This window comes from Anolis sagrei, chromosome 1 (assembly GCF_037176765.1).
Source record: "Anolis sagrei isolate rAnoSag1 chromosome 1, rAnoSag1.mat, whole genome shotgun sequence".
NCBI classification, from domain to species: domain Eukaryota; kingdom Metazoa; phylum Chordata; class Lepidosauria; order Squamata; family Dactyloidae; genus Anolis; species Anolis sagrei.
The window spans coordinates 142,800,217-142,861,164 of NC_090021.1; the positions used below are offsets into that span (position 1 = coordinate 142,800,217).

Consider the following 60,948-nt stretch of genomic DNA (forward strand, 5'->3'; position numbering starts at 1 on the left):
TGAAGGGACTCACTGGCATGAGCCTCCCTCCAGCCTTGCATGCTCTCCCTCATCCGCACATGCGCACCACACTGCCATGAAGCGAGCATGCCTGCTCTCCCCTCCCCACTTGGAGTTTCAGAAACAGCCCTCCCCTTGGCTGAGAGGCCAGCCAATCACAGCGAAGGAGGGCTTTTGGTGGGAGAATTCATCTTCTGTTTCCAAAATGGAGAAGACAAACAGGTTGGGAGATCTTCAGCCTTCTCTGCCAAAGGGGTTCCTAAGACCATCAGAAATATTATTTTCTGATGGTCTTTGGAGACCCCTCTGTACCCCCCTTGTGACCCACCCAGGGATCCTGACCCCCAGTTTGAGAAATATTGCTAGAGAAGGTCCTGGAAGTGAACCGCAGCAGTGACCACTTATTTAGGGCACAGTAGGTCAAGCCAAGAAGAGTATAAGAATGGGAAAGCATTGCTTTTTTTTTAAAGTATTAAATTACAACTTTTTTCATATCCTAAGGTCATTTCTACACTGCCATATAATCCAGATTATCAAAGCAGATAATACCCATTCTCTGCTTTGAACTAGATTATCTTGAGGGCCTTCCTGACAGGCCCTATATCTCAGGTTTTCTGCCTTAAACCAGACTGCCAGATTATCTGGGATAAACAGAAACCTGGGATCAGATCTTGGGATAAAGGGCCAGTCTGGAAGGGCCCTGAGTCCACACTGCCATATAATCCAGTTCAAAGCAGATAATCTGGATTTTATATGGCAGTGTAGAAGAGGCCTGGGTCTGAAAGGCATTGCCATTTTATGTTAGGTTTATCTTTGCAATATCCATATTTTGAGACACTTTTAAACTCCTAGGCCCCTTCCACGCAGCTGTATAAAATCCACATTGAACTGTATTATATGGTAGTGTAGACTCAGATAACCCAATTCAAAGCAGATATTGTGGATGACTTGCCTTGATATTCTGGGTTATAGGGCTGTGTGGAAGGGCCCCAATGCTGGATCTATACTGCCCTATATCCTGGGATTGCATCCTAGATTATCAGCTTTGAACTTGATTATATGAGTCTACAGTGCTATATAATCCAGTTCAAATAATATAATCTGGATTTTATATGGCAGTGTAGAAGAGGCCTGGGTTTGAAAGGCATTGCCATTTTATGTTAGGTTTATCTTTGCAATATCCATATTTTAAGACACTTTTAAACTATGGATTTTATATGGCAGCGTAGGGGCTCTTCCACACAACCCAGTAATCCAAATATCAAGGCAGATCACCCACAATATCTACTTTGAACTGGGGCTGCTTCCACACAGTTGTACAAAATCTACACTGACCTGGATTACATGACAGTGTGGACTCAAATAACCCAGTTCAAGCAGATATTGTGGATGATCTGCCTTGATATTCTGGGTTATAGGGCTGTGTGGAAGGGCCTTCAAGCATCTGAGTTTAGAGCAGATATTGTGCAATTTTCTGGCTTGATATTCTGGGTTGTATGGCTGTGTGGAAGGGTTTCTCTTAACTCTGATTCAAATCTTTGAAGGCCTCGTTTGGATCCTATTTGGCTTCTTTGGCTGCTGAATTGCAAAGGAAAGAGGCTACACCTGACATGACACCCTGCCTCCCAGCTTGGCCAAAATGCACCATCACCCTCCACCCCCAGTTGGGCCTCTTTCCCTGGTCTCTCCTAATTGGGGGGCAGCACCCCTCTCTGGGGCCTTGCGCGAGGCAACTCTGAGGGGAGACCCTCCCTCCCTCCCGCCAAAACCTGAGGCGAGGGAAAGGGCCCCTCCCTCCCTCCCTCGCTGGGTGCCCGCCTCACCCGAAGAGCCCCCTCAGGAAGGAGTGGGAAGCCTTGACCCTCTTCTCCGCCTCGGCCACCAGCTGCACGGCCTCCCGCTCCTTCTCGCCCGCCACAGAGGCGTCCATGGCGGCAGCAGCAGCAGCGGCGCTCGAGTCGGGATGCGCTTCGGAGGAGGAGGGATGGAGGAGGAGAGATGGAGGGATGGAGAGGGAGGAGGAGCAGCCCTCCCAGCCCCGCCTCAGCCTCTCTTCGGAAAGGGAAGAGGGAGGCACTCCTCCTTCCTCCCTCCCTCCCTTCTTTCCTTCCGTCTTTCCTTCCTTCCTTTCTTTCTCTCTCACCCCTTCCTCCCTTCCCTCACTCCCCCCTCCCTTTCGTCCTTCTTTTCTCCCTCTTTCCCTCCCTTCCTTCCGTCTTTCCTTCCTTCTTTTCTTCCTTCCTTTCTCTCTCACCCCTTCCTCCCTTCCCTCCCTCCCTCTCTCCTTCCCTTTCGTCCTTCTTTTCTCCCTCCCTCCCTCTTTCCCTCCCTTCCTTCTTTCCTTCCTTCCTTTCTCTCTCACCCTTCCTTCCCTCCCTCCCTCCTTCTTTCCTTCTTTTCTTCCTTCCTTTCTCTCTCACCCTTCCTTACTTCCTTCCTTCCTTCCTTCCTTCCTTCCTTCCTTCCTTCCTCTCTCCCCCGTCCTTCTTTCCTTTCTTCTTCCCTTCCTTCCTCTCTCTCTCCCCCCTACCTTTCTCTATCCTTTCCCCCTCTTTCATACCCTCCCTCCCTTCTTCCTTCCCTTTCCTCCCTTTCTTCCTATCTTCCTCCCTTTCTCTGCCCTTTCTTTTTTTCCTCCCTCTCTTCCTTCTTTCCTTCCTCCCTTCCATCTTGTCTCTCCTCCTTACTTACTCAATCCTTTCTTTCTTCCTTCCTCCTTCCTTCCTTGTTCTATCTCTCCCTTCTTTCCTTCCTTCCTTCCTTTCTCTCTCTCTCTACCTTCTCTATCCTTTCCCCCTCTTTCACACCCTCCCTTCTTCCCTTTCCTTTCTTTCTTCTTCTCTTCCTTCCTTTCCTTGACCTTTTTTCTCCCTCTCTTCCTTCTTCCCTTCTTCCCTCCCTTCCTTCTTTTCTCTCCTCCTTACTTACTGTATCCTTTCTTTCTCCCTCCCTCCTTACTTCCTTGTTCTATCTCTCTCTTCTTTCCTTCCTTCCTTTCTCTCCCTACCTTCTCTATCCTTTCCCTCCTCTTTCACACCCTCCCTTCTTCCCTTTCCTTCCTTTCTTCTTCTCTTCCTTCCTTTCCCTGCCCTTTTTTCTCCCTCTCTTCCTTCTTTCCTTCTTCCCTCCCTCCCTTCTTTTCTCTCCTTCTTACTTACTCTATCCTTTCTTTCTCCCTCCCTCCTTCCTTGTTTTATCTCTTCCTTCCTTTCTTCCTTCCTTTCTCGCTCTCTCCTACCTTTCTCTATTCTTTCCCCTCTCACACACACCTTCCCTTCCTTCTTCCCTTTCCTTCCTTTATTCCTCTCTCCCTCCCTTCCTTTCTCTGCCCTTTCTTTTTTCCCCTCCCTCCCCTTTCTTTTTTCCCCTCCCTCCCTCCCTCTCTTCCTTCCTTCCTTCTTCCCTCCCTTCCTTCTTTTCTCTCTTCCCTACTTTCTCTATTCTTTCTTTCCCCTTCCTTCCTTCCTTCCTTCCTTCCTTCTTTGTTTTATCTCTCCCTTCTTTACTTGCTTGCTTTTCCTTCCATCCTTCTCCCTCCACCTTTCTCTATCCTTTTTCCCTCTCTCTCACACACCTTCCTTCTTCCGTTTCCTTCCTCTCTTTCTTTCTTTCTTTCTTTCTTTCTTTCTTTCTTTCTTTCTTTCTTCCCCCTTCCTTTCTTCCCTTCCTTCCTTCTTTTCTCTCTCCCTTTCTTTCTCTCTTTCTTCCTTCTTTTATTTCTCCCTACATTCCTTCATCTCCCCCCTTCCTTCCTTCCTTCCTTCCTTCCTTCTTTTCTCTCCCCTTACTTACTCTATCCTTCCTTCCCTCCTCCTTTCTTCCTTCCTCTCTCCCTTTCTTCCTTCCTTTCTTTCTTTTTCCTTCCTTCCTTCCTTCTTTTATCTCTCCCTTCATTCATTTCTTCATCTCTTCCCGTGTTCCTTCCTTTTCTCTTTTTCCTTCTTTTATCTCTCTCTTCCTTCCTTCCTTCCTTCCTTTCTCCCTTCCTTCTTTTCTTTCCCCTTACTTCCTCTATCCTTTCTTTCTCCCTCCCTTCTTCCTTCCTTCCACTCTCCTTTTCTTTCTCTCTTTCTTCCTTTTATCTCTTCCTTCATTTTTTCCTTTCGCTCCCTTCCTTTCTCCCCTTCTTCCTTCCTTTTCTCTTTTTTCCTTCTTTTATCTCTCCCTTAATTCATTCCTTCCTTCCTCTCTTCCTTGCTTCTTTTCTTTCCCCCTCCTTATTCTATCCTTCCTTCCTCTCTCCCTTTCTTTCTCTTTCTCTTCCTTCTGTTATCTCTCCCCTCATTCCTTCCTTCCTACCTTTCTCCTTTCCTTTCTTCTTTTCTATATACCTTCTTTCTTTCCATCTTCCTTTCTTTCTGCCTCCCTTCCATTTTTCCTTCAGTTGATCCCATTTTGTTTGAGAAATTATAAATGGCCTCTTAGGCCTCATCTACACTGTCATATAATCTGGTTTCTGAACCCAGATTATCTGCTTTGAACTGGATTATATGACAGTGTAGACTCATATAATCCAGTTCGAAGCAGATAATCTGGGGTCAGACACTGGATTATAAGGCAGTGTACATCTAACCTTAGTCTTAATTTTGTAGTGTAGATGCACTTCAAATTACAGCTGTAATCAGACCATCCAAAAATGAGTGTGATCCCAAAACATCCAAAGGGCCAGTTATCCATCTCTCTTTGATCATCGTGTGGCAGCTTTTTCCCAAGAGGTTTCCAAATAGCAACCAACAGGAGCTGAATGGAAAAACATTTCACAGGTTTGGGATCATGGGAAATAAGACTCCCCACTGTAGAAAGTAGGCCTCCCAGCAATCTTAAAAACCCAAGGGCAGGAGGATGGAAATTTTTAACATAAGGGAGCATATTCAGACATTATTTATTTTCAGTGTTGTGCTTCCCACAAATGGCCACTGAATGTCAGTGTTTCTATTTCTGTCAAAAAGGCTTTAAGAGCAACCTACTGTCCTAAAGACACAATTACTCCACAGAATTAGGTGCTGTTTTTATCAACCCCAGTGCTATTGAAACTAGCTGTATTCTAGCATTCTGCTTTGGATTCTCCAATCCGGATTGGAAGTTTCAGCACCTGCTCTATAAGACGACACCCGGCGTATAAGACTACTCCTGCATATAAGACGACCCCCATGTATAAGACTACTCCCGCGTATAAGACGACCCCTGACTTTTGAGAAGATTTTCTTGGGTTAGAAAGTAGTCTTATACGCCAGAATATACAGTAATTTAAGTTCCTCATCAAGCTCCATTCTTCAGGATTCCACAGGATGGAGCTATAGCAATTAAAGTGATATTAAACTGCTGTAATTGAAAAACATGGATACACCAGTAGTTATATCGACCCCACTGTTATTTCCAGGCACAAAATGCCACTCATGTTTCATTTGTGAACAGATTTTCAGAGAAAAATAATTTTAATTCTGCCTGTTTTGGGTTTTTATCATTTTTTACTATACCTATTGCACTGGTGAATGGGAGATTCTGGAAGTCATTGTCTCAAAAAGGAACTTTTCTAAGTTCTGTTCAGGAAATGTCATAAACAGCAGAATTTCAGACTGGAATTTTGAAAACTACAAATTCTTGGATGTTGTTGAGTAATAATAGTCACTTAAAGAGATATGTTCTCTTAAAACTCAACAGGGAAAAATATTCAAATTCATGTTCTCACAGGTCTGATTATTCACACCAAAGCTTCTATCTGAATATGTATGTGCTTCTCTTTATGAACTGATTGTTGTACGGACTGAAATGTATTCTCTATTGGATTTAAATACCCCATAGCTTCCCATGGGAACAAACCAATGTAGCCAACAACATCAAAACCATATTGAGCAACTGAGCAGTTACTAATGGTGTAATCCTAAAAGTTTTTACTTTTAATCTGTGTGTAAAGAGATTGAACACAGTTTGATTTGCTTCTCAGGCAATATTAATAATATTAAGATCCATGTTATGTATATATTTATTTTAAATATTTATGAACCACTTCTTTTATAACATGGATGGAGATGTTGTGACACTTAAGGCATTCTTGGGCTCTGGCGTCCATGAATTTCAAACATTATGGCTCAATGATTCAAGATTATAGGGCCCCTTCCACACAGCTGTATAAAATCCACATTGAACTGGATTATATGGTAGTGTGGACTCAGATAATTCAAAGCAGATATTGTGGATTATCTGATTTGATATTCTAGGTTATATGGTTGTGTGGAAGGGCCCTGGGAGTTATAGTTCAGCGTCACCTAGACTAGATGATTCCCAAAGTTTGGTCTTTCAGATGTTTAGGCCCCTTCTACACTCCCATATGAAATCCACATTATCTGTTTTGAACTAGATTATGACATTGTAGGCCCATATGATCCAGTTCAAAGCAGATAATGTGGATTATCTGCTTTGATAATCAGGATTATATGGCAATATAGAAAGGCCTCCAATAATCTGATTCAAAGCAAATAATGTGGATTATCTGCATTGAAGTGGATTATCTGGCAGTGTAGACTCATATAATTTGGTTCAAGGAATATAATGTGGATTATCTGCTTTGATAATCTTTATTATATGACAGTGTAGAAGGGGCCTTAAACTTCAGTTCCCAGAATTCCTGACAAAATGGCTGGGGCTTCTGGGAATTAAAATCCAAAATATCTGGGGGACCAAAGTTTGGGAATCACCGAGGCCCCTTCTACACTGCCATTTAATCCAAATTATCAAAGTAGATAATCCACATGATCTGCTTTTAACTGGGTTGTATTAGTCTACACTGCCATATAATACGGTTCAAAGCAGATAATCTGGATTTTATATAGCAGTGTAAAAGGGGCCTGAGAGAAACAGGATCCTAATATCTGCTGTGGTGCTTGGGTTCCCAGGAAATGTACTTACTACTAACAGTTAGAAAGCAACTACAGTAAAACAGCACAAGGCAGCATGGAAAGCTATAAAAATGATGTTTTAATTTATTTAAAATGTTCTAAAATATTTTAAATGCCTTATAAACAAAAAATTAGATTGTGCTTGGTGCCTAAATGTCAATAGCATTGGTACCATCAATGACTTAAGGGAGGGAGGGAGGGGATGGCAGGAGACTATTTGTTTATTTACTATACTTGTGTACCACCTTTCTCAGCCTTATCGGCGACTCAAGGCGGTTTACAAGTCAGTACACATAACAACAAAATACAAATTAAACATTAAAACAGTATAAAACCATAATAGAAGCAATAAAAAGACAAACATTATCATCAGCGTCTCCTAGTTAAATAATGTTGTCCAAGTTCCATTGTTGAGCGATTCTATTTCCTATGTCAGTTACTCTGCATTTGTAAACACTTACTCATATAACCATGTCTTAACTGGTCTCCGAAACGTTAAGAGTGAGGGATCTGATCTAATTTCCTTTGGGAGGGCGTTCCATAGCTGAGGGGCCACCACAGAGAAGGCCCTGTCTCTCGTCCCTGCCAAACGTACTTGTGATGAGGGCAGGATCGAGAGCAGGGCCTCCCTGGACGATCTTAAAGTCTTAGATGGTTCATAAGAGGACATGCATTCGGACAGGTAAATTGGGCCAGAACTGTTTAGGCCTTTATAGGCTAAAGCCAGCACTTTGAATTGTGCCTGGTAGTAGGGTTGTCCATGCTAAACTGGTAGAGATGGAGGGCATGGGATGGGCATGTGACCAACCTTATAATTGTACTCTGAACGTCTTTTAGAAAATAGGCTTTTATTTGAGGGTGTCCCTGTCTGAAGTGCTGTCATATTCAGGTCTGCTTTAAGATGGAAGAAACTTAAAAGATGCTGTGGATTTTGTCGGAAAGTGCTTAGATTCCGTGTTCTTGCATGGCAGGGGTTGGACTAGGTGCCCCTTGTGGTCTCTTCCAGCTCTAGATTTCTAGGCAGGTTGCTTATGGTCTGTGATGGTAACTAGGTATTGATGTTATAATCTCTTCTGTTTATGTCATAATATGCCTTGAAGTTGCCTGTCAGCTGGTTGTGTAACCGAAACTAGAACGTGAGGAGAGAGGAATCTGTTTGGCCTGATGATGAATCTTCACATTAGGTCTAAAAGACAAAGTTTGGAGGAGCCGTAACAACTGAGGACCAAAGGAATGGGAAGAAAAGGTCCCGTTAATGTGATAAAGGCAAGTCACAACATCTTGGCTTCAGGGGAAGGCAATGGCACAAATTCTCTGAACAAACCCTGCCAAGAAAATATCTTAGGGTAATAAGTCAGAAATAATTTGAAGGCACACAACTAAAGAAAACAATCTAAAGGTAGAATACAGCAGCTGGGGATGGGATCAAGGAATTATTTTTGCTAATTGTGGCAGAGGAAGCTGAATTTCACACATCTGTTCAAAACATTTTGCCAAATCTTCCTGGAAGAGTCTTAACGAATGAGAGCAAAGGAATGGTCTGTTTATTGTTCAGCATGCTTTGTCCACTGCTGTGCTTCCATTGTTGTGTTTTCTATTCAATTTCTCCTCACTCTTCCACAATCGCTAGCACTAATACATTTTTAAAATAACACCATCTCAGTACAGGTCAGGAGAACAAAATATTTGAAGGTAAAGGTTATGTTTAACTTCGAATGCCCCTGCTGATTGCCCTTTTTACTGTTTGCAAAGGAATGCTGTAGCCAGGCCACATTGCTTTGAGTGTTCCTTAGATGTTTGCTGCAAGGTTCAATTTTTAGATGGGAACATTTTCTCCTTCCTCCCTGTTGCAGCTGCTCCTTCTACAAAAAAATCTGTCGCATTTGAATTCCATAAACTATTGACTTAGCTGCTAGAATGAGATTAAAAATTCACACGCAGTCTAATCTCTGAAGGGTTGGGTGGCAAGGAGCCAGAGAGAAGTGGAAATCAGGAAGTTTAGAGGACTTTGTTTGCGTCCGTTTGCTAAGGAGCAGAACCTGGAACTAATCAATTCCCATTTCCCCAAATTAAAGTATAAATAAGTTGTATCATAATTATACTCGGATGAGCAATGTTTTTACTCCCTTCTGTGGTGCAACTGTAGCTTTTTAGTTCTTGATCTCGTCATGTGGATATGGCCTTGCATGGAAAGAGATGTACTTTCTTCTGCTCAGATGTGAAACCTTGACATATTGGAAATGATCTTTATTTAGGATGGCAGCCCCATAGATACACTACTATCCAGAGATGAGACAGTAGCAAGCCATCTGAATGAGCAGCATAGATCTGGGGTGTATCTACATTGTAGAAATAATGCTGTTTGACACTACTTTACTTGCCATGGAACCTGCACTCTTTGGGAAAGAAGGCTAAAGACCTTATAAAACTACAAGTCACATGATTAGTTCTACAGTATAGATGCATCTACAGACTCTCTTTTATTAGTCAAAGGAGGCTTTTTTCAGCTCAAAACAGGCCTGAAAAACCTAGCTTATCTTCAAGTATGCATGGCACTTCAAAATAACTACAGCACAATTAAACAGAAAATAACATTTTCAAACAAGATTTTTTTTCAAATGATGTTACATAGTGTCATGTGTTCACAAATTCTTTCCTTAAGATCTAGTCATTTCCATGTATCAATTTCATCTCTTCCTCTGGAAATTTACTCCCAGGTGCTGTGTTCTTGGAACTATTCTTGAATCTCCTGATAAAGATTGGAAGGTATTCCGGAAAAAGAGACACATCCAAGGTCATTTTCCACATTTTCCTGCCATTAGCATTTGCTGGGGTTTGGTTCCAGAACTCTCTGGATTTTAACATTTCTCATCACATACAATGGCGTTGTAAAATGGCACCCCTGCTATAAGATTCATTTAGAGTGTAAATGAATCAAATTAGTGCCTTGTAAGGGTCTGTGAAATGATGCGAGGTTATAGAAGGGTAATGCTTGGCATGCAACCAAATTAGGCTTTTTGAAATTTTTGTGAATAATTTTAAGCTTCAGTTATTTGGATCCTTGGATACAAAACTTGCGGATACGGAGAGCCAACAGCACTTCAAAAAGAAGTAATCCTAAATACCGGGATGAAAGAATTTGTATCTTCACTGAAAGTGTTGGACTGCTATTCACCCCTGCCAGCATGGCCAGTGCTCAAGGATGGTAGGAGTTGCAGTATCAGCTGTGCACTTAAGTGTCTTAAAAGACCAGTGGCCTGAGAACACGTTGTAGATCCCGAAGCCACCTTTTAAAGAATGTCACTTCCAACACACTAGGGAAAAACTGACATTTTGCCAACATAGGCATGGAGTGACCTTTAAAGCAGGACACACATGGAGTGGTTGGAAATCCCTTTATGAATTTTTTTAAAAAAAGATTTGGATGGCTTCCATTTACAGCTAAAGCTGCTTAATCTGAATTATGGAACATTTTGTTCCCAATGCTTATTTTCATAAACTTGAGTTGGGGGCTGGCATGGGAAAGGCTCCAAACTTTAGAAGATTGTTTCTAACTTTCAGTTGGACTTCCTGGAATCCCAGCCAGCATCGCTAATGATTTAGGATACTAAAAGTGTCAGTCTAACTATATCTGGGGAAGCAAAATTGAAAACCATTATTTTACAGTGTAAATGGAGGATTCAAAAATTAGTTTAGGTTTGTTTCAAAGTTATTGTGGTCATCTCTAAATACAGACAATGCAGGAGACACTATCTGCAGTTTTGCTTTCTGGTTTCTGGGGAGCCACCAAACTGAAGTCAAAAGCATGTAAAGCTGTGGTTCTTGAATCTTGGTCTTCCAGATGTTTTCCAGGGGAAACTGGTGCACATTTTTTGCATATAGTATGAACATTGCACAGAAAACAGTCTTTTATGCAAGGCAAAAGTTTTTGTTGCTCTTGTAAAGATCAAAAATGCGTAACATAATAATCTTACCAGCAGAGCTTTTGAAATGCTCTATTTTTACATGCATTAAGTCAAGACTTACTCTTCTACCATAGGATCATGCAAATATTAAGAAATTAATCTCAGCTTCAGCATCTGTAAAATCATTATCTTTTATTATTCCCTCTCAAAGAACAATGGTAAAGATGTACGCAAAATGTTTTGTTGGTGAAAAAGTACTCGATAAATAGCTGCCCCAAGTATGACAATGGCTTCATGTAACAGCCGGTACTTTATATACTTTAATGAGGGCTAATGCTTGACAAGATTCAATATACTGTAAGCAAACTGCCATTTAGGGAAACAGAATTTGGAAAAATCTTATAGCAGCTCACTTCACATCCATCTTCTATTATGTCAGCCTTCCCAATTCACTGTGGTTAAGGGCATAAGATCTCTGAAAAAGTGGAAAAACTGCAAATAAAAATCCACCTTTTAAAAACACCTTTCTATGAATCTCTGGGCCTTGAATGTGATTTTTTGAGCACAAAATTGTGTTGGAGGATCTAGAAATTCCTAGAGAGGTTTTTTCCCCCTAGGAATCTCTAAGTCCTTCTTTCGGCAGAAGATGAACATTCATATTGAAGGCATTATTAGAACATACAAACACAAACTTAAAAAACAGAATGCTGTGAATTTGGATATATTTAATGTTCAAGAATGTGTTCCTCTGCTGCTAAAATACAGGAGACGAGAATGACATCATTTATTTTTAAATTGTAAATTAATTCCAACTCTAAATTTTTTGATGTTCAAGCTCAATGTTGAAACTTCGATTTAGAGCAGAAATGGGAATCTGACTTGAATGGCACTTCTGCAGGTAGGCAACTCCATGAGGTTTCCAGCAGTACATTTAAAAGTCCTTGTTCCTCTTTTATTTTCTGGCCTACTGCCTGAGGAAGGAGAAGGTGGCACAGCAAGACGTGGGCACACATTCCCATGCAAAAGATAAGCATAAAGCAAAGATATAAAAATACTGACCTCCCACTGATCTGATGGAGAGAAAACACCACATTCAGATACAAAAAGGGTGGTTTCCCACAATACAGCATAATAGCTAGTGCTCTCTTCCTGCTTGTTTTATCCCCATCTCTTAGGTATAGCAGTGCGGTGGCAGAAGAGGCAACTTGACATTCCCTGGCAAAGATATTGGGAAGGCTTGGCTCTATCCCCACTGCATCTTGTCTTCCTTTTGGGCGGAAGGAACTTTGCCTTTTCTCTCAGTGCAGTGCTGAGAATCCCCACCTTGCTTCCGCCTCCACTGCTTGTGCTATACCTCACTATCATCCTCACTTTCTATGCCATCGGAAGGGGAGCGATGGTACTATTGCTGCTTTTGCTTTACCCATGTACAGGGCTTTTCTTCCATCAATCCTCTATAACAGAAGAAGTCAGCCCCTCCCATTATGGCAAATTGCTTGTTTGTGCTGCTGAAATCTGGTAGCGGCTTTTTGTTTTTCTTTGCTAATAGGGAGGATAGGGAGGCTAAAGGACTTTGAAAATGCATTCTCCTCACTTTTCAGGTAGGTGTTGCTTTCTTCTCTCTTTCTTTTCTATGCACAGACACATCATTTTAGAGACATTAAACACAGAGATGGATTGAATTTAGATATAAAATGCATTTTATTTTTAAAATAAGACAGTTCCCAGGCATCTCAAGATTGTGTTGTTCGTGGAGAAAAAGAGGAATTTCAGTACAAACCAACAGGAAGCAGGCCACTTCCCCCCAAACAACTTAGTAGTACAGACCCAAAACCATGTACATACTTGCATTTATTGAACCTTTATAGAATCAGCTTTGTACAGCAGTGACAAGATTTGTATCATACACGCTATTGTTTCAATGGTTGATTTGCCATAGCAGGAAAAAATAAATATTTTTTTATTATTTTATTACGCATTTAACACTTTAGCAAAAAGTTGCAGAGTTCGGTCTCATTACCTGCTATTGTAGAGGTACGGGTAATGACATGCAGACGTACATACAAGACAAAATACTCATCATAATTCCTTAATAATTTATACACAGCGTACATTAGCCAAACTGAGATTCTATTACATTCTGAAAATGAAGTTCACCTTTTTTTTTTCAAATGCACTTGCTAGTGGCTAGAAGTAAAGAATGAAATGACAAAATCTCATGTAGCTATATCTACACACAGAGGCTTGTGGTTTCTCAGCGAAGATTGAAGCATTTTCAGGCAGTCCTTGCCACCCCTGTCCCATGTAGCACCACAAGGGAACAAGAACCGCCAGAGACATCCAGAGCGTCATGCATTTACTGGCTTTTGTATTGTGCATTTAACATTTAACAACAATGATACAATTTTTCAACTTAAGAGTCAGACCCTTGCAATTTGGCTTATACTGATTTACAACATTTTGAGTTTCAGCAAAATTCAGATCCTAAAAAAGGAGGAGAAGGGGTGCTATTCACCTGTAGGTTGCTAAACAGAGATTACACCATTCATCATTGTATCTGGCAAAATATACACAAGACAGAAGGCAGCTTGACAGCAACAGGATTATTTTTTTTAAAAATGAAAAGACTAATTGTGATGTTGCAATATCCTGGCACGCATCTGTACAAGTGCATGAATCAGTGCAATCATGTGCACTTGAGGTACCTTTTCATCGGACCAAATATGATTTTATACAGTACAGTTTGCTCCACTGGTGCTGGAACCTAATCAATTAAACAGTGATATTTGGCAATTTACACCCTAGCGACTTTTGAAAGTATTGCACTTCAGACTGCGCAGAAACTAGGTGCGTTTGTTACATACAGTACACAGATTCCACCTGAAAGTGGTCAGCTCCGAATATACAACAGCTACAGACAAGAACAGAGTAATTACAACTGGCCAAGCATTTGAACTGGATCTGATAATCTAGCAATGACTTTGAATATCCTACAGTGGGCCAGGCGTTATTGCTTAATTTTGGATGCAAGAACAGTGAGGCGTTACTAGCATTCTTCAGTGGAAACAAGTGAACACACGCACAACAGCATTTCTTACAACTTAAGAGTCCACCAGAAACTAACTGCTTGAACTTTCAATCCTTCTTGGTCTTAAGGTATCACTATCACATTTACACAGACCTTGACTGCTGAAGTGGCTAAGAGTGGGACAAACACAGCTTTTCAGTTCTGGTAGCTCCTTCTTCAGCCGTTCTAACTGCTCTGTCTGGAATATATTTGGTTGTTCGGGCATCCAGTCATAAATCCTAAGAAGAAATGTATTTAATGTAAAATTAAGCTATAGTAAAGTGATATTTAAGTAGTGTCACAAAAGTTGAATGACAGTGTACTTAAAATTCTTTTCAAATATCAGCATTGTTTACATTGCCAACAACTTTAACTGGAAATATTATTGTATGCTCAAATGCATTAGTGATAATTCAGATCTAAGCCACCCTGCAACTAGTATTATTTTTTTATTATTCGTTATTTATTTGCAGTATTTGTATACTGCCCTTTTCAACTCCAAAGGGGACTCAGGGCAGTTCACCAGGTTTTGAGAAATTTGATCAAATACAGCTCAACAAAACTTCTGGCATCTCAGATTTCTAGTAGTTAGACATTATGTTATACAGCTATCCAGCTTTCAGAGTACATGCATACAAACAAGGTACAGACATTACCTACTACTTCCATGCAGTGCTATATAGTTTCATTGTTTTAGGTATATGAGCAGCCCCAAAAAAATTGCTTACACATCAAAAGCATTCCAAATATCAAAAGGAATAATAAAAAGCTGTGTGGGAAGTAAGCATCATGATCCCACCATGGATTGCTTAAGTGCTTTCTAAAAAGCCATTCTAGAAAGCAAGTACAAACCTGTCACATCATTTGGAAAAGGAGGTTCTGGTGGATATCTAGAAGAAGAGTAATCCATTCATCAGGGACTAAACTAGTTACTTCCCTATTTAGAGACCCTGTTCAAGAAGTGATTACTGAGTTACTTTTGGTCAGAAACAGGAATGGGAAGCGTGTACCTTTTCAGCTTTGCGAACCCAGGAACACAGCAACAAAACTGAAGTAATTTCTCTAGTTCCATTCAATTTGAATTCTTCTAATATGTTTTTGTTAACAGGCTTTTCCATTTTCAGCTGTTTTTTTTCTGTAGGAGTGTTTTATTGGCAGGTACTATTTATTTCTTAAAGGTATCTGTTTTTTATTATCTTGTTTTTATGTTTTGATTACAATTTTCCCTTCTTAAAAGCTATTTTAATGGTTCAGTAAATATTTACCTTACCAATGAACTGAGTACTAAGCCCACCCATTGCAAAATGTGGAAAGAGAAATGGAAATAGGAGAAAGTATAGCCAAAAATGTGATTAAAATTATTCTACGTACTTTAGTTTCAAAACTGAAACTAATCCCTGCAATACATGGAAGGGGGTATTAATAAGCAAGTATGTATGCGTATCAAATTACTGAGCTATGGTTTATTTCATGCCCTGCATTTCCACCAACAATACCAAACACTCCAGGCAGTAACAATCAGGCAGCACATTATGTGCATCTGAGCCAATATAATGTTTGCACTACAGTGGTTAGGATTTGTTTTGCTTTTAATTTAGCTCAGGTTTATTAGGACTTCAGCTGGGAACATGTTAGGAAACCCAGGTGTTCTCAGACTGTATTTTACACAACACAAAACAACAAATGCAGGCCAAAAAGGGAGAGGTCTGTCTGGCAACAAACCCACCTGTAATCGTTGTGCAAGGGGCGAATTAAATGAATAATAGTAAATGAAAAAATTAATACAGTTACTGCTTTTCCCTACAGGAGAAAAGGTGGTTCTCCAGATGGAACAAGTTTGATTCAGATACCTACATATGAAAGGGCACAAAGTAAAAGCTGCCTTTTCCTAATCGCTGCAAATGTCTCAAGGAGCCCTTGAAAATGTTCCTGAGACTCAGGAGAACCTGCAGAATAAGGAAGGCTGTTGCCCAGGAGAATGAGTAGGAAGCATAAAAGGGCAGAGCCAAGGAAAAACACCTGCCATTTGTGAAGTCAGCTTTCCACTGATCCCCTTTCTCAAGGTAGATGTATTGATGCAAAATACCCATAAAGATATGGCATTCAAGATATGTATCACTAGTAAGAATATCAATATATAAATGTTGTTATTTATATATGACTGCTTCATTTTGGGAAAAAATGAAGGCAAATAAATTGAGCGTGCAATATTGTTGTAAAGGTACGCTTTAACTAACACTAAAATGGTAAAGTAATAAAAGCAATTTATGAAGCTCTTATTCCAGATTATGTCTTGAGCCTAAACACATAGTTAAAAGCTTTCTACAAAAGGTATACGAATGTAATAATACCTGTCATACACCAGACCATGAACCCCCAATTCCCTCAATTTCCTCCTGTTCTCTGGCTCATTTGCTTCATCACCCCAGCAAAAGACAACTAAGCCTTTAGATATGGCAGCATCAACATAGGACGGGCTCTTTAGCAATTCTTCAGTATGTGCATTAATTCCCTGAAAAAGAAATAGAAAACATTTAAGCTATTAAGCAAATGTAATTGAGATACTAACAAATGCAAAGATCAGTTTTCCAAATGAGCATGTGATGATGCTTAACACACCTTATAGCCATCAATACCACACTACAATGCACTCATATTGTTTGCCTTATGGTAAAAAAAAAAAAACCACCTGTTTACCCCTGCAATTGAAGTTTCTTTAATAACGATAACAACAATAAGAACCATTTATTTATTACTCGCCCCTCCTTGTGGCTTAGGGTGGGAACAACATGAACAAAATAGCGAGATGAAAAAAAAATATTTATTTATTTATTTAGAACTTTTATATACGGTCTTCTTGACCTCCGGAGAGGGACTCAGGCCGGTTTACAACAAGATTAATAGATAATAGTTTAAAACATCAAACCCCAAACACATTAATACATAAAATACATTAAAAAGGAATCATACAATTACATAAGGCCAAGTCGTCATAATAAAATTACAATTCGTCTTCATCCGTCCGTGTGGTCAAGAGTTATTGACTCACTCATCAAATGCTAAATTCCAGAGCCAAGTTGCCACCAACTTTCTAAAAGTCAGGAGAGAAGGGGCAGTTCTAATCTCCAGTAGGAGAGAGTTCCAGAGCTGAGGGGCCACTACTGAGAAGACCCTGTCCCTCGTCCCCACCAGATGCGATTGCAAAGGTGGTGAGACCGAGAGCAGGGCCCCTCCAGAAGATCTTAACAACCTTGATGGTTCATAGGGGAGAATCAGTTCGGACAGGTAAACTGGGCCGGAGTCGTTTAGGGATTTATAGCAAAACACTGTTAAGATACATATAATAAATATCCATAGGTAAAATACAGATTAAATACAACATTATTAACAATAATTTAAGTGGTCAACTTAAATTATGAAGGTATATTATGAAGGTCAGGGACTGTAACACGTAGCTGCTCAATGCACATACTCCTGAGGAACACCCTTCAGGAATATAAAAGGTGCAGTCATAGATTCTGGTGAATGGCTACACATATAGTGGAAACCATCTACGTAGAGAAATGTTGCTTCAATGTCCGTTGTTGTTTCTGAGAGCTGTGAAAGCCTCCCATTCTAGAAGACTAGGATTTGTCCAATGTGCAAACAATGAGGAGTCCATTCCAATTCTGAAGTAGGGTTCTGCATGTATATGGGAAGTACAATGCCCTGATTGATGTGAAACACAGATAAAATCTTAACACAACCTGATGTAACCCACAGGTATAGCTGGTCAGTTCTGAGGGGATATAGCTCTCCTGCTTCTCAGGCAGATGTAATTGCTACTAGAAAGGCAGTCTCCCAAGTAAACTCCATTGAGGTGTTCTCAACACCAGAAGCACTCCAAGTGGCCAGATACTGGTCAAAGGACATTTAATCAACTACCAAACTCACAAATTTTGTATTTTGTCTGTTTGTTTGCTTTGTTCTGTTAGAAATGTAATATAATCAACTGGTTGCCCTGACACGATAAATAAATAAGCCTTGAGAAACTGCTTGACCCAATGGATTCTGAAAGTGGAGAGTTTACTGATGAATTAAAAATTAACTGATATTACTGCCAAGAGGTTTTTAATGGAAGGAAGAGTAAGACCTATATCCAAAACAGGAGAGGAAGAACTCCAGTTCAACTCATGCATCAAGGTGACAAAAATACCAAGAACACCCTCCATTTATAGGCATAGGAATGCTGAATGGAAGGTCGGTCTTATGCAGCAATGATGTTCCATATAGACACAATAAGAGATACTATAGAAATGTCTTCCAAGCCATCAGTTTGAGAATGACTACATTAGAATGTCTCGTCTTTCTGTTATGGACCGTGAGGTCTGGATGGTTTTATTGGGATAACGGTGATGACTTGTTAGGATCACAACCTATTGGGGATTATGATTTATGACCTTTTAGGACCATAACCTTTTGGGGATTATGACCTGTTAGGATCATAACCTATTGGGTAGCAGAGTTTTAGAAGTGTTCCTTCAGTTTACTGGGTAATGGATGAACACTGGACACCCAAATATCTTGTTTCTATTCTATGCTCTCAGTAGACAAAGATTCAAGCAGACTTCTTTTAAAATAACATGTTTGTTTACTCATAACTTCGTGTATTTAAATATACTGGCACATTTCTTGTCAGGTTAAACTTTAATAAAACATTTTGGTTTGTATCTTTAACTTATTGTCTTCAACAATATCTTCAAAATATATATTATAATTTTCCCTGCTTAAAAGCTATTTAAATGATTCAGTAAATATTTACCTTACCAGTGAAATATATACTGCTTTGTACGCTTCTCTTTCATGAGAGTCTACTTTCAAAGAAATTCAAGAATTAACAGTTCTCTAACTTCCTACATTGACATCTGACTGAAAAATAGACTTCTGTACTCAAGCTGACTCAAGGCTTAATTAACTGTCTTCTAACTTCCTAAACTGACACCTCACTGAAAATCTGACTCAAGCCTCAACTGTCATCATGTTTAAACTGTATTCTAAACAGTCACATGATCTGCAGCCCCTCCCACTGCCTCTAGTATATAGAGCTAAGGACACTGCAAACACCTCAAGATATAAAATGACATATTATAAACAGACAAAACATTACATAGAGGCTTGAGAAGGTTGTTATCTCCAACAGGTTTGAACATTTGAGGCAGAAGCGAGGCAAATCAGGCTGTGTCAACCAACATGTTGTAATTAAATTGCATTTTGTGCTTTTCCTGAGGATTTAATACCAACCCTGGTAATTAGAGAAAATGGAGGTAAAGCATACATGATGGCTTCTCCCCAAACAAAAGGACATTTAAAACAGATTTTCGAAGAAACAGAAAAGAGAAAAGGAAAGCTCTGAAATGATATATCATAGAGGAATAGAAAATTCAAAATAGTGCTTAGTCAATGGAAAATATAAAGGAACCGAAGCAAAGCACTGATATTAACAATAAGGAACTTGTGGCTCCCACAAAAAGCTGTTGGCTTTGCTCTAGAAGTTTTCAAACATTCTGTGCAGATGCAGGAAAAACACCCACATGTTAATCCCATGAAGAACTATTTTATTTAGCATATAACTGTCTGATGCACCAACTTACCAGTAGATTTTCAAACAGTGCAAAACTTGTGGCAATAGCCGTTGTACGGCACCGGAGATCCATCAGTTCTGGGTAAGTTTCACTTTTTCCTTGAGTTAGAAACAAGATGGGGTACTTATTTTGTTTATGCCTCACCCTGCAAGACAATTGCAACTAAGTTACAATTTTGATGGGGGGGGAAATCTTCCACGTTCTTTTAATATGGACAGAAGACCACATTTTTTCTAAATTCAACCATTTACTTGCAAACATAAGAGTTGTTTAACAGCATTGTACAAATTGGGCTGCTGTGAGTCTTCCGGGCTATATGGCAATGTTCCAGAAGCATTCGCTCCTAACGTTTCGCCAACATAAATGGCAGGCATCCTCAGAGGTTGTGAGGATTGTACTAATTGTTTTAAGATGCATGAATTGGCTCATACTGAAAGCCTACCTTACATTTATTTTCTTAGAACAGCAAAAAGGAGTTATACATGTCATCTGAACTCTTCCTCCCTTACAGCTTTTTTTTCTCCATGAAAATTTGTCAGACATTTAAAACAGCTCAGAGAAAAACATTATAGCAGACTGGATGCAAATCATGAATATTTGCAAGTAATTACACAGATGACACAGTTCATTCATGCTATAAATGTAGAGTCCCTTGGCTCTTTAGCAGATTGGAGACTCACAAGAAACTTTGCTTGTAGATATGGTTCTTCCTAGCTTTAATGGATTCTCGCTCTGCTGGTTGTTTGTTTTCTGAATTAATGAACACATGAAGCAAGTCATCACTATGTTAACCATACTTTGTTGCTTAAGCATGAACATGCTTTGTCTTCTCTATTTCTGGATCATTTTATCTCAGTCGCCTTTTATTATCTCCTGTTTTACACAGGAGAAGGCTTTAGGGGAAATAAGCCAGAGTTCACAAGGTCACAAGAAAACATGAGGTTAGAGTATGATTTGTTGTTAGTTAACAAACCACTGCTATAAAGGCACAATTCAGCCAGATTTCAATGAACCACACTCTGCAACTGTGCAAAAGCAGTTGTTATGCAGCATATTATTTGAGAACACTGAAGTGCTGGACCACTCTAGCAACTATCATGTTAGACTACACAGAGAAGCCACTGAAATACACAAGCATGTGGACAATTCCAACAAAAAGGAGGAAAACTTGAAAATGAACAGAATAGTAATAATATAAAATGACAGTATCATAGTATTATTAAAATAATAATAAATAATCCAATAATCCAGGTATTACCATCCTTCCTCTCTACCTTAGAATTAGAAATAATATAATATAAATAATAGTGAATATCCTCTTGGAGAAGCCAGGTATTACTCTAAAATCAGGACAGTAAATAACGAGGAACACTAAAAAACGGGAATACCAGACAAGAAACAATCAGGAATAGCTAAAACCTCCCAACAATGGATCCTCTGGCAGCAACCGGCCAGGCTTCAAAGCTGCAAGGCCATTAAATGCTCATTAAGGTGGCCAATTGCAACATCCACACTTGCCTCAAGCAGACAAGAGTTCTTTCTCCCACCTTGGACATTCCACAGATATATAAACTTCACTTGCCTAGTTTACAACAGGCCTCTCAACCTCTGAGGATGCTTGCCATAGATGTGGGCAAAACGTCAGGAGAGAATGCTTCTGGAACATGGCCATGCAGCCCGGAAAACTCATAGCAACCGACAGTTATCTCTCACAACATCAAATAACAGTTTCTATCACTTTCCAGTCCTCGAGGAACCTGTATCTTGAGGATACTAATGAGCTGCATACAAACCTCAAAATGTTACATTTAACAGAATCATTTTCTATTAATTTTCTTGGTTATGTGCAAACTTTCCCATATCAGTAGATTACTTAGAATAAAATATAAATTCTCCAGTTTAAAATATATCTCTCCAAAATGATATTGAAAAATATTTCCATTTGCTCACATTGTGCATATATCTGCATCGAATGAAGAAAACACAATCCTCCTATTTCCAGCCTTAAGCAGAACAGTTTTCAAAATTATGTCTGTGTAGAGATTCATGTCAAAATAGGTTGAAAGATTTCCATCCCATATACCATCCTGCCAAAAAAACAAAAGCCGCATAAGTCATGTTGCATCTATTTTGAACAAAAAGCATCTATTTTAAGGAACTGTTATTTAAGAATTCACACCTTATGGATTCAGAAAGCTATGTCACATTCATAAAGGCAATCCTACTTGCATTAACAATGGGAGAACAGAGGAAAACGAGGTAGAAAAAGAATAGAGAAATCAGGTTCTATACTATAAACACTGGGGTTAAAACACAGGACTCATTTCTCATGCAATGCCTAAACTACAGCATGTGTTCAGAAAGTTGTTTCTTACCTTTTGCTGGCAGATCCATTTAATTTCTATGTTAAACCCAACATCTTCAGGAATAGCTTCCAATACCTATGTAGAAAGGCATGCATGATGTTATAAAAAGATCACTGGCAAAACTAAGCACTGACGTTCAAGAAAAATGTTGTGCTCTCTTTGTGGAGGAGTGACAGCAATACTATGGGACTGGATAATAATAATTATTATTATTATTATTATTATTATTATTATTATTATTATTATTATATTTCCAACCACCATCTCCTAAAAAGGGACTTGGGATGGCTTAAAAGCACATGGTAGTGCATTGGAAAATACAATACAGTAAAACACGTAACAAAATACAGTAATATATATATAACAACTGTAAACAATGATGCTGTCAATAACATAAAATAGATGTACTTAAAAGCATAAAATCCCTATTAATTAAAATGTAGCAACAGCTGTGGATAAAATGGTTATACCAATTTCAGTCACGTTAGTACCCAAGTTCTAAATTTATTTATTTATTTACAGTATTTATATTCCGCCCTTTTTGGATTACAATGTACACATATATGGCAAACATTCAATCCCAAAGACACACAACAGATATAGACAGACAGTCAGAGGCTATTTAACTTTTCTGGCCGCCAGGGGAGCTGTTGCTTTAATCGTCCATCTGCGACACTGATGAAGTACTTCCGCATTCCCTACATGCTTTGCTGGAGTCTTTTTAATGGCCTCGTAAATTAGTTAAATTAGCCTCCCCACACATAGGTGGTACCTAATTTTCCTACTTGACAGATGCAACTGTCTTCCAGGTTGCAAAGGTCGACAACAAGCTACACAACTGGTCGGAAGCTCACTCTGACCGGGGTTGGCTTCGAACTCATGACCTTTTGGTCAGAAGTGATCTTAATGCAGCTGACACTCAGCCAGCTGCGCCACAATCCCGGCAAGTCATACATTACTATTAATATTAACCCTGATTGAAGGCTTGCATGAAAAGCCACATTTTCAAGTTTTTACTTTTTACATAGTTAGGTCTGTGGGTATGTGTTTTGAACAAATTTTATATCAAAAATTAAGAACAAAAGTTTTTAGGGGACCGTATAGGCTGCAAAAGTAGAGTCTAGGAGTCTACTTGCAGCTTGCAAGCCATAGTTTCGCCATCCTTGCTCTAGAATTCCTCCTTGAAGGTTCTGTTTTAATACAGCAGCTATTCTATTTCACTGTTTATCTTAGACTAAATGCTACACAGGCAACTTCTGAGGATGGGAATGCCATACAGCATCTCCAGAATCCTTTTGGAGCTCTGCTCCCCTCAATCCCATAGCTGCCACACAGCAATGGCAGTAGAAGCATATGATGATGGTTTTCTCCTCTGCTAAGGAGACAGCAGTATTTCCAGAAGAAATAAGAGAGATTGCCCTTTTTATGCCTGGTTATAGTAATAGTGATGGGAGGAGGAAGCATGTGGCTGTGACTGCGGAAATAAAAATGTAGTTCTGTTTTACATCTGTACTGCTGCTCACTATGATGTCAGTGGAAGTTTTGGTGGGCTGCTGATAAGGCAAATTTGGTACCTGGTTTGGTTGCTGGACACCCACACTTGTCCGAGATTGATAACTTACTTTTTGTAGGCTAGGGAATGGTTGCATGTCAGAAGGAACATTTTCTTCTTCTTTAAATGAATCTGTGCAGAAGTGAAAGGCATATACTTCAACGGAAAACATTTTTAACCAAAGAGATTGAATTCATACATGCTTTTTTCGTGTCAGGAGCAACTTAAGAAACTGCAAGTCACTTCTGGTGTGAGAGAATTGGCCATCTGCAAGGACGTTGCCCAGGGGATGCCCAGATGTTTTAACATCCTGTAAATAGTATTCATACATGCTATGGGCCATTCAGTGATACTGTCCTACCTCTGAAGGAAATAGTTAACTGATAACAGAGAGGAAAAACCTCTTAGAGTGGTTCCAATAGCTGCCTGGCGCTATGTTTATTGAGTACAGCATTTTTTGCTCTGGTTCCCTCCTGCCAGCTTCAGAGGTCGAGATAAAATTATACCAATTCAGCTCTGGAGTCTTTATAACCAGGGACCAAACTTTATTCCCTCCACAATAACTATTATTACGACTGCCCTTCTATTGCAATTCTAATTCTAAATGGCCTTCAAAATAATTGCCAACCCAGAAACACACAAAGATGCAAGAAGCAACTGCCCTTTATGTATCTTAAATGTCATCTTGATATTTAAGACTTCAGCAGCAGTGCAGTGATATCTCAGTAGAACTAACTCAAAGTCTATCAAGTCCATTATTTTACTTTAAAGTATTTTAGAACTGTTATTTCTAAAATTTCTATATACATCCTTGCAAATTAAGGGACATTGTAGAATATATTCTATGCTAAAATCCCTACAAACAACAGTAGTTTGGTATTAATTAACAAATTCATTAACTGATTCAAATATAAAAGATGAAAATAATCAGAAAGTTAAAGAATTATACATACCTTGACTACCTTTTGATTTTAATGCAGTCACATGTGCCAGCTAAACAAATAAAAAAATTGAAATGAATATATGCTTTCTTGTCAGCAAGCAGAAAATTGTTTTAAAATAGCTCATTCATTTTCTCAACAGTGACTGAATTACTTGTTCAACCTTGACCTGCAAGTCCTTCTTCAGCATGGGATCTTTAGGGTTATTTCTCTGATAATCTGTACCCCATTATCCTTTTGAAATGGTGAACTCTGAAGTTACAACAGACCAAGGCTTAATCAGTAGAAAAAAAGATAATCCTTTGGAAGCAGTTTAAACACTGCTCAGAAAGATTAATGAAATCTTGCCCAGTACTTTGACTACATAACTAACTAGGGCATTTGTTATGAGGTACAGTGCATCGTATCATTGGGCTTTAAAGTCCCTGGAATTTGGAGTTAAAGCATATTGTGCTCCCAGCTATAGCAAATATAATTTTAGTTCTGCTTTACCCGTTATAAACTGATGTTATTCTTTATGGGTGAAACCCAGCTTAATGATTTTAAACTGATCTATATACACTCTGAACTTTTTATAATGCTGTTTTTTGTCAAATTTATTACCATTTTTCAACAAATCTAACAATGGCTGGAATCACTGAGTTGCTGTGAATTTCCCAGGCTGTCTGGCCATGTTCCAGAAGCATTGAGTCGCCTACGGGCTGAGAGAGTGCGGTATACAAATAAAGTAAAATAATAAATTCTCTCATGATGTTTCACCCACATCTATGGCAGGCATGCTCAGAGGTTGTGAGGTCTGTTGGAAATTAGGCAAGTGGGGTTTATATATCTGTGGAATGTCCAGGGTGGGAGAAAGAACTCTCCTCTGTTTGAGGCAAGTGTGAATGATGCAATTGGCCACTTTGATTAGCATTTAACGGCCTTGCAGCTTCAAAGCCTGTCTGGTTGCTTCCTGGGGGATCCTTTGTTGGGAGGTGTCAGCTAGTCCTGATTGATTATTGTCTGAAATTCCCCTGGTTTTTGAGTGTCACTCTTTATTTATTGTCTTGATTTTGGAAATTTCAATACTGGTAGACAGATTTTGTTCATTTTCATGGTTTCCTCCTTTCTGTTGAAATTCAGGTTTTGAAGTTGCAAGGCCATTATGCTAACCAACGCTTATGCTAATCAAGGTGGCCAATTATAACATTCAAACTTGCCCCAAGCAGACAAGAGTACTGTCTCCCACCTTGGACATTCTTCACATATATAAACCCCACTTGCGTAGTTTCCAATAGTTCTCTCAACCTCTGAGGAAGCCTGCCATAGATGTGGGTGAAACATCAGAGAGAATGCTTTTGCAACATAGCCATACAGCCTGGAAAACTCACAGCAACCCGAAGCTAACAATACCTGGTGGGGGGCGCAAGGTATCTGCTGGGAGAGACATTTGATACACATCAATATTGCTTTGGACAACACAAGGCTACGCTGGCAACTGTTTGGATCATTCCATAAGATTTCCATTTCATAGGGAAAGGCAAGACTACAATTTTTGCTTAGCCTTGTCAGGCAGATGTCAGGCTTCATCGAACATTATAGAGGACCCTTCCTAAAGAAGTGCATTCAGATTTTCACAATGTTAATTTTTTTCATCTCTAGCATTTGAAGCAAGCTGCTACTGTGAGTATTATCTTCATATTGTGGAACTTTTATGCTGCTGCTCTAACTCTGGTTGTTGACTCAGCTCATTTAGGTTTCTAGATTTTATACTGTGAGCTCCTTTTAAGAAAGTGGGACAGTAATGTTTGATGAGACTTCTAAAACAAACAGTGAAAAACATGTATCTTAAGAGCAGTTTGATACTATACCGTTAGCAACTGCAGCTGGGCAAAAGTGAGCTCTTTAACTGCAATCTCAAATAGTTCCAAAGGATCAGTATGATCTCTCTTTTGAGCAAATGGGAGACAAAAGATCAAGTCAGAAAGCCATGAGACAACAAAAGCACTAGTAAGTATCGCATATACTTGAAAATAAGCCAAGTTTTTCAGCCCCTTTTTGGGGGGCTGAAAACGCCTCCCTCAGCTTATAATGAGGTCAAGGCTCCAAGTCATTGTTTGCAATATACAATATATTTCTCCTCTTCCCCTCCCTTAACAGTGTGTTTTGTTTTCCATAGCCTCCCTCACTCCTCTTCTCCTTCCAGGCTGCAGTTGCCCATTTTGGAAACCCCTCTTCTTCTTAGAGAGAGAAAGGGAAAGAGAGAGAGAGAGAGAGGAGAGGAGAGGAGGAGGAATGTTTTGAAAAGGGAAAGGAGGGGGAGAGCCCTTGGAAGAAGAAAAACATTGCATGGATGGGAGGGGAAGAAAAATACTGCAGGAGGAAAATGCACATATAGAGAGAGGATTTGCAAATGTTTCAGGGGGAAATGCATATGTGAAGTTAGTATATATAATTAGATCTATATCTAGCTCTGCATTGTTTATATAGGCACTGAATGTTTGCCTGTTACTATGTTGGAAGGCAGCCTGAGACCCCATGGGGAGATAGGGCAGGAGACAAATGAAATATTATTATTGTTGTTGTTATTAATATGTTATTGTTGATAACATATTGTTTTTGTTTACTCTAAGTTTCCACTTACAGAGCTAGTTTACTGTTTTTCTTTGAAATATGGTAAATATCCAAAAACATTTAACCTACTGATGCCTCAATTAATGTAATTTTATTGGTATCTATTTTTATTTTGAAATTTACCAGTAGCTGCTGCATTTCCCACCCTAGTCAATTATACTCAAGTCAATTAAGTTTTCCCAGTTTTTTTGTGCTAAAATTAGGTCCCTCGGCTTAAATTTGGGTTGGCTTATACTCAAGTATATATGGTAAGTACGCTGGCATAAGTGAATGCAAAATTTCACTGTAGTAAATATAAGAATTATTCTCTATTCTAGTATTCTATCTACTGTCTTACTACATATCTCGTTAAAAAATTTCCACGCAGGAATCTGTTACAAGAGGGTCACTGCACCCAGTTTATTCTACCAGTACAACAGCGCAAAGCATTGCAGCATCCCTTTTACTTTCCCATTATGCAAAAAAATTGCAGCGTGGTACAAATGAAGTATCTCACAACTGCTTCTGTCTAATCAAACTTGAGCTCAACAGTAAAGAAACATCTCTGGTTACTTCTCCAGTTCTCTGGCTAAGGACTTACACTTCACTTTGGCATTATGTACCATGTTTTGAACATAATCCTGTTACTGTAGTTATTGTAAGTCTGAACCACCATCTACTACATAAACAGCTTTTTCCAAATGTATGGAATGATCAACATAATCGTTGCCCTTTCTCCTCCCGTAAAGGAGTCCATTGCAATCAGAAACAAAGGATCACTAGAAAACAGTGTACACATTTGAGTCACATATTGTTTACCTTTTTCATAGCAATACAACAAGTAAGATCATGATATATAATAGGGACATGATCCCGAGAAAGATGTACATCAAATTCCACAAAGGCTGCTCCCTAGGTCAGAAGGGAGGAAAAAAAGTGTAGAATTTAAAACATATAAGGTCATGTTTCATTTGTTCTTAACACTGTAGCCTTCCTAAAGCAAAACAAATTCTGAACTCTAGGCACTTGATAACAATTATTTAAAACATTTGTAAGAGCAAAATATTTCCAAGCCTCTCTTCTTCTAATACACGGAATTCCAACATACTTAAGAAGTTTTCTACATCTTCCTCTGCAAACATTTGTGGCACAAATAGATGGACATAAATACTTCTATGTAGCTATATGCCATTCATTTGTAGAGAGACACTGCTTGGGATTCTGCCCAAAGCCTTTCGATACTGTTCACATATTTTTTTATTCCAGAACAAACAGCTATACAGATATACAAAAGAGAAAAATAAAAATACACGTACATGTTTAGCAGCATTCTTTAAGGAAGCAACAGTGTTCTCTCGAAGTTTAGCAAGCCTGCAAACAAAACAAAAACGTTTTAATTTTATGATTTTTTTAAAAGAAAAAGAATCTATACAAATAATAAAAGGGAAAATGTGTATGTGTGTATATGGTGGAGGTGTCCACTTACATAGACAGCTTCCCACCTCCACAAGCAGGCTATAGTTCTCAGTGCTGAGGAGCCACCAAAAGCACTCCCTCCAAGGACATTTCAGATTACAGCAGGTGCCATGAATAGCCCATCCCCTGCCAATGTCCTCCCCAAACACCATTCTACCCACAACTCAAAGAATGCTTTCATTCGGGGACAATTTCATCCTAGATGTTCTGTTTTTCCTTCAGAATGGACATCCCAGGGTTCCTTTCTCCATTGGCATGAAATTTACATAATCCTGCCTACTGCCATTCCCTTAACCTTTTCCTATGGCACACAGCAAATACATCTAGAGCAAACTTGCCCGATATGACAAAGTTTAACTGTTGAGAAAATAAATGAGCCATTTAACTACTGATGGGAGTTTCAGGGGGTTAACCTGGCATAATGTCAGTTGTAGTTCACTCACAACCTTTTGATTTTGTAAAATAATAAAAAATGACTTTTTCAAATAACTCGGGGAACACTGGGTTCCCAAGGTAGTATTATATAAAAAAGAAAAGAAAACAGCAAAGACAACAAAAACTGCTAATTGTAATAAGTGGGAAAGTTCTTATCAATTTCAAAATATCACTTGTGTATATACCCGGTGTTGCCCGAGTGTCAGAGGAACTGCTGTCTGCCCGTTTTCTCCCTTTTCCAGCTTTGAGGTGGCTTATTTCACAATGTCTCCATGGAAACACTTTTTGGGCTCTCTTTCTTCCCTTTCTCCATTTTTCTCATACATCTTCTCTCTCTTTCTTTCCTTCTTACCTTCCTTCCTTCTTCCCTTGCTATTCTGTTGCTCAGTTACACATTTCAGAATCTGCCATTTATTAAGTTGCTCAACAATTAACCACAGGTCATGTTTGACTGAGATCTTGTTTCTAATACTTTGCACTTTCTGGTTTTCTGGCCATCACAAACAAAAAGTGGCTATATTTCTCTGCATCTCCTTTTCCAATTAGCATTCTAAATTCACTTGCCAACATTCAATTAATTTCTACAAATCTTATCTGAAATTCATCCCTTGGACTAGTAGAGACATGATAATGATGAAATTGTCATAAACTAAGGTATATGCAAAATGAAGGTAAGAACAAGTGCCTCCTTCAGAGTTTTATTAAGTAGTAACTCCAAAAGGTACTCCAGCTGAATGAGATCAGCTCCACAGATTTAATATCCATAGATCTAATTCCTAGCATCTATTACTAGGCCAAAACACACTGGTTTATAGGAAAAATAATACCATCTTTTTCAACGCCCAGGGGCTTTGTTTCTTCTCACCATGATCCACAGAAATTACTACAACATTCCAAAGGATTCTAAACACAGTTCTCACATAAAGATAAATGTACTTTTGATGGATCTTAGCAAGTACAGAGGTGGCAGGTAAAAATCTAGAAACATTTCCTGAAAATTATTTTTTGTAACAAGATTTCTAGCTTAACATGACAAATAGCAGCCAAGACACAATGAAGTCCTGATACATTGATCCAACTGCGCTGCGGTAAAAAGAAGAAAAGTTTACTTCTTCTCTGGTATCTCGTTGTACTTTAATTATTTAAACTTACTTGGTGGTGGTTGTAGAATTTCCTGCACCTCTATGTCCTACATCTAGTCCTTTTCTTGCACTCCAGTATTTAGCAAATGTAGCTTGCATATCACAGGAATATCCCTGAATTGGCTTGACAATTAAGTAGTCAACTACAAGGAGAAAAGAAAGATGACGTGATTGTCCATTTTAAATTTTTAAAATCAGATTAGAACAGTCCTTCTAGCATTAACCATCTGAATCCAATGCAAGTCTTCTGAAAATGAGAACCATGCTAAGATTAGCCCATGCTTGCATCAACATCTCTGAAGTAATCATACCTCTAACTTTTCCTATTGTTTTTCGTGACATTCTGTTCATAATAGGAAGCGTGAGAATACCGCAACTCTTTCCTGCTTCTGCAAGAGTGGAGGATAACAGACAAGCTGTGCCCACATGCCCTGGAATTTCATCTCCTTGTATCACTGCTTCACTAAGATCTTCCTAAAAATGCACAATAAAATAAAATAAGAGAGAGAGAAATGTTTTTAAATTAAGGTTTTTTTTATTACTCCATAACCTATAAAATCTGAATCAAGCATTTCTGTGAATATAGCTCTTGCTCCTGGAAAGCAGATAAAGAACACAGCAATGTCAAGATATTTGTGCTAATTGTTTATTACCACTGTTTTTTTCTGCAGCTGCTATTGCTCTAAATATTCATATCCAAACTTGAATACTACAGTCCAACTACTGAGGAAGTGGATTATAATTCATGCAAGAACATGCTAAAATAGACCAGTTAGTTTTAAAGATAGAATCATAGAATCGTAGAATCATAGAGTTGGAAGAGACCTCATGGGCCATGTAAATACAAATGGAGTTTTTTTTGTTCCGTGTAGTTCATTTATCTGGTTTTATTCAATGAAAGAGCCATTTTGGAGTCATCAATATTGTTAAAATAAAGGTTTAAGAAATAATAAGATGCTGGAATCATAACTCAGAAACTAGAATTTATCTGAGGGACCTTGAGGAGCCAGAAGGTAGGATACTAAATTCACTGGACAACTGGTTTTGATACACATGAAAAAAAAGATCTCATTCAAAAAACTGCAGGATTTCCCAGCTTGGATGCTGTCTTGCAAATGTGACAAGAGAGGGAAACAGTAGCCTGAGCTCCGGTCTCATCATGTGTAAAAGCTTAGGCAGATGTAGCAGTGTTGAAACATGCACTTTGCTAGGGGAATGTAAAGGGGAATTAAAAAAAAGAGTTCAGTTCTTGTTAGGGGCACAAATTTCTCATCCTCTGGGAGGCTTCTCCTCTCTTATTCCAGTTTCCTATCTGTAATTGTGTTAAGGTGGCTACAAACCCTGAAATATGATGAGTGGTCCAACAATGTAAGTCACACGTTAAAATGGAGCTTTTTTAAAAACAACAACAACAACAAACTACTATAGATATTTAACTTTGTGGAAAAAGCTGTCTCACATACTCACGCCCTCACCTCAAAAAAGTCAAAGATCAACTCCAAATTGTCTGGTTCCATAGTCTGTATAGAATATTCTGTCCACCGGTCGGGCTGCAGACCATAACCACATTCTGGCTGAGAATGCCGCGACTTGAATTCATCATCACTTATTAGCGAAATCTCTAATGTGTTTGCCATTTTATGATGAAGGGTAGGTGACAGTCTACCTTCCTCGTCATCTTCACCCTCCTCCTCCAAGCCTTCAAGGGTGAGTTTCACCCTACACAGGAAAGAAACAGCAAAATCTGACTCTGTGTGTCATAGAACCTCTGTGACAGTAACAGAATGTAGACAACCTGTGATGTCAGAGGATCAATCAGATGTATTCTACTTTGTTAACACAAAGGGGCACAAATGAAGCATATAAAATTACATGTGGTATAGAGAAAGAAAGTTTTCTGTTCTCTTAATACTAGAAGTCAAGGCCATTCAATGGAGATAAATACTGGAAAATTCTGGGCAAAGAATAGCAAGTACTTCTTCACACAGTGCATAAATTATTGATTTTACTTCTGTAAAATATGGGGATGACCACTAAGGACCCTTCCACACAACCCTATATCCCAGAATATCAAGACAGAAAATCCCACAATATCTGCTTTGAACTGGGTTATTTGAGTCCACACTGCCATATATTCCAGTTCAAAGCACATAATGTGGGATTTTATTCAGCTGTGTAGAAGGGGTCTAAGATAAGACTATTTGGATTAAGCTATGGGTACTGTGGAATATGCAGACAAAACCAGACCCAGACGCCATGTTGCCACCCAAGGTTAGTTCTCCAGGACCACCATCACTTCAGTTTTCATACTGATAATGCCTATGCCATAACCTCTATATGGTGTGTATGCAATTTCACCACACATTCTCCTTCCTGTTTAACACCCAAAATGATCTTTTTTTTAAGATGAAGTAAAGCAGAAGTCAACTTCCAGTTAATAGCTTAGTTTAATAAAGGCATTTCCTGGACCTGAAACAATTTGCAGAATCCAGAAATGTAGAAAAATCATCCCAACTATTGTCATTTCAAACAAAATTATATTCACAAGTGTTCTTTTAAACACTAAAAGTGGGGACACTTTTACTGTTGAAAAGAAAGAGGGAAAGGGGTTCAGAGTCTTCAAGTGGAAAATGAGGTCACCATGCAATAGCAGCTGGCCAACTTTGATCTATGGCCTAGGATAAGGCCATAAAGAACTAATTATCATGATGTTTATCTTTATTTGCTATCTTTATATAGTACCTTTGGACAAGCTTCAAAACAAGTTACATAAAACTAGATGGATCAAATAAATTAATAGCATAATTCATGGCAAATCTTTTCTCCTCTTAGACCAAAATGGTACATGTAGTGGCAGACACCTAGTTAGACAGTATATCGAACTGGACATTACACACACTTGCCTTACAAGGGGAATAAAAATTGCTCAACAGGAACTGAACATGAGGTACACTCTCACACAAATGCTTTCTTCCTCGGATTCACAGTATGAGCAACTTCAGAGTTGTTACCTAATTGAGCACTCTTAACTTAATGGCAACTATTCCACAAAACAATGTCACTGTTTTACAAAGCAGCGAAGAACAAAAATCATAATCAATGTATTTAAAATTCACTTAAGAGCTCCAAGACACCAAACATTTATGTAAAGATTCGAGGAGCTGGTTTTACACTTCATTTTAAAGATTAGGAAAAATGAGATATATGAACCAATCCTGTAAATAATCTTGTATTAAAAAAAACTTTACGGTTTCAAAAAAAATTGAACAGGAATTGCACTGCTACAAATTTCAAAGTGTATTATGTAGATTAGTGGTTGTCAACCTGTGGTCCGTGGACCACCAGTGATCCACAAGAACAAAAATATGATCCATGGCTTTACCATTACTACACCGTTCCTTCAAAACCACGCGGCAACAAGAGTGATTAGTCTCACAAGACCCTCTTATAATGCTGAGGCAATGGGAATGTCAGAAGGGGAGAAGCTGGCTACCAGCAAAAGATTACTACTACCACATCAGCTCTAGATTATTAAATATGGTTTTCTGTGGACAAGCAGATGGTGACTACTGGATGGCATATGTTCTGTATCAGAGACTAGAGCCAATGCAATTTTCTGACTCAGCACCCTAAATTACCAAACCAAATCTAAAGTTGACCAAAAACTGATTCGTAACCCATTGGTACTAATGTTGGAGAGTGGTCCCTAATGAAAAGGGTCCCTGATAAAAAAAAAAGGTTAGGAACCACTGATTTAGACCAATATCCAACTTAACCAAAAGAGAATCATCAAAAATTGTAATCATACCTAAATCTAGATTTTTTAAATTTTTTCTTCGTTATCGATACAGGAGATTTTTCAGAAAAATGCAGCCGTAGTCTTATTTCCGTCTGGCATGTCAGCCATCCAGAATCAATACTCTCCACATCATCTGACAAAGTTAAAAAAGCAACAAGAGTTATAGTCCTGTATAATCTTCATTCTTATAGTTCTATAAAATTTTACCATATCCCAAAATGTCAATAAACCCAGTAAAAAGGGAAAAGACATCACAAGATCATATGGCTGTTAAAATTGGCAAGATAGAATTGAACTGACAAATATGTCTTAAAGAGCCCTAGTGAATAATCAGCTTTCTGTTAAAATAACAGTATAGATTTCTGAAACTAACCATGCAGACTCCCAGGGAAGAAAAACAGAGAAGAAAAGGCTACACTTTTATTCCCGGAAGGAGCCAAGAGAACACGCTGTTGGCCTATTGTTACAAGCAGATTAAATGTTAGTGTCTGTTCTGACTTAAAACCAGGATATTCGTGAACTTAATTCAATGAAGTAATGCTGATCTTTAGAGGAAAAGGTGACAGGGAAGGTAATGAACTTCGCAAACACCATTCAAACCATGTCCCTTCAGCTTTCAATCAACTGTAATGGGAAAATGTCAAAAGATTAGGGGGCATGGTTTCCTGTAATTCAAGCAGAGAACATATATGTACAGTATGCTTTTTTCTGGCTGTAGAATGGAGCCATCTATAATAAAAGGATGGGAAAAATTCATAGTTAGCACCCAGGCTAACAAGATTATTTTTTTATTCAGTATAGCTAATGAGGTAGATTAATTAACATCGAAGAACAAACATTTATTAAGACTAAAAGGAGTATTTGCACGGTCACAAGGGAACAAGTTCAATGCTCAACTAAGACTGGAAGGATTCCAAGTCCAAGGATTGAGGATGTGAGGATAGAAAAGCACAGGCCACTTCCAACATCTGTTAAAGGTCTCTCTCCTGCTGTGGCCTTTTAACACAACTCCCCACCCCTTGAAGGAAGGCCTCCGGGGCAAGGGGGGAGGGGGAGGCAGAAATTAGTAATATCAAAGCCTGCTTCTGCTACCCCAAAGCCTGCTCCAAGAGACTCTTTCTCACTTTCCCCACAGGAAATGGCCTATAGGAAGGATCCTGGTTTTATATTTTAATGATGTTTACTGCGATTTTACAATGCATGCCTGTTCCATGTAAACTGCCTAGGAAAGATTTGTATCCTGAAACATAGGACACAAGCATCTTTGGATTAATAGATACCAATTAAGCAAGGTTTTGAAACATGTCTCCTTACAAGCTACACCCTTGCCCTAAGCAGTTATATAGGAATGCCATTTGTACAGTGCTATGCATAATAACTGTTATTCTATCTCCTTAGTAGGCCTAATTATTGAGTTGCTTAAATATAACCACACATCCCAATTTTAAGTATTTCAAAGTCATTTTTCATACCAAAACAGAAATGTATCAGCGTCATCCACATGGAAGTTTCATGTGGCATGACCATCTACTTACCAAAGATTCCAAAGTGTCCATCATCAATTGAGATATCCTCTGGAATTAAAAGGACAATCTGTGAGAACAGTTCACATTCACCGGTTGTTCAATTACTTGCTAGTTTTGGCTGAAATCCTATACATACTTGCCTGGGAGAAAGTCCCTTTGAAGTTAATGAGGCATCTGGTTAAGTATGTAGAGGATTGCAGTATAAATTTCAAAACTCCTTTACTATTTTATGTCAAATTACAGTTAAGACACTTTAAATAAGAAGGCATGGCATAAGCATATTTGTTACAACTTGTACAATACCTCTCAGCTCTTTCCTTGACATAAAACCATAATCTCCAGAAAACATCAAAAGCATGTAGGTCCTTCGAACAACACTGTTTAAACTGGAGAAAGGGCATGACATATCCTGAGAATGAATCAGTGCCATGATGTCGCACTGGGTCATAATGGTCATTATATTCATGTGATGGGTTATAAAGTACATGCTAAGTAGCAAAGAAATACCCTTTACTTCAAGCTCAGAGAGAAAGCATCTGGACTACTACCATTAAAATGCTTGTGCTCCCTCCCACCCAATTCTTGATAAAAGATTTAAACTTTCATATTTATCTCATGCCTCAGAAAAAAGTCTTGGGAAAAAAACCCCCAAAGTAAGCTCAGTAACAAATCAGAACCATACAGGGTTTAAAGATAATGAAGTTCTGCCATTAAGGTTCTGCCCTCATATGCACTGAAGAAAACAGTAGGATCTAGACTATCAGAGATTTTAAAGGGTCCAAGAATCACTGAAAGGCATGAGCCCCTCAGCAGTCGTTCAAAAATGATTAAACACTAAAGCCACTTATGACATACACACCTTTTTTGTAAGAATTACAAAGCAAAGAAAAAAATTACTGGAATCCCATGCATGCCTACACAAAAGAAAATCCCACTTCATTCAATGGGACTTAACATCAGTGGATCTCAACCTGTGGGTTCCCAGATATTTTGGCTTTCAACTCCCAGAAATCCTAACAGCTGGTAAGCTGGCTGGGATTTCTGGGAGTTGTAGGCCAAAACACCTGGGAACCCACAGGTTAAGAACCACTGTCCTAGATAGAGTTGCACAAAAGTGCAGACTTAGACTATCTTCCTAGGTTTGCTCCTTTGAAGACCATGAACTAGGAAACAATATATTTAGCTCGGAATATAAGGGGCACATTTATTTATATACAATCTTGGAATTTTTAATTTAAATAACTTAAAATGTAGATTGCAGTAAATCACCATCATTTGGGGCACTGAAAACCCACAGCAAGTAGTTTCAATTGCTTTCTCAAGGATAAAATAATGTTAGATTGTATCAGCAAGTCTCCCCATTTGCACTGTTTATCCTAAGTTAGCATTACTAAAACTATTCTATTTACTTTTAACACATTACTCTGTTTCACAAAATAATACCTTTGAATAGGTAAAACCTTTTATTGGAAAAAAAAACCCAAACAACTAGGTCTGAAACTTTAAGACAAACAGCATTTAGTTTCTACTACTGAGGAATGGTTTGTTAAAAAAAAACCCAAGAGCAAAAACCGGGGACTCCCAGCCTCAAAGAACAATAAAAACTATCAATTGTGTGGTCTCTGTGTTCTCACTGTTTTAAAAAGTTAACTTTAAGTTAAGGTTTCGAGGCCCATGAATTCTTCTTCCATTTGGTGAGATAATAAGATGTAACACAATGTCTCCAAAAGTCATGACTCATCTAATGGGATGATCCCTAACATTCCCCAGTTCCATGTTTAGAAATGGGAATCGGGACTTATCCATGCCACACTTTGAAAGCCCAAGATGAAATCACAGGCAACTTCACCCACCCTATTTGAACAGCCAAAATGTGTAAATATTAATAGAGACAAAAGCATGGGGAAAATTAGATGTTCAAATCAATGTGTTTACAACTATAAATAAAACAATTTCACAAAACTTTGGAGAGCAATAACCATGCTGTGCTAGGAAGGAAGGTGCCTGTGTAGCAATGGCATTAATGTTAATTCAATAAAACATTATCAATGCCTACTAAACCACTGTGTAACATATTAGTAATCTTATGCTTCAAACAGATGCAGTTGGTGCCCATACCTAATGGGGTAATTGATCGTGGTGGTTGATGAGTCTCCCACTTGTGAATTATGACTTGGCATGGACCATCGATAGTCTGCAATTTAAAAGTTAAACGTCTGCAATAATGACTGTTACATCTGATTTTTAACTGTGATGCCATATGAAATCTACTTAAACACTCTATGAAGTGCAAAGATAGGTCTTCGGTTCATATCATTTATCTTATAAGCACTCATGCCACTAAAGTGCACCTGGTCATCCTAAGACTAAAATCTTATTAAAATGATATAGAACAAAGGAGGGCATGGGATGGTAATTTTTTTACCCTATCCCTGACATCAGGACATTAAATCTAACTTCCAAACAAAAACTGTGCACCACTTAAAACTAAGTGGAATATGTAGAAGCCTGAGAGCAGGTCAACATGCACAATCCCTCTCTTATACATTGGATGCCACATGTCCAATATGAATAGTGTTTTTAAAAAAAATAAGTTTATAAATACTGCTTCCAAATAGAAAAGATTCTAAATTATGTTTACAGATTTATCATACATTAAAGTGTTGGACTTCACACTTTGTGAAACAAGCACAAATGTCATGTATATTAGCAGCATTCATAGAGCAGCATTTTTATACAACAGCAATTAAAAATGGCAAAAAGCTGCATCTGTTAGAACTCACTTCAGTCCTTAAGTCATTGTCATATATTTATACAGTCATCAGTCACATATTTTCAAACAAAAAGACTGTATACGCCTGAAACGGACACTCCCATGCAGTCAAAAAATGACTAAGCCACTCTGGAATCAAATCTGGGAAAACCGGGACATAAAGGCAGCCACATCTGGAAAAAGTCTTCCATTCCCAAAGGCCTACAAAGCTTTGTCTTGTACAAGAGGCAACTTAACAAATTAGAATTTATCTGGAATCTACACATATATATCCTATTTCATATGTCCTAATTTTTTACTTAGTTTTATACTTATGAGTGATTTTAGAGTTATACTCAACATGTCTATTGTTATTCTTCTTTCCCATGTATTATGATTTGTCCTAACTTTGTTGATCTAATCCTCTTGAATTGTTATGTATCTACTTTTATTTATATTGTGTTCCTGTTGTAAGCTGCTCTGAGTCTCTCAAGGAGAGAAGGTGGGATATAAGTATGATGATGATTATTGTTATTATCATTATTATTTAGAACTTTAAAGTTTCCTGCAAACAATTAGTGAAATAGCACATGCAGCAAGGTAAGGGATAGCCACAGCTGCTGGAGTCTATTTTAATTACTGCAGTGGATCGCTTTGGTGGTATTTGCTGAAAAATTGTAACTGGCTATTCCTTTTACTTGCAAGCTTCAGGATTTTCAGCTGATTTCAGGGGTTGGGCTTGGTGTTTAAGGCAATCTGCCATTCTACAACCCTCCAGGAGTGCATATCATAACTTTGGGGTGAAAACACCTCAATAATTCAATGGAGACCCTGTGAAATCTCCAGAGCAAAAAAAAAAAAAAAAGATGTTGGGGAAAGAATGTGTGACCTATGAAGGATGCAATTTTCACTTCTGCTATAAAGGCCAAAGCAGAAGGAGGAATGCAAATAATAAAGTTTAGAAGTTGTATATTAAATTCTTGGGTAAAGAGAGAATTTGTTGGACTCAGAAGGAAAAGGAAAAGAGAAGATAGCTATGCAAACAACACGGTAATTATTCTCTTTCAACCTGATCTTCCTTGCCTTCTGCTTAGATTGCTGCCCAAAGTTAAATATTTTAATTGATGTTGATATGCTGATTTGTCATTTTAAACTTTATTTGAATAACAGGAAAACATCAATTTGTTATAAGTCCCTATAACTATTCATACATAAAATTGAACAAAAAGCTTAAGCGATTCTGTAAAGTGTCTAAGGTAGCTTCATTCTTCTTCCCAACATAAGGATCACTGAATGAGCACACATGGAACATCAATCTACTATGCTTGTTTCATTTCTCCAAAATTGAGCCACAAATGCCTACAACAATAGTAATAAAACCCTTTTGCTTTTCATACCTGCATGCACATTCTAAAGAATACCAGGCCTAATTATCTGCACAAAACCTGTTCAAACATCATCCTAAAAAAGAGCTGTCCCAAGTTCAAATAGTCTATACATTTATATTACTTCCTTCCTCTCACCCAAATACATGTCTTCACTTGAAACACTGCAAGAATTTGATGATGATTCCAAATATTTAGGAACCAAGGGTGCATCTCCCAAAACTCCAAGGGTTACAGAGAAGCTGTACGTATAAAAAGCGGCATTCTCACAATTGAGAGAAAGGCTGGCTGACAATGTGGCATTTCGTACGGCCCCTGATGTGCTTTGTGAAACTGGAAAATGGATTGCTACTAGAGGAAGGAAGAGAAGAACAGCCAAAGAAAATGCGCCTCTAGGATTTTAGCTTTTTAAGAAATGGCTGCATAAAATCTCTTACCATAGGATTGTTTGGTTTGACTACAATCCTGATACACTTACTAAAAAGTAAGATCCGCCACTAACTGTCACTTTTCCAGCAAACACGCTAAACATCTATAATTGTTGACATAATTATAGCTATGCCCCTGAATCCATAAACATACAATCCAGGTCAAATTAAACAAATCTAAAAGTGTAACATGTACTTTAAACAAGAGTGCAATATTGCACCTAGATGCACACTAAACTATTTAGCAACAAAAACAGCAGTGCTAGAATATAAATCTGAAGTGAAAATTAATTTACAATTAATTAATTCAAAATTTTAATTTTCTAACAAACCACTATGGCTGCTAGTTCAGAGATGTTTGTTTCTCATTGCTCAAATGAGGAACTCTATGCAAGCCAATTTAAGAAACAGATGCTGATCAGTAGACTGCCAAGTGAAATTGACTAGCATAATCAGATGTTTTTTTCTTTTAAAAAACCGCTTTGAAAACACCATGTATAAAATCCCAAGAGGTATGGTTTTGGGAACTAGCATAAGTACTGGCTTCCTTCTTCCGAAAGGAAATGTTATGCCGATTACTCATCATAACAAAAGAAAAGGGTTTTCTTCAAGAGCAAATCTACTGCTATTTGCATTCAGTTCATATTCTTGTAGTACTATTTAGCAAGACAGGTGAAGTGGTTGTGAACCATCACCTCTCTACTCTGAAGTTACTTTAGATTTAAAAAAGTAACTTAAGTAGGAGCTTTTTGCTCAACAATCTCCATCACAAACCATAGAAATATTAGGGTGGCTGTATTGGCCATTTACAAAATTCACGAGAACGCATAATATTTACTAGGCCAACCTGAACGGCACATTTGGTTGGCCTAATGAAAAACTTACGGTAGTATTACACAAATATTCTTTTATGATATGAACTGTTTTTTCAACAAGGAACCCAGAAATTGGGACAGTGGCTTTACTACTGTGCCTATTACCTAATAGTATCTGTTATCAGCATTATTAAGAGCAGCCACAAGGTAACAGTTGGTAAATCAATATTATGCCTCCATAATTAAAACAATAGAAGAAGAATGTCATATAAGGTTGGCTTTGCCAGTTATACCAGAAGCAGAAAAATGGCACTTACACAATTGCATTAATGCTAAAACTGATCTTATGTTTATATCTCTTTTCCTTAAAAGCATTTTTAAACATGAACTATTCTCCTGCTTATGGTAGCATTCTAAATCCAGCCTGAATCTGCGAATTAAACACAGTTCAATTTACAACAACTGTTGTGGAAAAATATAAAAAGATTACATGTCTGTTCTGGTGAAAGGTCTCTCAGAAAGTGAAGGTAATAATTCATATTAAACATTAGGACATTAGGTCTTAAGCATAGTGGAGGTTTATATGAAAATCAGCCTAAATCACTCTCACTGAACTTAAAGTTAGTTAAAGCTTGCTTGGCCTATCAGTTAAAATTTTGCATCTGTGCCTGTGAATGCTTGATAAAAGTCTGTATAATTAAGAACAACACTTGTTATCTTAGGTTTCAGTTTAAGCCTAAATGCAGGAAGTGGTCATCACTATAATAAGAGAACGAAACTACAAAATATTTCATTTATGTAAAGCAAGCAAGGGTACTCAGTACAGCTAGAAACGGAAATATGCAAGAGAAAGAACCATTAAGTAAACACTGCTTTATACTCATTCAATGTCACAAAACATTTGGTTTACACTGTCCTTGGATGCACCTTACAGTCCTACAGTGTGGAATGAATGCAGTTTGACACCATTTTAAGTGCCATGGCTCAGTGCTATGGAATCCTAGAAATTGTCGTTTAATAAGGCACCAACCCTCTTTGGCAGAGAAGACTAAAGACCTTGTAAAACTACAACTTCAATGATTCCACAGCATGAACCATGACAGGTAAAGTGGTGTCCAACTGCATTAATTCTACAGTAGATGCACATTTTCAATCTTACATGCCTTTTTTGCTTTCACCATTATTGTACTGTATCCACACATTACAATAGTGTATTGTTTACTTCCATACTCCCCTCCCACACCTCTGACAAATGTTATCCTCTACCAATACCTAGACGCTGACTAACTTGGGCTCTTACATAGGTCTATATTTTGCTATTCCATAAAATTCATACTTACCATAGAAGCCTCTGCATCACACGGTACATATAGCGTGCACGATACAGAGCACCTACTCAAAGGAAACACACTCACCAATACATACTGTAAAGTTTGCATGTATTATAAGGGAACTTGACTTACTTCAGCAGATCTAAGACACTGCTTTTAAAACTAAATTGAAACTGCACCTTCAAATATTTAACTAAGTTAGAAGAATGCAGACCAAACAAGTATCAAAATTAGCTTGCTGTTACTTCTGATAACTTGTGAAAAACTATTGAAATATTTGCTTATCTCCTTAGCAATTACATGCCTATGCCATGTTTAACTTATTTAACTTTACTTAATGATAACAGAAGCTCACCAAGCATACTATTTAAGCTTGTTATGCCTCTTAGGTTATACTTTTCCCACACAAAACACAACTGGGGAGGAAAAGCATGATATGTGTAAATACACTGAATGAGTCAGATATGCCTTTTGGTCTGCATGCACATGGCTGGGAAGCCAGCTGCAACCATCCATTGCATGCAGTCAGCTTAAAGCAGGTGCTCATGCTTATACAGGGCCTTTCTTTGAAAGAAATGTTTAACTGAAGCTAAAAACAGTTTGTTGTCTAAGGGTTTCATGGCCGGAATAACTGGATTGCTGTGAGCTTTTCGGGCTGTATGGTCATGTTCCAGTAGCATTCTCTCTCTCTCTCTCTCTCAAAAAAAAAAAAACAAAACAAAAAAAACCAGTTTGTTTTCAGGAGAATTAAACAATGATGAATCAAACAACTGACAATGGTGTACACTACTGTTAAATTCCACAACACCAGGAGCTTATCCTAGAATTAATCAACATATCACAATGATGTTTACTTAGTTATACGTACCTGTGGCTCTAAAAAGATGCCTTGAAAATATCGATATTCAATTTCAGCTCCCTTAGGGAGTTTAACAGTTGCTTTCCATAGAAGACTATAGGGAAAAAGAGAAGGGGAAAATGAGATGACTGTCATACGATTTTATGCATTTAGGCTTCAAATTCAAAGTCAGCTATCAGCTCCGCCTCTAGCCATTTCTTGTACATACTAAAACTGTTACTATTAAAGGGCCCTGCTCACTGGATCAGGGTGTGCATGTTTCTTCAATAGTAGAGCAAACAAACTAATAGGACATCACGGAAAGGACAAGGGAACTGGACAAAAATATTTTGGTATAGTTTATGGCCACAATGTGGCATTCCACAGACATACTCATTTTTAACATAGTTTAAAACAGGCATGCTACTCAAGCTGCACAACATAAATAATTAAGCAAGAAGCAAATCTGTATCAATATAGCATCCAACAGCCAAATTCAAATGTTAGTATACCCTTTGTTTTCTAAACTGAAGTATATTTTATTTATTTATTTATTTGCTTTATTTCTATACCGCATTTTTCAGCCTAAATCGGCGACTCAATGCGGTATATCCAGATGTTGAGACAATGACCAAATTGCAGAACATGAACTGTATGGTGAGCACTGTCCCATGTAGTTCTAAGTTTCTGTGTGTATTGTAGAAGGAAACTTACACATCACCAGCCTCCTCCTCTGGCTGAAGGATTATTGCACATTGGGGATTCCAGTTTCCCAGCACACTGCAGCTTCCACATATGGCAAAAACTTCTCCTAGAAACAGCAATATGTTACAAAGCACTCAATAGAATTTTAAATATTATTCAGGTTTTGCCTATAGCTTGATCAAGTGGCTTTGTGTAAAAACGTAAGAAGACTCAAAATTAACATTTTTTCACTTTTTTCTATTAAAATATGCAAATCACTATACAACTCTGCAGTACTATGAATGTATATACTGTTCTAGTCCATGCAAGGCAGATCAAGAAAAAATTCTCAGTCTTTAACCCATAATTCCAATATAGTGCTCCACAACAATATACTGAAACTCTTTGGAAACAAATGCTAGTACATATAAATTATCTGTTAGAAGAAACATCCTCAACTAAAAGTCTGATAATGTTTAAGTGCAGTTTCATTTTACACTCTCACTAAAGTAAAGTTCTCTGCAGCAAGGAAGACTCCATGAGAAGAAGGCAAAACTAAAAATGTGTAACCGTACTTAGAATAAAGCTTTTGCTTTGTGCACTACAATAAAATCTTAATGTTACATGACATTTATATGTAGATCCACAGGGAGGAGTAAGAGATGTACTGATATCCCAAAGCTCTGAACAAGATCTTGGAGTGCCTTAAAGGTATTCATGTGCACTCATACATTTACGGTCTTGTAAGTATTTATATAGGTCATAAGTGCCAAGTTAAAACAGCCGGTTGCCTGATATATAAGACATAAACAACTTGCTTGCTACCAGCTGAGTTTGGTACATTATGTAATATTTCTGAACATGCTCTCTGGTGATGTAAATGGATAAGCAGTAGGCAGAACAGCTGCTATGAGAGCCATTAAAGATCAGTTATGCTGGTAGAAATACACCACCAGGATTCTTAGAATGGAAAAAAACCCTGCTACATGTTATAAGGGGATGGGGGTAGACATGAGAAGGAAAAACCAAACGAAAACATATACTCAGGTATAAGCTGGGTTTTTCAGCCCTTTTTTAGGCTGAAAAAGACCCCCTCAGCTTATACTCGAGTCAAAGTTATATATTATTTTACATTATTATTATTATTATTATTATTATTATTATTATTACATTGATTATGTTTCTCTATTTATTGTTATTATTACAGTTATTATTTTACTCTCTTTATTATTATTGGAAGGATACATAAGCACACTGACATTGAAGAAGATAAGAATAATGGTTTAATCAGAGTTGGACAGATTTATCTTAAATTAATTTTATGTAAATATTTAAAAACATATAACCTACTGATGGCTCAATTAATGCAATTTTATTGGGATCTATTTCTATTTTGAAATTTACCAGTAGATGCTGCATTTCCCAACCTTGGCTTATACTCGTGTTAATACATTTTCCCAGTTTTTTGTGGTGAAATTAGGTGCCTCGGATTATATTCGGGTTGGCTTATACTTGAGTATATATGGTATTTAAGAAGCTGATTGAGGAAGGGTTAGCAGCAAGGAAGCCTGAGAGTGGCAAATGTCTTTCCTGGAGAAGCACACAGTGCATGTTTGCAGCATGGAAATCAATCTTTCTAGCTGATTTAGAAACTCCATTTTCCACGCTTCTCAGCAATGGTGGATATTTCACATGAATCTAAACAAGTATGGATTTAAGCCTTAAAACGATCGCCACTATTTTCCTGGCCCAACTCCCATGCTTCTTAATATGTTTCTGAGAGAGGGGGAAAGGCAAAGAGGTTTTCTGCAGATTTTCCCAGCTCTCTTGTGTCCCCCAAAGTCAAAATTAGTAAAATAATTTAAAAATCCCTTCAGTCAAGATTTAAAAACAAGCTGCAGCCTATGCTGTACATATGTCTGTAGACCTCCATTTGACATGAGCTAACGGTTTCAGTAGTATTTTGGAGGAACGACAGTTAAATTCTTATGACATTCATTTGTTACTGGAGAAGTTTTTTTTCCCATATGAAATTTTCAAATAAAACAGCATTTTGTAAGATATGCATGTCTTACTCACATATACCTGCTAAAAGATTAATATGCTTCACATATGGACACTTCACTCCTCTGATTGAAAGCCATGTCTAATGAAATTGCCAACAAAAGCTCACATAAAAGCTTTAAAAATCATAGACTAAAAGTTCCATAGTTGTTTATCCTTAGCCCTTCTCCTAGGTTATATTTCAAATATGTTGAGAGTGCACAGAATTATCAGCTGTATTAGGAATTAATTCTCTGTAACTTCTGAAATAACTGAGATAAGGGGTTCAGTAATGAGGAGCCTCTTCTAAACCATGGTGCAGTAACCTTAGGAACAAACTGAAAAGTATTTTGTGCAATGGGTTGTTGTAGGTTTTTTCAGGCTATATGGCCATGTCACTACCTCTGAGGATGCTTGCCATAGATGCAGACGAAACATCAGGAGAGAATGCCTCTAGAACATGGCCATATAGCCCGAAAAAACCTACAACAACCCAGTGATTCCGGCCATGAAAGCTTTCAACAATTCATTTTGTGCAATGTTTTCTGGTTTGCATGAGGAGGCAAGAACCTGGTACAGACAGGAACATGCCAGCCATTCTTAGCTTAAATTGGAGGACATAATCACCTGCACTTTTCCAGAAAGTACATTGCCAAGCTATATTATTATACAAATCAGCTAACGAACGAAATATTTTTTCCATTTAATTTAACTAGTCAGTATGTCAGAAGCAGAGACTCAATCACAATTGGATACTTAATAGATAACTGATTAAAGTAATTAGATCTTATTTGACATTAACTGATAATAAAGCTAAGTGGTCAATTACTTTTTTACTATGGATGCAAAGCAGTTGTCCATTTTAAAAACTAGGCAAGCTGAAAATGCAACACTCATATTCTAGCCACAGTAATGGCTATCAATGCATTTCTGGGTCCAGTTTTAATTGCTGGTCTAACCTTAAACCCAAATCAGATCATGTCAAAATCCAGCTGCAATGATATGCCCTAAGACCAGCCACAGCTTATTTCTGTTGCTGGTACATAAAAGAAATAGTACATTTCTGGCACAGAATCCCTTATTTCAGGCTATCTGTCCCCCTCCCTCCTCCTTTAAAGTCTCAAAGGCTAGGGAGCTCCACCAGTGTTTTTAATTGAATGTAAGACAATTTTTATTTTATGGTTTTATTGCTGTGATTGTTCATTTTTTAATAAACAATATTTTCACAATGAAACGCTAATGATATATGTTTTTATTGATCTTGCTATGGTTTTATATTATATGTTAATGTTTTAAATTGTATTTTATGGTACTGTAGGTATTGAATTGTTGCTGTCTCTAAACCACCTTGAGTCACCTGCGGGCTAAAAGGGCGGTATACAAATATAGTAAATAAATAAATTTTCTATTCCACTGTTTTGTTTTTATTTTGCTACCCACCTTTGGGAAACATTACTCTGAAAAATATCGCAGAAATACAAAAAAAGAAATGGATGTACAGGTAGTTCCTGGGTTACGAACAAGGTAGGTTCAGTAGGATTGCTCTTAAGTTGAATTTGTATGTAAGTCGGAACAGGTACATTTTAAGTGTAACTCCAGACATTTTTTAAAATATCTGGATATCATAGGGAATTGTTAACATCCTATTTTGTTGTCTGTGTCCTTGTTCAGAAGATTTCACCTCACCTTCTGACCCCATGACAAATGGATTTTGAAAATTTCCCTTTCTAGGGGTAGATTTTTTTCTCACTTCCCGGTGTGTTACCCTTGTTTTTAACTATAAGTTGTATGTTAGTCGGGTGTTTGTAATTCAAAGACTGCATCTACATAGTATTGTAAACATAATGTTCATGATCTCCATCCCTTTGTGGATGGCAATTAGTGACTAGCCACAACTGCCTACCTGCATTAATATATACACACATACAGCTCTTGTTTTGTGGAGATGCAATTCTGTGCAAAACGAATAAAATACCCAATGCTGAAAGGACGAGGCACTCAACAAGCACTGGGAAGCTAAGCTGGTTATGTCCCAATCATTTTGGCATACTTTTGAATTTGATGTTTTGTAACTACCATCAATGCTGATGGTGGCAGTGCTGCTGACAGAGTCTCCCATGTCAGAAAAGCTTTTGCTGAGGAATCAAAACAAATGGTCCAAACGGCAGCAATAGTGGAGATTAGCACTGGTAAAAGATCTCTTAAGAGACAATGGCTGTGGCATTACAGCTAACACTAATTAGTACGGTGCAAAAGGAGGCACACTAAACCCGTTTTAATGTCTTCTGCAATGAAAAATGTATGATGAGACAATCCAAAATGAAATAAAAGATAATGCCAGAACATGAGACACCCAGATCAGAAGACACTCAATGGGATACTACCAAAGTACAACAGAGGGCAATTACAAGTGTCCAATGATGCAAAAGGACATTAAGAAGAGAAAGGAAAGTCCAAAGCTGTGCAACGCATATTGCAGGATATGGAGTAAGACATAAATCAGGTGAAGCTAGCCATAGTAAAATAAGAAATGGAAGATATAAACATTGCAATACTTGGGATGAGTGAGCTAAGTTTTATAGGAATAGGAAATTATGAGTCATATATATTTAGCATTTTACTCAGGAAAAGAAAATCTAAGAAGAGTGGCACTTATAGTGAGGAGAGTAACACCTCATGTGCCACAGCATTTGACTGTCCTGATACATAACTTATATTCAGGAGATTACCATCAGGACATAAAATGGAGAAACAGAATGGTTTCTACCTAGCAAGGGGATCAGGCAAGGTTGCATTTTATCACCCAATCAGTTTAATTAATTCGCTGAACATACTAGACATAGAGCGGCATTAGAAGGGTTGAAAAAACAATAATACTAGGAGAAAATAACAAAGATTTGGAATAATTAACAAAGAAAATGAAGGATGCAACTGCAAAGTAGATTTACAGTTAATCAAGACTTAACTCGTTCTAGTAGTCAACATTTCTAAACTGAGACTGTTGTACTTTGGAAATATCATGAGAACACACAATTTACTAGAAAAGAGGATAATGATTGGGAAGGTAGAAGGCAGTAAGAAAAGAGGAAGACTGCATTACAGACGTCAAAGAAACTGCAGCCTTAAGTATGCAAGACCTGAACAGGGCTGTTGATAAGTGACTTATATCGTTTTTAGCATTGTTGACCACTTTGAGATTCTTTGAGAAAAAATGTAATGGTTGGAGGTCTCCAACACTTATTCGAGTCAATCGGAATTCCATGAAAAACTAAACCAGGCCATCCTAATCACAGGGTTAGTCCTGTGTACGTTGCATTATATCATAGAACGTTTGTGAAGTAATGTTACAACAGCTGATGGAGTGTCAGGATACAGTCTTATGACAACATGGCACATTTTCTGAGAGGGAAACCAAAGTTCATCTTAGGTGAAGAGAGACTACTAGTCTGCAGCAAGATGTCAACATAAAAGGTATTAGGAAGACATAAAAGGTCACAGAAAGCTATATGAAGCAGAGTAGAGGAGCAGTACCAGTCAGAATATAGTTACTATAATCACCATCAAGTTTATCTTTATCTGAATAAGTGAGATAAGGGTGTACATCACACAGCAGCATGACTTAACCACAGAAATATGTAGCAAATCAGTACTAAAAATATAAGAAATAATGATGAAAAAATCCTGAAAAGACGTTTTTTCTAATTAAAAATAAATTGTCACACATTTGCTCAATAAACTGAACATTATACCTGTAAATGTTATCTAATATAGAAAATATCTACATGTAAGACAATGTAAGTCCAGCCTCCCCCCTCGGTTCTTATAAGTATTAGCAGCTAAGGTAAAACAGTTTTTCCAACTTAATGCCCTCTATATGTGCTGAACTACAGTTCCCATAATTCAATGTCAGCATGCAGGTGGTCACTTGGCACTTGTAGACCCACACATCTAGAAGGCACTAGACTGGATAAAACTGATATATGGTTATTATGTGGAAGATTTCCCTTTTTTACTGGAAAACTGCAATAAAAGGAAAGTGTTCTCTACCTGGTGCTGATGCTCCTCTTATTTCAAAGGTAACTTGACAAGGTGCCATTCTGGTTGATGTAAAATGGCTTTCCGTATCCTACAAAGAAAGGATGAGTTTCTTAACTTTAAGGACAACTTTAAACATTTAGTATCTTAACAGCATATGAATGTATTTCATTTAATTAGAAGTTTCTAGACACATTTTTCAACAAGTCTTCCTTGAATTTCATGTAATTGACAACACAGTCAGACAGATTAGCATTGCACCTAATAAGAACACTTGTAATGCTTTCTCCCAACTGTGAGTACAACAGTTATGTGTTCCTGGACCAATCAGGATTTCCTTTTGCATTTAGAAGCTTTCTGTATAGTAGTCCCTACACATTTATGGTTTTAAATATTGTTGATTTAATCAAATTTAGTTAAATATGATGTGATAAACTATTCACATTTTCAGTGGCAACAACTCTCATATAACTTACCTTTTGGGGCAAGTGAGCTTTGCCACTGAAGTACTGTAATTTAATATGAAACATCAAACAAAAATGTCCATGTTCATCTCTTTGACCTTATAATAACCACTTATTTTGCAGAATGCCCAAATAAATGGAAAAAAAATGTAGCTGTTGTGCATATATTAAATCGTTTTAAAATAGAAAGATTTTGACCTCTTTTCAGAAGTGTATCAATATTACCAGAGATAGCAAATTGTAATCCAGAACACTTTCTAATGAGTTTCTTAGCGATCTAGTGCCTAGCCATCACAGACTTGTGGTTAAGAAAAGGCAAATACTGCATAGCACTCAATGGAATCTACAGGGAAAGGTGTGAGATGCATGTCCAAGTGCTCAGCAATTTCTTTTTAAATAAAATAAAATAATTTTTAAAATGCATCGCCAAACACTTGAACACATATCTCCCCCTATCCCCCATAAACAACACATTTCATAACTTGAGATACCGTAAGAGGATGTTTTGAGCATTCCTAACAGATGAGGGGCCCCTGCTGGCGCAGCGGGTTAAACCGCTGAACTTGCTGACTGCAAGGTTAGTTGTTTGAATCCAGGAAGCAGGGTAAGCTTCTGCTGTTAGCCCCAGCTTCTGCCAACCTAGCAGTTTGAAAACATGCAAATATGAGTAGATCAATAGGTACCTCCTTGGCAGGAAGGTAAACGGCGCTCCATGCAGTCATGCTGGCCACATGACCTTGGAGGTGTCTACGGACAATGCCAGCTCTTTGGCTTAGATGAGCACCACCCCCCAGAGTCAGACACAACTAGACTTAATGGCAAGGGAAACCTTTACCTTTACTTTAACAGATGAGATCTTACATACACTCTGTTAAATTGCTTACATTCTGTTGATGTTATCGGAAATGTTTTGAAAGTATGCAAAGACAAGCCTTTTGGATATCTCTTTTTTAATGAGAACCAAATTTGAACATATCTTTTCTTCTTGTCACAAAACCTCAACAGAAGATCTTTAAAAGTTGGTTTTAAGATCAACCACGTGGTTGGTTTTGTTCAAAAATAATTCTAGAAGAAAACTACAAATTGAGCTGTGATGAGGTACTGACGAGGGACTCAAAAACCAAAGAGCACAGCAGAAGTTGCACTAAAGAAAGAGTAACAAGATGGACAAGAACAGAAAGTAGGATTCTTTGTGGAAAAGAAACAACAGACAGCAAGAAGCAGCTATGGACCTGTAGATACAATGTCACATACAGTTCTTTTGATATGTTGCCTATCTTTGATTTCAGAGAAGAAATGGGTCAAGAGAAAAACATAATTATGTCCAAGCAAAAATAAAATAACACAAAATGGCCTCTATATTAAAACCATTTCACCCTTCTGACTGAAGTTTTAGCATATCTAAGCCTTGGGCAAGTATGTGATATGTAACACTGATCTCCACCTGGTGATATTCATATCAGGTTCAATCTCAAAAAAGGCCACACAGAATGAGATGTTACAACTGTGATGCTACCAAAAAAGAGACCCTATCCACAATACTTTTTATACACCAACCCACACCGCCCTTCAAAACATAAAATACTAAAAAGCAAAAAAAAGAAAAGAAAAGAGCATCATATGATGAATAGAAAGAAATATCTGCCTTACTGAGGCTCTGTGCTATTGCACTGACCAGTTTTCTGCAAAAGATTACTTAATGCATGAACACCAAGAAGCTCAGTGTTTATATGTGATAAAGGAAGGAGGAATCAAACTAATTAAAAATATCTTCTGCTTATATTTCTATTGCAAGCCTGAGTTTAAACTGAATAAATACTAAACATTTTGGAAATTGTGAACACACAAACGAGACCCTATTCATAGCTACCACCCACCTTTCCAACCCACGTCGGTCTTGTTTCCTCATAATGCATAAAATGGCAATGGGTACACAATTACTTCTGGCTATGGCTGCAGGTCACGAAGAGTCGGAGACGACTGAACGAATGAACAACAATGGCTGCACCACTGCAAAATGATACTGAGATGAAATAATGCTGAGTGGGATCTCAGCTTAGTTACATGCAATCATAGGAGGAGGACCAGATGCATTAAACTGCAGTTTCTGTTTGTCATATTTTAATTCAAGCCCAATTTAAGAACTATGATTAAAGTAAAACTGGCATCTAGCTATAGAGTTACATAATTTCCATGAACAATGACTCAGATTGGCAAATCAAGGAGTAGAAACAGTCTGCAGTCTGCAATTTATGACAACAACCTTGAGGCAACTGGGCCTTCCATTTCTCTTTCAACTAAGGCAAACAAGATAACCAAGGGGTTTTTTCCACAGCTGAGTTGCAAGGAACTCTGAAGTATGAGACAGCACTGTAGCATCCTAGACTACTCAAGTTCAGGAAGGAAATGCAGCATTGGACAGGCTGCTGCATAAATTGAATTGAAACTGAAAGTAAGTTTTTCTGATTCTTCCAGTAGAAACTGCATTCTACAACTATAAAAGGATAATGTACAACAATTATGAAGCAATATTAACACAACATCTTAGCCCCACTAGCTGAGACTAATTGTACTTTAAACTAAAGTTAATCTCAGCTAATGTTTTAGCTCCCTAAACAGTAACAAACCTTTAGCAGGAACAATATTTTGACTCAAGTCACAAACATGTCTCACGCAGACAAAGCGTCCTAACTCTTTACAATGTGAATATTTTCAGAAGCATTGGGCACTACACAGACTTCCTTTTAGGTGTTTCAGCAGACACTACAATTTTCTGTGTCAATAGTTCACAGGCCTGAGCAACTGATGGATTTATTATCAATTTTTTCTCTTCATAACACAAAAAAGCAGCTCATGATTCCTTTCCCTGTTTCTGAACATGGAAAAAAAGCAGTTGAGGTCTATAACAATGCAGGCAGACAGGATAATTTTTGGAATGGGAGACTTTAGTGGTAACTAAATTTAGTGTAGTATCCAGTGGCTAAATTTATGTGTCTATTTCCCAACAACTTCCAGTAACCTACCTATAGACATGAAGGAGTCTACTCAGCACAACAAGCAGTACATTTTCACCTGAAAAACCTCAAATGTATATCACAATCAGCTTAATCATAGTCTAGCATGTTTTGATTTTTGCAAGCATTTCAGCTCCTTGTTTTGGAGAAGCAGTGATTTTAGTGATGGTAAGACTGTTTATAACAATGTTAGCAAAATTCCTCAGTCACTATTTAGTCACAAATCTTAAACTTTACATCATATTGGACTGCTTTATTCTATATGCTGCTTTTAAACACTAGAGCAAATTTCCAGACATCTGCTCCTTTTAAACATTAGAGAAAACTGCCAAACAACTATTTCAAATGCCTAACAGTTAACAGAACTTGGTATAACAACTAAGAAAGGCCAATATAATTCCTTCAGTATTCACCTTGAGCTATCAACAACATTTTGTACTGGCTTACAATACACTTTGTATTTCTGTCTTGGAAACAAAACACTAAAGTTATGTTCTATATTTATATTTGGGCTTGTCTTTTCACCTTACTTCAATATGCAATCCAAGAGTCAAGTTACAAAAAAAGTCATATTTTAATACTGCAAAAGAACAATATTTAAGTCAGCAATTCCAAATTACCATAATTTGAGGGTTTAAATTAGGGCCACTTATTGACACACTATGGAAATGCAAAGTATTTCAAATACAAAGGCATCCACAACTTCCCATGTAGCGCAGTGATAGGCCATAAGGGGAGCTGCAAGGCAAGCTGTGCATGAAAGGGCTTGCCCACATGTATGTATGAGAGATACTCTGAAAGTTACCATCTCCTTCCAGGTGTTTGAACTTTTGGGTACTGATAGTCACTGATGCAGCTGGTGATGACTTTCTGGGACTACATAAACATGCCAGGCTAAGTGGACAAAACCTTTTGGTGGCACCCAATGAAGAGGGCTTTCAGCCCTGCGCCCCCTGATATTTATGGCAGTGAGATTCATACTTCTGCCATTGTGCAATCTCTTTTGAAAAAAGGGGGATTATAATGAATGATTGGATCCCCCAATTTTGAATCTGTAGCCAAGGTCAAACTGTTGCTGGGGCCACATGCTGTAGGAGTCAAGTACTGCTGCAGAAGGAGCTATGGTCAGGCACAGGTCTCTGGTTTTTCGCTATTACCAGTAAGGTAGCAAAGAACTATAATGTTAAAGAGTGTTGAACACTGCAGATTGCTGGTGGTGGGTCAAGACCAAGCTTCCATGCTCCATTTTTTTTTCACAGAACTTGACTTGAGCTATAACAGCAGTGGTCACCAGAAATACGACAATGAATCCTAAATGCAATTCATGCTGAGCTGTAGATCATAAAAGCACTGGATGGAATTCAAGAATTGAGCAGCAATCCACTTATGTAGATGAAGAAAGAATAGAACAAAGAAACAGGAAATCTAAGTTGACCTTTCCAGCTGTATATGAGCCGCACCATATGTAAACTGCACTGTGTTCCCTGAAGGAATAAGTAAAAATGCCAATCCTCTGTTTTATTTTTAGATTACAGAGTTGAAGGACACAACCATCTTTACAAAGTGCTCTAGGAAATCTTTTCAGATGATGAGTGAGTAAAAAATATTTCAAATAAATCTATTAAACAGCACCTGTATGGATATTTCTAGCAGCTGTAACTCATCATGATGTCATTTCAAAGCTTCAAAGTTTAGCAGAGTATTTTCTGTCGCACAAAGCTGTCAGGTATCAGGATGAAATCCCAAATTAGGAGGGAAGGAAAGATCTCTAGGAGCAAAATAAGGGGGTGACATTTTCTTTCATCCTCTCTCAACTTGGTACCACTCTTCTCAGTACCCCAATAAATTATGTAAAGGTTTCCCCTTGACATTACGTCTAGTCGTGTATGACTCTGGGGGTGGTCTCATCTCCATTTGTAAGCCAAAGAGCCAGAGTTGTCCATAGATCCCTCCTAGGTCATGTGGCCAGCATGACTGCATGGAGTTCCGTTACCTTTCTGCCAAAGTGGTACCTATTGATCTACTCACACTTGCATGTTTTCAAACTGCTAAGTTGGCAGAAGCTGAGGCTAACAGCAGCTCACCCTGCTCCCCGAACAGCCGACCCTTCAGTCAGCAAGTTCAGCAGCACTGAGATTTAACCCTGGGCTAACTAGGGGCTCTAACGAATTATCAAAATGCAAATTAACTCAAGGCATATCTACTACTTAGTTTCAGGCACATCCTTAACCTTTCTTACTTGCAGGTATGACAGCATATGCATCAAGGGGTTGGGTGGAGCTAATAAAGAATGCTCACTAAACCGTACAAAGAAAAAGGAGGCAATTTTGAGACACCGTGCTAAGATTCCTGAAAATGGAGACCAGAAAAAAGAAGAACTAAAGCGCCACTGGCAAGACTCCTGAGGTTAAAAATGACAGAAAATGCTGATAAGATTTCAGATTAAAAGTGGGGCAGGGGACCATGGTTTGGGCTATTATATATTGCTCTAGGCACAGCTAAACTGGTCCTCCTCATCTAGTAACGAAATATTCATACAAGAGTAACAAAAATAATACAGATGCAAAACTAGATTCTGCATGCAACCCTGAAATATTAAAAATGACCTGAAACAGCTACACAGAGTATTGTCACTCAGCAAAAAAGAAAGCACCAGCAATATCACCCATTGTATAAGTTTGATAAAAATGCTATTTTTCTGAACAACTTGTCTTTTTGTCCTTACATTTTAAAGAATAAACAAGGCTCAAAGTTCTCTGGCATTCATACCACAAGTACTGGCTTAATGGGTTTTAGAAGAGTCTTCCCTAGATAAACAGCTGTTCATATCAGCTGGCTACAGCAACACTTTTTATCGTAACACGCATTACATAACATGGAAAGACCTTTAACACATGCCTGCCCTGTCTGCTTATCACCAATTACAAACACATATTTAAAGGGCTTCGCTAGAGTCCCTCCTCCCTTTGGCTGGCTCTTCCTCACCTTTCTGTCAAATTCTTATGTGGATTTGGCAACCTTCTCTACATGCTCTGCAGCACGGGGGCAAACAAGGACAAGGGCCTACATCAAAATTCATACCTTGTTTTCTCCCCCTTTCCTTTTCTGTAAAGTAGACCCCTTACCAGGTGAAACAGGAACATTATAAATTAGCCCAGCACCTGTCCCTATGACAATCTGTAAAGCTGGAAAGGGGCTACTGCGTAACACAAACAAAGTGCAGAAAGAAAAGTGCTATTTCAACAACAAAGAATCAGCAAAGGGCTATAGCTGCCTACCTTTGTTTCTAGAAAGGGGTTCTACTGAACAGGTTGAGATTAATAGGTGTTGCTCAGCCCATTAATAAACACAACTAAAGGCATAATGGACACAATTGGATGAAGGAGACAGAAAATTCAAATATCTGCAATATTGGGCCTAGGTTAACTTACCACACAAAACTACATTGAGAATAAAAACAAAATAGCAATCATATTTTTACCAGAGACCATGAGGACCATCAAGTCCAATCTCCCAGTATGAAGGAACACTCAATTAAAAAATGCAACAAAAGCAGTCCGCTGAGGATGAGACCACTGGGCAACAGGAATCTGATGCCCTGAGGGGAGAGCCCAAGCTGTCAAGTTGGGAAGACCCCCAAGAAAACCACTCAGAGCTAAATGGAGTTGATTAGCAAAAAAGTGCCATTCAGCCAGTTTGTACCAGTTATTACATTTCAAAGAAAGACACATAAAACTACCTCTGACAATTCCATGCCAGAGAAAACCCTGTGAAATTCATGGGATTGCCATAAATTGGTAGAAGACTTGAACACTTATACAATACCTTATAGTGGGCATTGTTGCTTCTCTCTGCTTTAACGTGGGCCTAAATCCCCCCAAAAGGTACCAGATCTCCTTTGATCTTGGAATCCCAGCAGGGTCAGTATACAGATGGGAAACTGTAAACATATTAGGCACCCTAAGATGCATTTCAGAGGAATGAACTAGGAAAACCATTGCCTGAAAAAATTGTAGGAAATTCAGGTCACTCTTTGGCCCCATTCACACAGCTGAATAAAATCCCACATTTTCTGCTTTGAACTGGAATATATGGCAGTGTGAACTCAGATACTCCACTTCAAAGCAGATATTGTGGGGTTTTCTGCCTTGATATTTTGGGATATATGGCTGTGTGGAAGGGCCCTCAGAAAGATCAGTCGGATGGGAGGCTGCCACAGAAAGCCCTCTGCTGTAGACTTTATTTCAGAGGAAGGAATTGGCAAAAACGCTTCTTGCCTAAGAAAACCCTATGACATGGGGCCATAGGAGGTTGACAGGTGACTTGAAGGCATAGGGCCCTTCCACACAGCCAGAATATCAAGGCAGATAATCCATAATATCTGCCTTGAATTGGGGGGCCCTCTACACAGCTGAATAAAATCCCACATTTTCTGCTTTGAGCTGGAATATATGGCAGTGTGGACTCAGATAACCCAGTTCAAAGCAGATATTGTCGTATTTTCCACATTGATATTCTGGAATATAAGGCTGTGTGGAAGGATCCTGGGTTATCTTAGGGCCCTTCCACACATTCCTATATTCCAGAATATAAAGGCAGGAAATCCCACAATATCTGCTTTGAACTGGGTTATCTGAGTCCATACTTAGATATTGTGGGATTTTCTGCCGAGATGCTCCAGGTGATTTACACTGCAGAAATTACACAGGATAAACACATACATACAAATATTAAAATTAACATGAGTCAAATGCTCCAGTAAAAAGCCAGGTCTTAAGCGCCAGGACAAAACGCCCCAAGTCGCGCATGGCTCTCAAATAGGGAGGCAAGGAATTCCACAAGGCAGGGGCAGAAATAGAGAAGGCCCTGCGTCTGGTGCTTTCCAAGTGCATTTCCCTAGGACCCGGTATATAGAGCAGATTGCATTGGGATGGTCATGGCGACCTCCGATGATGGTAGAAGGAGAGACGGTCTCTAAGATACAATGGACCCTGGCCATATAAAGTTTTAAAGGTCAGGACCAGATTCTTATACAAACCAACTGGGATATAGGGCTGTGTGGAAGGGCCCTGAGTCCACACAGCCAGATATTCCAGTTCAAAGCAGATAATGTGGGATTTTCTGCCTTGATATTCTGGAATATAGGGCTGTGTGGAAGGGGCCTGAGTCCACACTGAGTCCCCTTCAGGGTGAGAAGGGCGGAATATAAGTGTTTTAAATAAATAATTATAATAATAATCCCCGTTCAAAGCAGATAATGTGGAATTTTATTCAGCTGTGTGGAAGGAGCCATAGAATCTGAGAACCCTTCCACACAGCCCTATATCCCAGAATATCAAGGCAGAGAATCCCATTATCTGAGTGTGGACTCAAATAACCCAGTTCAAAGCAGGCATTGTGGGTTATTCTGCCCTGATATTCTGGGATAGAGGGCTGTGTGGAAGGACCCTGGGTCGGAGGAAACCTTACAGGCCATCCAGTCCGACCCCTTGCCATGCAGGAAATGCACAATCAAAACACCCCAGAGAGATGGCCACCCAGTCTCTATTTAAAAGCCTCTAAGGGAGGAGCTTCCACATCTCTGAAGCAGTGAGTCAGGCTGTTGACTAGCTTTGTCATTTCCTTCCCCTGAAACAGAGCCGGCAGCAGCTGGGATTCCTGGGTTCTGGCCCTGCTTGACGTCCAAGTTGAGTCAGGGTGAATGGAGTGCTTTGTGCCCGTCTGCGGCCTTCGTACGGCTAACAAAGGGAGTCCCCCCTTCTCTCTCTCCCCCTCCCTCCCGCTTGTCTGCCTCACCTGGCGGCTGTGAGGGCTCCTCAGGAGGGATGGTTGATTTATGATGGCGGCGGTGGCGGCAGGAGCAGAGCCTGGCTCCTCTTCCCCTCCCTGAGGGAAACACTCACTTCCTTTCTGCAGAGAAGTGAGGCGGCGGGCGTTTGCTGACGACGAAGCCTCTCCCCGACCCAAACCGGTTACAGCCAGCCGGCCGAAGCCGCCACCGATGCTGCTGCTGCTGCCGCCGGGCGGGGAGGGAGGGGATTAAAAAAGGATACCCAATGGGTACCAGAGGGCACGTGACGGGCGCGGCCAATAAGAGGGCCAGGAGGGCGCGAGGGGCATCAAGCGGGGAGGGGGAAGAGGAGGAGGAGGAGGAGGAGGGCGTGGCGTTTCCTAGAAAGCTTGGCCTTGGCAGAGCGGAAGGGGGCGTGGCTTGGAGTCAGGAGGGAGGGGGGAGGGAATCCGAGGGGGCAACACTTGGGCCCTTTCCTTCCACACCACTGTATAAAATCCACATTGAACTGGATTATATGGCAGTGTGGGCTCAGATAGCCCAGTTCAAAGCAGGTATTGTGGATTAATAATACAATACAATAATGCAGTCTAATACTAACACTAAAATATTATTATAATTATATATTTTATATTATACTAGCCCAGTTCAAAGCAGGTATTGTGGATTAATGATACAATATAATACAATACAATAATGCAATCTAATACTAATACTGCTAATAATTATATATTATAATTATATATTTTATATTATACTAGCCCAGTTCAAAGCAGGTATTGTGGATTAATAATACAATACAATAATGCAACATAATACTAATAATTATATATTATAATTATATATTTTATATTATACTAGCCCAGTTCAAAGCAGGTATTGTGGATTAATAATACAATACAATAATGCAACATAATACTAATAATTATATATTATAATTATATATTTTATATTATACTAGCCCAGTTCAAAGCAGGTATTGTGGATTAATAATACAATATAATACAATACAATAATGCAACATAATACTAATAATAATATATTTTATACTAAAATGATCAAGGGTCTGGAGAACAAGCCCTATGAGGAGTGGCTTAAGGAGCTGGGCATGTTTAGCCTGAAGAAGAGAAGGCTGAGAGGAGATATGATTGCTGTTCATTCGTTCAGTCGTCTCCAACTCTTCATGACCTCATGAACCAGCCCACGCCAGAGCTCCCTGTCGGCCGTCACCACCCCCAGCTCCTTCAAGGTCAGTCCAATCACTTCAAGGATGCCATCCATCCATCTTGCCCTTGGTTGGCCCCTCTTCCTTTTACCTTCCACTTTCCCCAGCATAATTGTCTTCTCTAGGCTTTGCTGTCTCCTCATGATGTGGCCAAAGTACTTCAACTTTGTCTCTAGTATCCTTCCCTCCAATGAGCAGTCGGGCTTTATTTCTTGGAGGATGGACTGGTTGGATCTTCTCGCAGTCCAAGGCACTCTCAGAACTTTCCTCCAACACCACAGCTCAAAAGCATCGATCTTCCTTCGCTCAGCCTTCCCTAAGGTCCAGCTCTCACATCCGTAGGTTACTACAGGGAATACCATGGCTTTGACTAGGCAGATCTTTGTTGCCAGTGTGATGTCTCTGCTCTTTACTATTTTATTGAGATTGGACATTGCTCTCCTCCCAAGAAGTAAGCGTCTTCTGATTTCCTGGCCACAGTCTGCATCTGCAGTAATCTTTGCGCCTAGAAATAGTCTGTCACGGCCTCCACATTTTATCCCTCTATTTTCCAGTTGTCAATCATTCTTGTTGACATAATCTTGGGTTTTTTTATGTTTAGCTGCAACCCGGCTTTTGCGCTTTCTTCTTTCACCTTGATTAGAGATATGATAGCCATGTATAAATATGTGAGAGGAAGCCACAGAGAGGAGGGAGCAAGATTGTTTTCTGCTTCCCTGGAGTCTAGGGCGCGAAACAATGGCTTCAAACTACAAGAAAGGAGATTCCATCTGAACATGAGGAAGAACTTCCTGACTGTGAGAGCCGTTCAGCAGTGGAACTCTC

General features: G+C 38.6%; 2 protein-coding genes across 3 annotated transcripts in view; both read right to left on the reverse strand.

Annotated features, from left to right (window-relative positions):
• The window catches only part of LOC132781737 (beta-soluble NSF attachment protein), a 28,801-nt gene extending 26,732 nt beyond the window's left edge, over positions 1 to 2,069 (reverse strand). Inside the window, exon 1 of the mRNA XM_060786162.2 lies at positions 1,824 to 2,069. Coding sequence (XP_060642145.1) covers positions 1,824 to 1,930 — 107 coding nt within the window. The 5' untranslated portion in view covers positions 1,931 to 2,069. The remainder of the gene's footprint in view (positions 1 to 1,823) is intronic.
• Positions 2,070 to 12,483: 10,414 nt separating this feature from the next.
• On the reverse strand, positions 12,484 to 59,158 carry GPCPD1 (glycerophosphocholine phosphodiesterase 1). 2 transcript variants are annotated; one of them, XM_060786150.2, is made up of 21 exons: positions 58,904 to 59,158; positions 49,642 to 49,720; positions 43,582 to 43,678; positions 42,898 to 42,982; positions 37,437 to 37,512; positions 35,328 to 35,366; positions 33,802 to 33,925; positions 31,469 to 31,712; positions 30,305 to 30,467; positions 30,004 to 30,136; positions 28,257 to 28,311; positions 27,760 to 27,852; positions 26,199 to 26,276; positions 24,361 to 24,400; positions 23,478 to 23,539; positions 21,865 to 21,930; positions 21,440 to 21,576; positions 19,499 to 19,634; positions 16,220 to 16,380; positions 14,721 to 14,758; positions 12,484 to 14,107 (listed from the first exon to the last, which is right to left on the reverse strand). In XM_060786150.2, the coding sequence occupies exons 2-21, from the start codon at positions 49,688 to 49,690 to the stop codon at positions 14,055 to 14,057; spliced, it is 1,929 nt and encodes a 642-aa protein (XP_060642133.2). In that variant the 5' UTR covers positions 49,691 to 49,720; positions 58,904 to 59,158; the 3' UTR covers positions 12,484 to 14,054. The 2 variants fall into 2 exon arrangements, with proteins under 2 accessions (XP_060642133.2, XP_060642124.2); XM_060786141.2 differs by lacking the exon at positions 14,721 to 14,758 and having other exon boundaries at positions 58,904 to 59,155.
• Between the last annotated feature and the right edge of the window lie 1,790 nt (positions 59,159 to 60,948).

Bases quoted from the DNA above. Each gene is read 5' to 3' on its own strand.
- GPCPD1 (XM_060786141.2), bottom strand. From the start codon at position 49,690: ATGGCACCTTGTCAAGTTACCTTTGAAATAAGAGGAGCATCAGCACCA. The intron at 42,983-43,581 runs GTAAGTTTCCTT...TTTTCCCTATAG, and splicing joins GAGGAGGAGGCTGGTGATGT to TCTTCTATGGAAAGCAACTG. The intron at 30,468-31,468 runs GTGAGGGCGTGA...GTGCATTTTTAG, and splicing joins TGATCTTTGACTTTTTTGAG to GAAGATCTTAGTGAAGCAGT.